At 41.3% G+C, this 60,522-nt stretch overlaps 3 protein-coding genes and 2 non-coding genes across 5 annotated transcripts; 4 read left to right on the top strand and 1 right to left on the bottom strand.

Moving 5' to 3' along the window:
* Positions 1-647: 647 nt before the first annotated feature.
* CUNH1orf43 (chromosome unknown C1orf43 homolog) lies at positions 648-9,513 on the bottom strand. The gene is made up of 7 exons (XM_007948538.2): positions 9,448-9,513; positions 8,975-9,076; positions 4,647-4,764; positions 3,288-3,341; positions 2,418-2,584; positions 2,274-2,332; positions 648-843 (listed from the first exon to the last, which is right to left on the bottom strand). The coding sequence occupies exons 1-7, from the start codon at positions 9,511-9,513 to the stop codon at positions 648-650; spliced, it is 762 nt and encodes a 253-aa protein (XP_007946729.1).
* Positions 9,514-14,602: 5,089 nt separating this feature from the next.
* On the top strand, positions 14,603-55,439 carry UBAP2L (ubiquitin associated protein 2 like). Its single transcript, XM_042782012.1, has 28 exons — positions 14,603-14,692; positions 16,117-16,194; positions 16,769-16,879; positions 20,012-20,213; positions 20,594-20,689; positions 21,274-21,319; positions 21,811-21,923; positions 23,724-23,783; positions 25,552-25,604; positions 27,232-27,317; positions 30,397-30,568; positions 35,421-35,619; positions 36,171-36,448; positions 36,605-36,777; positions 37,962-38,151; positions 38,861-38,915; positions 39,334-39,508; positions 39,781-39,853; positions 40,784-40,979; positions 41,068-41,156; positions 44,823-44,876; positions 45,793-45,874; positions 46,968-47,185; positions 47,810-47,915; positions 52,660-52,727; positions 53,872-54,069; positions 54,478-54,528; positions 55,344-55,439. The coding sequence occupies exons 1-28, from the start codon at positions 14,603-14,605 to the stop codon at positions 55,437-55,439; spliced, it is 3,408 nt and encodes a 1,135-aa protein (XP_042637946.1).
* Positions 38,417-38,553, top strand: LOC122150737. Its single transcript, XR_006163824.1, has one exon. It is a non-coding gene; the product is annotated as a small nucleolar RNA SNORA58 (small nucleolar RNA).
* LOC122150742 lies at positions 45,577-45,711 on the top strand. The gene has a single exon (XR_006163829.1). It is a non-coding gene; the product is annotated as a small nucleolar RNA SNORA58 (small nucleolar RNA).
* Positions 55,440-57,687: 2,248 nt separating the features above from the next.
* Positions 57,688-60,070, top strand: HAX1 (HCLS1 associated protein X-1). Its single transcript, XM_007948621.1, has 7 exons — positions 57,688-57,740; positions 58,280-58,539; positions 58,712-58,899; positions 59,331-59,382; positions 59,533-59,639; positions 59,755-59,845; positions 59,994-60,070. Exons 1-7 carry the CDS (start codon positions 57,688-57,690, stop codon positions 60,068-60,070), a joined length of 828 nt encoding a protein of 275 aa, XP_007946812.1.
* The last annotated feature ends 452 nt before the right edge of the window (positions 60,071-60,522 follow it).

The following is a 60,522-nucleotide window of genomic DNA, read 5'->3' as shown; positions in this document are numbered from 1 at the left end:
TGTTAAGAGGGAAACATTCCTTCCCATTATCCCATAGTATCCCCAATAAAGGAGGGGGGATGGGATTATGCCAGGTGTCAGAACAGTTTCTTTTACTCAACTTATTCACAACAGTATGTAATGAAAATGGAAGGGCAGATCCTTGCACTTCCAGAAAATCTGTTAATGTTTCAACACACCTTCGTTTAAATAGACCACAAGGGTAAGTTGTTTCACATACCACCCACTGCCATACCCTACCTTCACCACCAGCTCCTGTCTGCCTTTCCCACCAATCACCTGAGATGCTCACAGTTCTCATTTAACTGTATGTAACAAAAGGGTAGATAACGGAAGCAACAAGCCCCCTCATCTCAGCTCTAACGTTTGGGATTAAATACTCTGGAACAGGGCAATGAACTATGATCAAAACCAAGTGAGGATCTTTCCGGAAGGCTGGACAGAAACACTAATAATTGAACTCAAAAAAAGTACTGGGAAAGAACAGTTTTCAGCTGTTAATTCGGAAACGTCCCATAAGAAAGGGCCTCCATGAGTGAGCTCAGCCAATAGAGTCTGGGCCTGCAGAGCCAGATAACCTGAGGATTGCCCAGCATGCATACTGTACTCTGTCTGGCTCAGTCTACAGCGAGAGTCCTTCAGGTCCATCACAGAGTACTCTCCAATGTATTATAGTTGTCCTTAAAGCTCTTCAATTCGAGGAAGTGCTTGGCACGTTTACTCTTCTGATTGGATGGGAGGTATGTCACCTGGATGGTTGTTGGGGAGACTTCAGGAGACTGGGTAAGGTCTTTGGCTGCTGACTGGTGGTGTCGCTGAGAACTCCCACTTCGTGCTTTGACCCTGAAGAATACAAAGGGCAGGTCACTGACAGCATGAGGAATAAAGAAAGCAAACAATTCAGGACTCATCCCATTCTGTAAATGTAGCCATAGCCACAAATGGTCTCTGTCCTTTCTTGAAAACTAGTTACTAAAATCCCATCTAGTGTTTTAGAAACAGCCGAGAAATGAATTTTCCACTGAGTCTCTGCCTCTCACTCAACCTTTTCCTCATCTTACTACATGTAGAAAAACTTTTAACTGCCAATTCACCTAATTTAGGTAAGTAGCTAATAGGCCCCCAGTTCAAAGACAGTCTTTTAAAAATTCAATACCAAAAAATAAGAATAGCAGCAGTATTGGGTACTTAAAACATATTAAAACATTAGACTTGGTATTTACCAATATTAGAAAAACCTTACATGGAGTCGTATCATCCGTCTTTCAGTATTTAGTAAGTAACCTGCCTAAGGTCACAAAGCTAGTTAACTGACAGAGAGCTAAGATTCAAACCTAATTTTGTCAGATTTCAAACCCTTTACTCTTTTCACTATAACCACTGAGCCTTTTTTAGAAACTAGAAATCAGAGGCTGAATTTTGAACAGGTCACCTGTCTTAATTCTTAACCAAATGTCCTTTTAATCACTGTTCTAAGTACGTTTTTAGTAGGAACTTTTGTGTTTAAGAATAAGGTAAGTTAATTCTTAGGACAAAGGGAAGACAGTATAGACATACCCTCTTATCTCTTGAAAAAGAACCATAATTCAACACAGAAAAGATACTCTTTTATGACTAATAATATTTTATTCTAGATTACCTTCCCCTCTACACTGATCACTTTCATTTTAACATTTGGATAATTAACCTAATTATGCTTAACCAAAAAAACCAAACCTGGTGCTGTTAATTCCGACTCATGACAACCCTATGTGTAACAGAGCAGTACTTCACATGGTTTTTAAAGAAATCCCAAACCAACGTCATGATTCCTCTCCTGTAACACTTATACCCAACAGCTCATTCTATACTGTTTTGGACAGGGTTATTAATACTGTAAGTGGTAATAAAAAAGGGTGGCACTTACCTGTTACTTTTATTGGACTAAGGCACAAAAGGAAGACCCCTAAAACTCTGGAAAAGGAGGAATCCCTGTGTACTAAAATCTTTATTCCCTTTGCTACGTCATACCAATTTTGACATTTTACTTGGCTGGGGGGAAAAAAAGAGAGATGCACAAAAGTCCAGTAGCTTATACAGTATTATCCGCTTTCAATGTGAGCAAGAAGCAATTCTAATAGTCTAAGGACTTGACGACTCTTATAGTATCATAGATTTTTATTCATTTTTTATAGAGGTCATCTCACTGTGGGAACAATCTGGAACTACTGTATCTTCTAACAAAATGGAGCCAACCTGCCAATCCTCATTGACATGTTCCCCTCCCAACTCACGCAGTGGCCAGCTCAGTCAGGGCCTCCTGATAGTGTAAGTACTCACTCTGGCCAAAAACCTGAGGAAAGAAGAAGGAAGAAAGGATCTTTCAGTCTAGGGTACCCTTTTAGTTCCTTGAAAGTGTAAGTGGCCAAACAGCTTACCCCTGTCCCGTAGCGGGCTGTCTCGTAACCATCCAGCAGACTATCGATGAGGGCCTTGCGCACACCCTTGAAAGGAGTACTAGTGTTTCGAAGATCTAGCAGGTAGGAGCGAAAGTTCTTGCCCATCAGGGATCTGGGATGCCGGCCTTCAGCATGAAATGGGATCTCTGAGGAGATAACAGCATAATGATACCCTTTCTAGTTAACTTCCTAAACTTAGAAATAAGTCCAATGTAAGTTGAGGGAAGAGGGGAATTCTAATAGAATTAAGACCAGAGGTATAAAGCTGTGTATTATTGGGGGAGGCAACACAACTGTAAGCTATACCAATAATACATCATCCTGTTTACCCCCCTACTTACTTACCCATCCTGATATTAAGGCATAGATTCTATTTTGGTAGAAAGACAGTGTATATGACAAGTACTCACAGAATGAAAAAAATTCAAGAACCATCTAACCTGATAGTGAAAAACTAGATGTTGCTTTTTTAAAAAAATTTTTGAAAAATAGTACATATACACGATGTTTTTCATACATTCAATTCAATAACATTAATTATGTTTATCATGTTGCTCAGGCCACCTATTTTTTGTGGAAAACAAACTATTACCATATAGCTCATGAAACTAAATGTCTCAAGAAAAAAGAACATTAAAAAAAAAAAAAAAGCCATTCTTTAAAGAAGAAAAACTTGCTTATATCATTAGGCAAAAGAGTAACCTAGTACTCTCTAAACTCTAGGTAATTCATGTTAGCAAGGGGATGTGCAGAAAGGGTAAATTCTAACAGAAATAAAGTAGGTTCATGACTCTTTTCCTCAGATGAGTTTCCAGGATCCTGGAATGGATCATGATGGATGGTCCTTACCAGAGGCACGGATGGCATCCAGTGCTTTCATCCTGTACAGATAGTTGTAGCAATCTGCTGAGAAAGAGTCTGATGTCAGACATAACTCTCAAAAGCTCTCCTAAACTCCAGCAAGCTAATAAATTGCCTTCCCCCATCAGATATACCCAATGTGGAGTTAAGTATTGTGTCAACTTGGCTGGGCCTGGTTGAGTGGCTGGGCAGCTGGATGTAGTATTCCCCACGATGAGACTGGTAATCAACTCCATGGTGGAATCTACTGGAGCAGCTGAATTGCTGCCTTAGGGATGTGGTCTGCTTCCAGTACGTAAGATAACTTTGAGAAAAGTTTCTGAGCTTTTTGGCACGCTTGGACCCTGCATGTAACCTAGTCTTTATTCAGCAGCCTACCATATTTCCTGCTGATCTTTTTTTAAATTGTGATTTGGGTGAAAATTTAGAGGAAATTCACTTTCCATACAGAAGTTCACATATGCTTTGTCTTATGACAATGACCACAATTCACCGCAATGCAAGAGCTCCCCTCCCACTTCCTCTCGACAGTCACCTCTTCCCTGTGTCCATCCCTCCATGCACCCCTGCCCCGAGCTGTCTTCCTGTGCATAAGCAGCCCTTCTTTCTCCCATGATTATTCTCTCCAAACAGTGTATCTACCTGAGGTAAATGTTCAACTCCTATGACTCTCTTTTGCTTGGCTGAAAGCCATAAGTGTGGGTTCAATTCCAGACCTGAAGGGGCAACTAGGGGCCATGGTCTCAGTGGTTCCACCAGGCTCTATCAGAACAGCAAACCTGGTCCCTCTCTTTTTTCTTCCAAATGATTTTGAGTTTTATTCCACATTGTTCTCCCTCTATCCGGGATTTCCTACACAGATCCCCCTCCAAGTGACTGACAGTGTTAGCCAGTTTCCTGCTGATCTTAGGACTGTCTCTGGACTTGAACCAGTAGCCTGCCATGTTTGGTAATCTTGGGACTGTGCCATTTTATTTGTCACCCTTGGGTTTGTCAGCCTCAGCAGCCAGCAGCTGCCTGACTGAAGAGACACCGCCAGTTCCAGTGGGCCAGGAACAAGAGGCACAGCTGAGCCTAAGGTCAAGGGACCTTCACCCAGCCCTTAGAGCTGGCACTTTGAACTCGGACTTCTGACCTCCCAAACTGTGAGAATAAACTCCTGTATGTTCAAGCCACCCAGTCGTGGTATTTTCTGTTAAAGCAACACAAGAAAACAAAAACACCCAATAATAGAAAAGCCACAGCTGCTGCTTTTGCCAGCAACTATATTGACAACTTTAAAAGCAAAGGAATTCAGAACTTGTAGGATTCCTCTCTGAACATCCTCCAAGAGAGCTAGCCACATACTTTGATTTCCCTGGGTTTCCAGCTGTAGTAGTCTGGCATCATCATCTGCAAGGAGCTGGGGTTCATATTTGATATCTTGAACTCTGGACAGTCGAATATCAATCTCCTCTTTCAGATCCTATTCAAGTGGGGAAAAGAATATATAATGAGTTTATACTGTAATATGTTTCCCATCAATCTGGAAATGGAGCAGAGCAAATGACCAACTATGACAACAGAAGCAGAAAAATTACAGTTACCAAAATCGTGAGGATGACTAGAATCTAAAAAAGAATGGGATTAGGTTCTCTAAGGAACTCTCCAAGCTGCACATCTCTTAGCTAGCTCTTTTAACCTGCCAGAATCCCTTCAAGCATTATAGCATCAGCATTACTTCTGACTTTCAGTTGGACTAAGATTTTTTTTTAGCTATAAATTTCCTGAGTTGGGAAAAAATGGACAACTCGAAATCATATATACTCTAAACCTATAAGGAGTATGGGGGGGGGGCTGTTAAATCTATAATAGCTTGAGGATTATCCTACCTGGTAGTTGTTATGTTGTTGTTACATGGCATGAAGGTGGCTCTGACTCATAATAACCCTATGTACAACAGAACGAAACAATGCCTAGTCCTGTGCCAGCCTCACAATGCTTGCTATACCTGAGCCCATCGTCACAGCCACTATGTCAGTCTGTCTTGTGGAGGGCCTTCCCCTTTTTTGCTGACCCTCCACTTTACCAAATATGATACCTTTTTCTAGGAATGGTTCCTTCTGACATGACCAAACCAGGTCAAATGAAGTCTGGCCATTCTCCCTTCCAAGGAGCTTTCTGGCTACTTCAAGGACAGATTTGTTAGTTCTTCTGGCAGTCCATAGTACTTTCAGAATTCTTCATGAACACCACAACTCAAAAGCATCAACTGTTCTACATTCTTCCTTATTCTTTGTCCAGCTGCAAAGGTGGTGACTGAAAATACCATGGCTTGGGTTAAGTGCACCTTAGTCTTCAAAGAGACATCTTTGCTCTTCAGCACTTTAAAAAGGTCTTTTGCAGCAGATCTGCCCAGTGCAATAAGTCATCTGATGTCTTGACTGCTGCTTCCATTGGTGCTAAATGTGGAACAAAGTAGTATGAAGTCTTTGACAACTTCAATCTTTTCTCCATTTATTGTGATGCTCTGCTTATTTGTCCAGTTGTGAGGATTTTCATTTTCTTTATGTTGAGGTGTAATCCATACTACAGACTGTAGTCTTTAAACTTCATCAATAAGTGCTTCAAGTCATCCTCACTTTCAGCAAGCAAAGTTGTGTTGTCTGCATATCACAGGTTGTTAGTATGTCTTCTTCCAATCCTGATGCCATACTTTTTTTTCATACAGTCCAGCTTCTTGGATTATTTGCTCAGCATACAGATTGAGTAAGTATGGTGAAAGGATACAACCATGATACACTCCCTTCCTGATTTTAAACCATGCAGTATCCCCCTGTTCTGTTCAAGTGACAGCCTCCTGATCTATGTACAGGATCCTCATGAGCACAATAAAGTGTTCTAGAATTTCCATCTTTCTCAATGTTATCCGTAATTTGTTAGGATCCACACAATCCACCTGGTGGAGGACCACAGAAATTCTAAGGGCTACTTTAAAAAAATAAAAGCACGTTTTAAAAGTAGGTAATTCATATTCGTGGTATAAAATTCAAAAGGTACTAAAGGTTCTATCCTTCACTTATCCAGAAGCAACGACTGTTTTATCAGTTTTATATCTACCTCTGTTATCTAAGAGGATTGAGGGTGCCCCAGTATTTTTAACTCTTAACTTCCACTGTGAAATATATACAAAATACATACATTTTAAATAATAAAAACCATTAAGATGGACAGTTGTATCCACTATCAAGTTTATGAAATGGGACATTACCAATGACTGTGAAGCCCCTTATGCTCATCCTTGATTGCATGCCCCCTCATACCTAACCTAAATTAGTTAACAGTTCATTCTTTTGTTTTAAAATATAAATAAGAAGCTTACTCTGCTTGGTTGTGAACTTTACATAGATGGAAAAATACTTTTAATTCCTCTGCAGCTCAATTTTTTAAAGTAATTTCTAGGTCAAATTTACATACTAATTAAATGTATCCATATTAAGTTTACACACTGATGAGTTTCAACAAAGACACCTGCTAAACCACTATCCCAAACAAGATATAAAACATTCCCATCACACAAAATGTTCCCAAATATGCCTTTGCTTTCCCTGCTGGCCCCAAACAACAAGAATGTGCTTTCTATCTATAGTTTTACCTGTTATAATCTAGATTAAGTTTTTAAAAAATATATCACAAACACTGCTGCTATGAAAAATCTCTTAAGTGTCTCCTGGTGAACATAGCAAAAATTAATTTCTCTATGGCAGAAGTGGATGGAATTACTAGGTCATGGATTAGGTACATGTGCAATCTTACTCAATAAAGCCCCCAATTATTTTCTAAAGTGGTTTTACTAATTTAAACTTCCACTAATAATAAATGAGGAGCTCTGGTGGTGTAGTGCCTAAGGCACCTGACTGCTAACCAGAAGGTTGGCAGTTCAAACCAACCAGCCACTCCTCAAAAGGAATACTGAGCAATCTACTTCTGTAGAGATACTGCCTCGGAAACCCAAGGAGGGTTCGCTATGAGGTGGAGACAACTCGACGGCACGTAACAACAAGGCAATAGATGAGAATTTTTTCAAAAACAAAAGAAATCTTGGTCTCATCTGGTACAGAAACCCCTATAAAGCCAAGGTTTTCATTGGGTCCTCATGTACTGTAAATCAATTCTATGTCACTCCTATGGGAAGCAGTTGGCATTTGAAGAACTGAAGAAATGTAGGAGGAGCACTATAGAGGTTTCAGACCATGACATATACCTTGTGGCTTTGCAGGTGATATATCAGCAAAGAATAGTGAGATAAAGGAGTAATAGCTTAATGAAAGATTAACACTGGTCTAGGAGTTGGGAGAATCATGTACTAGCCCTAGTTTTCTAACTAACCTGCTGTTTGTTCAACCATGAATTACTGAGTTCCTACACATAGGTCCTGGCTTTACAGCAGAGAACAAAATTGGCAATGGTGCCTACATTCTTGAAGCTTAGTCTAGTGGAAGGAGGAGGCATTAAACACAGACAGACAAACATAAATGAAAAATTGTGGTGAATACTATGAAGGAAAAAATCTGGGTACTATGGGAAAATAAAGAGCTCTGGTGGCATAGTGCCTAAGGCATTTGACTGCTAACCAGAAGGCTGGCAGTTCAAACCCACCAGCCACTCTGCGGAAGGAAGGCTGAGCAATCTACTTCCATAAAGATTTACTGCCTCAGAAACCCAAAGGGGTCACTATCAGTTGAATTTGACTCAGTGGCAGTGAATTTGGTTTTTTGGATGGGAAAATGAAGGGAGAAATCTACTTTAAATACTAATTCCTCTTTTGAGGAAGTAACATTTAAGCTAAGATCTAAAGAATGAATGAACTGGACAAGTGACAATCGGAAAGATCTTTCCAATCACAGTAACACCACATGTATAGGTGGGAAATTTGACCAGTGTAGCTAGATTGCAATGCATTGATCAGAGAGACAGTCATAGAGTACTGATTGAGATGTTAGCTTTAAAATGCCTTAGACATCTACAAAAAAATGACAGGTAGGTTGCTGGGTATTAAGTATGGAATGCAGGAAAGAGATATGTAATAGAGAAAGATATTTCATTTCACCTGTAGATATTTAAAGCCAAAGAAAATAATACAATTACCTAAGAAGAGATTGTAGAAAGGTATGAGGCCATTTGGCTATTCATTTGCTATATATTCTTGACTTAAGTTGCTTTCTTATTTTGAGTTTGTTTGTATCATAAATGGCAGTATTAGATGTTTTATAGGGTCCTTATAAATCTAAAGTTCTGTAAAGGCTGACCTTCTCATTGCTCTGGGTGAGGCTAATTCTAACCACCCTAACTGCATCCTAAAATGAAACCAAACAAACCAACCAACAAATGAAATACTGGGTAATTTAAGATGAGTTGGAAAACATCTTACTATAAAGTTGGGAACGTTAATGCAAGCCTGTCATTCTGCAGATGCCAGAACTAGTTTATGGGTAACCTACATGCTATACCAACAGCAGTGAGCAAGTAAGCCAGCTCTCAAGCCTGACAGTTACTGCTCAATAACCATAGTAAGCATGATTGGAACCGGACATCAAAAGAAAGAAACTAAAGTCTTCTTCGAAGGCAGAAGAGATCTCATTCTTGCCCCTAAAAGATCTGGAAAACCAGGCCTAACTCGTGTCTTAAGAACCTACCTTGGGGGCATTGTGTCCCACAGGGACATGAGGTCCCCTTCGAGATTTCATTGCAAAGCGCATGATTTGCCTCTTCACAAAAATAAATAGCAGTACAAACACCTGTCCAAAAAAATACAAAATTAAAGAATCTTTCAAACACAGTAAAAACAAAAGTCATGCTTTCATCCCAACTCTCCAAATTTGGGCTTTCAGGGATGCTCTCGGGTAAAATCTGGGACAAAACAAGGCAGTTAAACGGGGTGGACCTGTAGAGGGGAAGCGTGGGGTTTATCGTTCCGGAGCTTTTCGGGAGGGTCCTGAGCCAGGGGCGGGGCCGTCCTAGTCGGTGATTTAAGCTCCCAGATGTTTTGGGGATAAAAGTACAACGCCCAGAAAAAGCGCAGGTGAGTGTATGGAGAGTGAGTTTAGTTCAGGAGGCTCTTTTCTGAAGTCAGACGCGACAGCAGGAACGGGGTAGGGGATCTTCTCACCAGGCTCCCGTAGGCCATCACCAGCACGACATTCACCCCGGACAGCCAATTACTGCCGGACGCCATGGCCTCCCCACCCCGCACAGAGCTGCTTTGGTTTACCCCGTTGCCCTGCCTCGTCAGCCCGGGTTCCGCCGAGGCAACGGCGCCTGGTTTTCCCGAAGCTCCCCGGCCATTTCCTTACGGGGGAAGACCAAGCGAGACCCGGCCTAAAAACATGGCGGCTGGGGGCGGGGGCAGGGGGAGAACTACGCCTTCCCGCTTCCCCTAGCACGTGACTCAGGCTGCAATGGCACCCGGGAGCAGCGAGGGCGGAAACGCGGAACTACGCCAGTAAGAGGAAGTGGAGGCCATTCGCGTGTCACGTGGTGAAGGCGGTGCCGCCGTGGAGGAGGCGGGGAGGAAGCGCAGAGCCAGAGTGAGGTGTCTCGTGGCGGGTCGGCGCGCGCACGTTTGCGTGCGCGTTCCTTTTCGCGTCACGTGCTGGGGGACGCAGGAAGGCAAGTGGGAGGGGGAAGGCGCGAGAGCGAGCGCGAGAGGGAAAAGGAGGGAGGGGGGTGGGGAGGAGGGAATCTTATATCACGTGACAGGGGCGGCGCGGCCCGGGGTGTCAGTGTGGAGGAGACTGAGGTAAAGTTGGGAGCGCAGCGGCGTTGGCGGCGGCGGCGGCGGCAGCGGCAGCGCGGCGGGGCCGGGTATTGTCCGCGGCCCCTTTAAATCCGCGATCTCCCTTTTACCCTCCCTCCTTCCTCCCCTATCTCCTCCGTATCCCCCTCCCTCGGTAGGCCCCCCCGTTCGTGTGTCCCCCCCGACTGTACACCCCCCCCTTCCTGGTCGTGCGAGCCTTAGCCTCCCCCAGCTCTTGTCGGCCGCCGGAGGTTTTGTTTATGGTTAGGTTCGCGGCCTAGTGGGCCGCGCCAGAGCCGGGGCCTCGATTTGGGAGCGTGGCCGGGGCGGGGCTTGGGGCAGCCGGAGGGGGGGGGGCATGCGGCTAGAGCTTGATGAGGGGAGAGCGAGAAAGAGCGCGAGCGAGGGAGCGAGGCCTGGGCTCTGCTTGAGGTAGGGCCTTTTCTCGCCCCTGGTCGGTGCCTGTGAAGAAGACGAAGGGGCCTCCTCTTCCAATCCTCTGCGGGCCTCCCCTGATCCGATCCGGATCCGGCTTGGTTTGGGGGCGGCGAGGGGGAGAGAGGGTGATGGGGTGGAGCTGCCCCAAACTCCCCCATGTGGCCCTCAGTTTGGTGTGCCGAGGATTAATTTGTTCCGGGTGGGAGATAGGGAGGCGATGGCCCCATGGGTTCCCGATGTGGCGCCGAGGGGGGTGAGTCTTCCATCCTCCACGCGTGGGCTTGCGTCCCCTCTCCGTTTCCACCCTCTTTGTCAGCTCCTCTTAATACCTTTTCGTCTTTCTCACCGTTCTAGCTATTGAAATATATTTTTACTGCTATATTTGGCTTCCTGGTGTCCGTTGTGTAGTTAAGGGCACCCCAAACAATTACGATGTTATTTGGGAAGCTGGACATGGAGGCCTCCATAGGGTGTATTCTACCTAAGGGACGTCACTGGAGCACTGGGGTATTTGTTCACTCTTCTCATAATGGGACAGCAATTCCAAATTTTTTCAGACCCTTCACCTTCTGGACAGTCCCTAAATTGTTTCGAAAACTGATGTCACAAATGGGAGACTGCCGCTTTTCCACCATTCTTGAAATCTAGCCACCTCTGGTGTAGGATATTGAAGAAAGAAAAACAGCACAGGAACGGGCGTGTTTTTTTTGTGTGTTGTTGTTGTTGTTAACGATTTTGCGTACGACTCTCCCTGATTTTTAGATGTAGAAATCCCTTTTTGGTCTCCTTTGCCCACCCACATTTTCACTCCTTATATCCTGCTTTAGGGAAATCTGATGCGACTTGCCGGGAGGTGTTGAGGGTCCGTGACAATCATCTTTACTAGAGAACTAACGTTTTGGCTCTGGGTGGGTTGATAAAAGTGCTTTGAGATCCTACACCATTGTCCTTAAAGATTAGACTATCCCAGTGATTGTTTCCGTTGTGAACGGGAAATATTGCTGGTGTGTATAAATTAGCGATGAAAGACCTAAAAATGTACCGTTTTGGTTTTGTTTTATAAAGCCCCTTTTTGCTAAATGTGTCTTAACTGGGAAGTACCTTTTTCTTAATAGATTTAAGTTGTTGGGAACGGGGATGCAAGGGTCTTTTCAACAAAGCACCTAGGAAATAATCTGTTAGAGGTAGCAGGCTTTATCCAACTCAGTTCAGCTTCAGTTTCTGAATTGTATCACAGGTTAGATTGTAAGCCCCCTGAGGGCAGTAACCAAGTCCTATTGTTTTTTGTATTTCTTGAAGTACTGGACACATAGTAGTTACTCAATAAATACTTGTTATTTATTTTTTTCAGTAAAATTTCTCTGGCTATTTTTTTAAGTAGCTGGTTTTCATAAAATGGTCAAGGGCACTTCTCTTGAAACCTGTGTTTACTCTTACACTATTCCTTTGGTCTCTAATACTTTTCACCATACTTTTAAATATTTTTATTCTTTATGAAAGAGTTTAAACAGGATTTCTCACTTCCACTATGATGACTCGGTATGTGTCTGCTTGCTACTAAAGGCAACCAATTCTATGCCCCCAAGAGATCCATCCCAGATTGCTTGGCTTTTGACCTGTTACTATCTAGGGGTAAAATTTTCTTAGTCACACATTTCAAAGCACTTGTAAGAGAAAAATAGAAGTTAATAGCAAAATTATCAGAAAGATTTCTTTTTTCTTTCCTAGTGAATTATGTGGCTTTCACGATGACTTTCTAATATATTTACGTCTGGCTTGGTACAGCATGGGAGCCCTGGTGGTGCAGTGGTTAAAATACTCGGCTGCTAATGGAATGTTCAGCTGTAGGAATCCACCAGCCACTCTGCGGAAGACAGATGTGGCAGTCTGCTTCTCTAAAGGTTTACAGCCTTGGAAACCCAGTGGGGCAGTTCTACCCTGTCCTGTTGGATTGCTATGAGTCAGAATCTACTCCACAGCAAAAGGTTTAGTTTTGGGTTGGGTACCATATATGCAGTTGTTCATGCTAACAGTCATGCAGTTTTGTCTGCATTATAACATGTCTTCATGAATTGAAATCACGTATGGAGTAGAAAGTAGTCAACATTTGGGTTGGGTGGGAAATGACTATTTCCATATTAGAAACTTTATTTTAGAGCCAGTTTTAAAGTATAACAGTTTTCGTCTAGTCTTAACTTGATAATTTCTCTTGCTCATTTGGATCCACGAGAATTCAGACACTTTTTTTTTTTTTTTGTAAATTAAGTGTTGAAATTTGATTATACTGCAGCCTGGGAAAATGGACTACTCTGTAGCAAATAATTCTGTACTAGCTTGAAATACTTACTGGTCTTTGTGTGCACATGTATGTTGAGGGAAGAGGTAATGAATGGTTAAAAATTAGCCCTGAAGCTGCCTTTCAAATTTTTTCTTGGTGATAGCAAATGTAGTAGTCTAAATTTTTAATGACCATGTCAAAAACAAACAAGATAAACCTATGCAACCTATTGCTACAACGTGGTGAAGAATTTATCCACTGGGAAGTCAGCTTTGTGTGACATCCAGGGTGAAATTCACTTTACTAACTGTTAATTTTGGAATATTTCTTTAGAAGCTTTCCCTCTTTCTCCTTCAAATCAATGTCTTTTGGGCAGTCTTACAAATACCTTGTGTAAAACCTCATTTATAAAAAAATTAAATATAGAACAGGAAAGTATAAACTTGTTCTCTCTGGAAGGCAATAAAAACAATGCAGAGTAACCTCTTACTTGGAATGCTTCATCATATGATGAATGTTTTCTTTGTTTACTAAAAGCAGCAGCTGAGATTGCATTTTATAAAACTAAGTATGAATGAAGCAAACTTGAATTTAATAGAATCCTTGTTTATTAGAAGTGTTATAACAAAAACTATGATCTGGTTTTGAGAGGGTCCTGTGTGTTCTGTCTCTTTTAAAGACTCAAGTCATTTTGTCAACAGTAATGTCTCAAGCGTAAAGGCCCTTTCTTCCACATAAAACTTTGTGATAGAAGCTTTTGGTTGGGGACAGATTTGGGATTCTCTGTACATTAAGGTGAGTCATGGGTATTGGTTTCTTGAAGCAGTAGAACAGAAGACCAACAAAGGCAGCTGCAAAAGCATTGTTTGGAGTTATTATCCAGGGAACTGAGATCCTGGGCAAAGTAACTGGGGCTAATATATACCCTGGTGAAGGCTGTGGTTAAAATGCAAAGAAAAACAAAAACCTATAACATGCCGAGGAATAGAAACTTGAGGGAAGAAAGAGGCTAGATTTGAGATTGTCCTTTCCCAAGCAAGTGGAGGTTTCCCAATCAAGTGGAGGTTACATGCAACTTATGTGAAAGGCTTGTAAGGCAGGTAAGACTGTTTTCTTGGGTAGACTGAGTACCGTATTTAAATTTTTTTTTTTCTTTCTTCAGAGCATAGATTGATCCCCTTCGTGGAAGGCTTTGTTTCTAAGCTTTTCTATCTTTCTTTCTGTCAAAGCCACTTAAGATACTTTTACCTGTGTGGAAGCTTCTGATTTATTAACAAGGTAGCAAAACTTCGCAAAGCTTGCTTAGAGGGGAATTAGTAAGCAAACCTTGCCTGTAACTTGGAAAGAAAAAAAAAAGCTATTAGTAAACTACAGTGAGCACTCATTTATACGTGCTTTATAGCATAGTGGCTAAGGCACTTGACTGCTCACCAGAAGGCTGGCGGTTCAAACCCACCAGCCACTCCTCGGAAGGAAGGTTGGGCAATCCTACTTCCGTAGTGATACTGCCTCGGAAACCCAAGGAGGGGTCGCTATGAGTCGGGGCCGACTCGACGGCAAATAACAACAACATACATTTCTTACACAAATACGGAGTAACAGCCATAGTTCCTTAAGGAATTTATCAAACTGAATATGTGTCTTAGGAATAGATGAATCTTTTTGGTTGCTCCTTTGAAGAAATGGAAGTGCTTGATGGTGAAGGTGCTGATGAAAGAGAGCATTTTGCCCACATTTAACATCTAAACTCTTTTTTTTTTTTAATCTTTCAGTATTCTACCTTGTAAATACTGTTATTTGTATATACTGTAAATGATGACATCGGTGGGCACTAACCGAGCCCGGGGAAACTGGGAACAACCTCAAAACCAAAACCAGACACAGCACAAGCAGCGGCCACAGGTAAAGAACCCAAGAGATATAGATCCGTGAATAGCCTTGCTGGTTGATCCTGCTTTCCATTCAGTACAGCATCATTCTGTGTTTTGGGTTATTAAATTGGGTTCTTTATTCTTGTTTTCTAGATCTTGAGTCTTTTTTACTTAGGGCTTGATAACTTAATGATGTGTTCTGATGCAACAAGCTTTTTTGTTGTTTAATTCTGCATTTATGAGGCTTAGAAAGAATGGGTCCAGTGCTTTGTATTTCTTAAGGTAGTATTTCACTTCTGTTATGTGGACCACTTTAGTGATTCATTTCTTATTTCCTAGGCCTTCCACCTTGATACCTGTCTAGTCAGCTTTTATCTTGCCTTTTTTTCCTTCCAGATTTTATCCTTTGCTCTTGTCACCTAACTTGCCTTTTTATCTTCCTCATTGGTCTCACTGGTTGAGAGCTTATCTGATTTTACCTTTTCCACAAGGAGCTGGCATCTTCACTATGTTCCTTCAAAATTAACAAATGAGACACCCTTGAATGTTGCTCAGTTTTAAGTTTTAAAGGAGTAAATTAACCTCCTGGGTACTGAGGTTTAGATGTTTTGCTTTGTTTTTGTTTATAGTTTGATTTGAATAAGTATTTCCTTAACCAGTTTGGCATTTGTTGATCTGTACTATGAAGGAAATGTTTATATTTGGTTATGGTAAGATAAATTGAGTGAATAAGGCTAGAATTTTCCCCTTACTCATTTTTCTTTCACCACTGTTTCCCAAGTGAATTTCTAGCAGAACTTTAGTGTTTAATCTTGATCGGGACAGTAAAATTCTTGATACCTTATCAATATACACTAGATATACTCCGTCTGCCCTCAAACTAAACCTTATTGTATTCTCAGTCCTAATAATAAGAGTAATGACAGAAACAGGAATAAGATTTGTCCATGATTTTATAAATAAATGCATTAATATGAATTAAGGAGCAAATGTTTCAAAGTAGTGCTATGCTCCCGAAATGAAAGACCCTTAAATTAAGAACATTGGTTTTGAAAGATCCTTGCTTTTTTAGAGTTTGTAGAATAAAACAGTGGCAGTTTCACTTTTTTTTTTTTTCCCCTCATTTCACTGGAGTCCCTGAGTGGCAAAAACTATTAAGCACTTGACTGCTAACCAAAAGATGGTTGGTTTAAAACCTCCCAATGGAGCCTTGGAAGACAGGCCTTACGATTTGTTTCTGAAATTCACAGCCTTGAAAATCCTATGGAGCAGGATATCTGCGCACATGGGGTCTCCATCAGTTGACATTGACTTGATAGCAGCTAACAGCAACAACAAATGGTGTTTCAGTTACTTGGTACTTGGTCATTTTTAACAAGGAAATGGAAACTGGGAAATGGGAGGGGTTTGACTACGTAACGGTATTTCTCTAAACTATCACCTCTTGATTCCTAGGCCACTGCAGAACAAATTCGACTTGCACAGATGATTTCGGACCATAATGATGCGGATTTTGAAGAGAAAGTGAAACAAGTGAGTATACCACTAATTTGCTAGAAGTTGTGGGAAGATACATCAGAATTAAAACACAGTTAAATAACATAGATGTCCACCAGGATACTTTCTGCTGTAAGCATTGAAAGAATCATGACCTGAAAAATGTTTAGCCAATAAATATATGCTTCCATTGTCTGATTTTACCGTACTTCTTTGGACATATATCTTGTTCAAAGAGATTTAGTCTTAATTTTAATCTCTTGTTTGTTGAACGACTTTCTTGATGCCATTTCACAGCAGTTTTGATTAATTGTGGCATCTAGGGAATGCGGAAATTCTTGGTATTTTGAAGCCTATGTGTTTTAGGGTTTGATTTTCTATTTCATACTTAATTGTTTGATGGCTTTGTGAATACTTTGGACCCTAAGCCCCAAACCAGAGATGGTTTAGGGAGTATATTATCAAAATGCTATCTACATATTTTGGTTTTGAAGTCTAGTTTTTCAAACTCAGCTCTGTCTTCTCCCTTTTCTCTTTGCCTGGTTTCCTTTTGTGGGGTGGGGTATGTGTACAAGATTGCTTATTATGGTTGCTGATCTTTCTCTTTTAGTTGATTGATATCACAGGCAAGAACCAGGATGAATGTGTGATTGCTTTGCATGACTGCAACGGGGATGTCAACAGAGCCATCAATGTACTGCTGGAAGGAAACCCAGACACGGTACAGTGCTAGTAAAGGGTTCTAGAAAGTGGGTTCCCATTTGGGAGGTTAGTCATATTTTAAAAATAGCAAGTAGGATAACTCAGTGAATCAGAGTACTTTATTTTTCAAGTAGAGTAGAGAACTTCGATGAAAGTTACTTGCTGCAGGCTGCAAATAGTAAAAAATTATGATATATTCTCTTTATGGGAATAACAGTAGTAGGGAAAACAGATGAAATCAGTCTCCTCTAATTGGCCTGCAATGAATTGTTCATTCCAAGCTAGTGACTGTTTTCAAGACAGGATTACTCTGTATTAGAGGTGTTGTTTGATAGTTTTGGTTATTAAGGAACAATCCTGCTCATCTTTTTTATTGCTAATGAACAAAGTCACAGACTGCTATGTTATGAAGTCAAGCCATTCCCATCAGTGTCACCTTAACATCTCACAGTATTGCTTCATTATGTGAACTTATGTTTGTTGAAGTAACAGAGATAAATAAGCTTTACAGCCTGTTGCCCATCCCTTGAGATGATAAAGGAATATCTTAGAGGCTCTCTTCCTTGGAATTCAGAAAAGTTGCTTTCATCTCTTCCTCTCCTTTCCACTTAATGAGAATTGTAGGCTATTTTATATTTCTGTGTTTGTCTTGTCTTTGTACCAAATTATAAACCCCTTAAGAACAGGAACACAGCCTACCTAATCTTTGGATGTTCCTGCAGTACTTGGAGAGCTTTTCTTTTCTTTTTGTGTTGAACAAGCAGTGTATCATAAAGTCATTTCATCTAGTCAGTCTTACACTAGGGCTCTTTGGTGGGAATAGATTATCATAGTATATCATTAGGGGTACTGACTTACTGAGGTAAGTATTTAACTTGTGGTTAAATGCCAGAGGGTTGTCAGTTTCTGGGAAAATGGGCTATTCAATAGTGAAAGGTAATTTGTTTTTAATTGTAGATTGAGAATTTATGGATTTTTTTTTAAAGTGTAGTCCTAGATTAAATTATGTCATTGAACTTGAAAGTTCACTGCTTGGACAATCAAGAGTGGTACTTTTGGTTCATTTTGAATGTACTCTAGGTTAATTGTCTCAAGGTATTTTGGAGGCTATGAGAAGGAACTACTCACACTTTTAAAAAAGTCTTAATGTTTTTATGTGCATGTTATATTTTGTTTTACCTTGCATCATCATCTACCTAATGCTGTAAGTCTGACCTTCCATAGTGTCAAAAAGGAAAACAAGCTGTAGAGTGTAGGCCTGTATCACAAATTAACCAGCTACTAGTGAAACCCAATGGGAAGCAAAGTCATGCCAGGGATGGTGGATATATTTGGATGGGTGAGATTAAATCAGGAAACTGACAGTGCTTTGGGGAAGACCATAGTAATTCTTTTTCTTTATAGAACTTATCTGGGACCAACAGCTAATAGGGGAGGGAGAAAGGTAACAGGTTGCTGGGTTTTGAGACAGACTAGTATAAACTCTGGTTAGTTACTGAGGACTCTAAAAGTTGTTTTATTGTTTCCAGGATTCCTGATGCCTATTTAGCTAGAAAGTTAACATAATTTATCAATTGACACTACGCTGAGCATAATGTGTAATATGGAATCAGCTTGGCTTGGAAGTCTAGGCAGCAAGAAACTGCTGAGATCTAGGTGGATACTTGAAATCTTTTTTAAAATTATTAATTTAGTAAACTGTTCATAGTAGACTATTTAAAATATATAGCTATGCTAGTCTAAATACTTTGAAATTTACTTTTAATAAATTAAAACATGATTTTTCAAAGGAAAATAAAGAGCAGTGAAATGTCTATAATTTCATCACCCAGAAAAACCAGTGCTAAGACTTTGGTGTATAACCTTCCAGAGTTGGGTGGGTTTTTTTTTTTGTATTTATATATGAGTATCTACATTGTGATACTCAAACTCAAGTGTGTTTATTTTTCTGAAGTGTTTATTTTCAAAAAGCAAAAATTTGTGAAAATACTGGAAGAATAATGAATTATTGCAAGCTTTTGTATATCTGTTGTTTACTCTTTGAGGACTGAGCTATTTGAAAGTAAGTTTTAGATAGTATAATAGTTTATTCCCTAAATTCTTTAGCATGCTTCCATTAAAGGAGGATGTTCTTTTATAGAACCACAATACTGTTATCACAGCTGAGAACATTAATAAAACTTATGGTATCTAATACCCAGTTTAGTTCCAGTTAGCTGTTCATGAGTACCAGGGCCATTGTTGTTTTGAGTTGGGTAGTAACTGGGATAGTAAATGTTTGGAAGTTTTGGTATTTGTGTTGGAACTTACACAGATTTTCTGCAGTACTTGAAACATGTAAATCAAGGGATGTTTATGTTATTTAAAATGTTTCATTTCAGAATGCTAATTTTCTTGAGAAATGAGTGTTTTGCACAGGTGTTTTGCTTATTTTCCTTGCTACAAAATTTTTCTCCTGCCACATCTGATGCATCACAGATCATTATTCTTTGGGAGAATTGAGTTGGGTTATATTAGTTTGGGAAGTATGAGGAGAGCAGAGTGGGTAAAACCTGAATGGAAGGCTTCATATAACTGGGTGTGCTTTCCTGACTGTTGTTTGATCCTTTTTAAAATAGTGGAAATTACTTTGTGTGTAGGTAGGTGAGTATAGTTGTTGTTTTCCTCCTAAATTCTGCATTGTTTGATTAGAAAATGTCCCCCAGAAGTTGTTCTTGAGTTCAGAGTTAACTTTTAAAAACTTTGTTTTCTTTTTTTGTTTTATTTGACATGAGTAGATTAACTATAAAAAGTCAGGGATCAAGAAACTAAAGCAAATTAGTTGAAGGAAAGGGACCAGTAACTAGGTTCTTTTGACTAATCCTCTGAGTGACTGAACTAAATAGAGATCATAATGATCTTTTTAGAAGCGATCCTTGCAGTCTATTAGTTGACAGGCACCTTCCCTACAAAGAGGATTTCAGTTTTGGCATTAATAGGTGTAGAATTTGTTTTAAGATTCTGTTTGTATTCTGCATATAAACACAGGCATAAACTAGTGTGTCTTAGACAGAGATGTTGAGAGGAGAATGGTTAACCCAATCAGTCTTGGCTTTCATCATTGGTGTCCTTAAGCAGCCCATTTAGACATGAACACTCTGCCCTTCTTTAGCATTCCTGGGAGATGGTTGGGAAGAAGAAAGGAGTCTCAGGACAGAAGGATGGTGCCCAGACGGAATCCAATGAAGAAGGCAAAGAAAATCGAGACCGTGACAGAGACTACAGCCGGCGACGTGGTGGACCACCAAGACGGGGGAGAGGTGCCAGCCGTGGACGAGAGTGTATGCATGGGGCTTTATCAAAACCAGCTGTGGGTCAGTAATGTTGAGTCTACTCCAGGGATGTCAAGACCCTGCTACGCAGGACCCAGGAACCATTGTATCACCCCTTTGCTTTTTTGCCGTCATCTCTTTTGAGACCTTGGCATTTCTTGCATGTAGGCTTTTCCAATGTTAGCCACTAGTTTGGCATGAAATTACCCTGTAGTCTGTTGCAAAGGTAATTGATTTATAGCTCAACGTTGTGGTTAATCACTATTCCCAAAGTAATCCTCATGTTTTATCCTTCCACCTCATTTTCCTTTATTTTTGTCCCCCCCCCCAATATACATAACAATTACATGTTTATATATGTGTATGTATATATATATTCTAGTGACGCTGCTCTGTCCACCTATGGGTTTTTTGTATTTCAGTTCGGGGTCAGGAAAATGGATTGGATGGCACCAAGAGTGGAGGGCCTTCTGGAAGAGGCACAGAAAGAGGCAGAAGGGGCCGTGGCCGAGGCAGAGGTGATCAGTTTGTGTGGGTGGAATGGATATTAAGGGCAAGGTGCTTTCAGTTCTTTTAGGGATCCTACTCACTGAAAAGGAGCCCTTGTAGTGTAGTGCCTAAGAGACTTGACTGCTAACCAGAAGGCTGGTGGTTCAAACCCACCAGCCACTCCTTGGAAGGAAGATGGGGCAATCTACTTCCAAAGTGATACTGCCTCAGAAACCCAAGGAGGGGTTGCTATGAGTCAGGTCCGACTCAAAGGCATATGACAGCAACTTATTGAAAATAAATTTAAATGGAATCTGGTTACCTTAACTGATGTCATGCAAATATTTAAAGATTGCTGAATAAGAAGTGGGAAAGAAGATAGATACCATTTTCTTTATTCTTTATTACTGATATTACTGTATTTGCTTGATTACCTAAAAGTTTGGGCAACACAGGAACGATCTGTTGACAGTAATGATTGTTCTATGTTATCTCCTGTGGTACATGGAACTGAGAGAAAGAACATCTGATAGTATCAACCACTTACCATTCCAGAGCTGCCCCTGGCAAGGTGGTTTTATATCAGCTTCTAAAATTACTTCTCTTTCTTTAGGTGGCTCTGGTAGGCGAGGAGGAAGGTTTTCTGCTCAAGGAATGGGGTAAGTTTCATTGATCACATGTCGAAGTCTTATTTTTCTTTTCCTAAGAGTGACCACAACAACCCTATTTTTCTCATATGTGCCCACATAAATAACACACAAAACAGCATGCATAGGAAATTAACACGTGAGGGGATTGTGCAGTATGTCATGTTGTTTGCATAAAAATGCAGTATCTTGAAGTGGCTAATGTCTTAGTATCCTGAGGATAATAGACAGCCTTAACCAAGATGTGATCGGGAGGATTTCTAGAGTATTGAATTAGAATAGAGTGGGGACTTAAGGCTTATTTCTTAGGGATGAGTATTTAACATCTGCATCATTATCTCCAGTTTGATAGCTTCACTTAAGTGCATATACCTGCTGTCTTCCAAATGATTAATCTGCACTAGGTAGGAGACAGCTGAGATTCTGATTGTTACCCTCTCTCAGCATTTGGTGATGTGCTTGGAGGTCAGAGACTCTTTTAAGCTTTATTCTGTTTTTTTCAGAACCTTTAACCCAGCTGATTATGCAGAGCCAGCCAATACTGATGATAACTATGGCAATAGTAGCGGCAACACGTGGAACAACACTGGCCACTTTGAACCAGATGATGGGACGAGTGAGTGAGCATTTATTATTCATTTCTTGACTCTTTGGGAATCTAAAGGGATACATTTTTGAAGTTAATAGTTACGTTAAAAAGTAGAGAAAAAGTTTATTGGTCCAGAGTTAGGAATGAAAATACTGTCTCTTCTGTGTGCCTATATGGGCATGTTGTACATGCTAGTTCAGTTGATTTTCGTTGTTATTTTATGAAATAGGTATTATCACCAAGGAAACTAAGAGAAAGAGAGGTTATGAAATTTGTTAGTGGATGAACTCAGAATGTTTTACTATAAAAGCCTGTGCTCTATTTATTATACCATGTGTCTGCCATTAGCTCCAAGAATATTTTGTAGTGTTCTTGTTAGTGTTGAAAAGATACTTGGGAAATGAAACCACTACTTGTGGAGATGAACAGAGCCCAGAATCAAAGTCCACTTTCAGTTTGTTTTCAGATGCCAAGATAGGAGTATCCTTTTCTCCTTTCATTTTGGGAAATCTCAATATCTTGGCAAGATACACTTTTGAGTCTTTGTTGGACAGCCTTCAGGGTGTGGTGGAGCATTATGGGTTTTGAACCAGATTGTTTTTTGTTAGCTGATTTGGTGTCTGCCATCTGGGTAGGCTGTAAATGTTTAAGGATAATGTTAGGCTTGTGTGATACATCAAGATGTGTTTTGGGGTAAAAGATACATGTGTTGCTTTAAATAAAAGCAGCCTTTAAGCTCCAGAGTGCTTTTGTTCTTGTGAGATCAACACCCTCCTTCTGGCTAATCTAGCACATGGAGAGCCTGGGCTTTTTTCCTTCTTACAAATAAAGGGGGATGAGTTAATATTAGGGCTTGAAATAAGCTTTTGGGCTCTTCACCCATTTAAGTTTACCTTGCCCTCTTTCAAAGATGAATGAGCTTTAGCTCTGGTTCTTTAGTAGGATCTTTGCCACAAACAGCTCATCTACTGCCTACAAGATATTATACCACAAGTCCTAAATGTTACCTACTTTTTGTTCACCCAGCTGCTATCTCATAAACTCATTTTGAATATTTCTCATGGGTAGAGGCTGAAGTTGAATTATTGGCAAGGTAAATATCTTGTTGAATTCCCCTGACTGTTTGACTGTGAAATGTCCTGTTTCTCTTTTTTAATTTACCATACTTTTGAAGGCATTAGAACTGCTCTTCACTCATCTCTTGATGGCTCTGTAGAGGCAGCAGTAGCAGTCTGATGCAAGTTACTGTTCTTGACCTGTACTTAGTTCTTGGGCATTGTCTGAGCATTTGGGATCTGTCATTTGTTTGAGCATTTGGTGGAAAAGATCATGGATATTAAGGGATTTGTTTTCACTTGGCAGATAGAAAATAAGGTATGGGGGTCCAGGCCTAGATCATAAGACTTGATTGTCTTTAACAAGGATTTGGTTGGGAAAATAGGAAAGGATAAAGTATACTTATTTCTGCTGAGTAGAGAAGGGAGCAGATTTGGGAGCCTGGAATCAGAAATCTATGCTTTGCAGCTCAATAGAATTACATGTGATGCTGCTGTCATCTTAGTGTGAATATGTGTTGGTATAGCTTCATGCATTCTCATCATGGTTAATTTCATGATACGAACATGCCTTCATGTATGATCTATTTTTGTGTTAAACTTCAAATTTCCTTTTAATTTAAAAAGAAATCCAAACCTACCCTTAAGATATCCATAGGTACAGTGGGAATTATGTATTGAGGACAAGCACACATTCTTATTCATAAGCAAACTTTCACTGGTTGGTTGGTTTTTTATTTATTTATTTATTTTGTTTGTTTGTTTGTTTCAGGACTCAGTTTCATTGGGGTTGTAGAGTCAAATTATCCCCCAAAATTTGAGACTGCTCCTGGTATGATACATCCAGGCATCTCACCCCAGATATTTATATAGATTTTTATGAACTGAAATATCTATGGGTATGTCATTTTTCTGTCTTTCTCCTCCTTTTTCTGTTTCTCATTTTCTATGCCCATTTTTCTTGAAATTTGTTCATTTAATGACTGATTTGACATTCACATCGACTGCTTTCTGCTGATGGTATAGAAAACCTAATCTATTGTTGTTCAGAACATTTTTACTGTTACTGCTTCTTAGTGCTTCTTCCACATTGCCCTGTCCTTGCTTCTTCCTCAGCCATGACCATACATCCTACATAGGAGAGTACCAAAACAGGTACCTCTGTTCTTCCTTTCCATCCCAGTTGCAGTTACAGAAAAAAATTACTGCAATGAGAATAGCCTAGAATAGATGGCTTCCCAGATGACTTCCAGCTCTGGGATTATGCATGAGTCTTAATCCAGATTTTGGATTTGATTTGGCCAGGATGGGTTGGATGGGTGTCAGAGGGATGAAGAGTAGTGGTATTACCAGAGAGAGAAGACTGTGGTTTGTAACTTGTCTAGATTGAGACTGGACTCTGGTTTGGTTTGGAGAACATTGTTATTAAGTAGTTTGGAATTTCCCTGATCCCATGTTCTTATGTTTTGTTTTTTTCCTGGTGCAGTTTTAATACAATCCTAGGAAAGTCATTGCGATGAATATATTTTCCTCATGGAATTAAGATTTTTTTTATTGAATGTTTAGAAGAATTTCACATGGGTTTTTTAGGTGTTAGAATATTTTCTTCAATGTCAGTGAAATAATTTTGAATGCCAGACTTTCATTCTGTTATTCTTTAAGGGTTATTCATTGTATTTGTTCTACAGAAGAAAAGGATGTTCTTGTCCCTTCTACAGACAGGTTCTTATTTCTTACTGTGATCCCTTTGGTTGAAAGGGAGAATCCTGGAAATTACTTAAGAAAGGGCAGTTTCTCTAAATATTCATATTTATACACACAGGTAAAAAAAGGGGGGAATGTGCAAAGTGGTTTGATTGTTTATGAACCTCTCCTGTTCACGTTCTCTTGGGTTTGATATTATCAACGGGAGAGAGTGAACTCCATTGTCTCTGCCATGACCTTGGCAGGACAGATTTCATGATCTGTGTGATTAGAATTAAGATGATAGCTATTATTCATATTTGATTTTTCAGTCTAGTCCAGTGGTTTTCAAAGAAACAATATACATGGGGGCTTACCTTACAGCTATCATCGAGTTAAACTAGTAGGATCTACAAACTTTTGGAGTACACATTTCTTATTCAGTTCTAGTAGTGGGTAGTTTTCAGTGGGTTTCAAGCCCTTTCACTAACCATCATGTGGCATCCATTGGTTTTCTTCTGTTGCTGCTGCCATCTTTCTTCAGACTGCTTGTGGTTTTAGTAGGTATAGTTTGAATGTTCTGGTTTAAATTGGCTGCTACCATTTCACTGAATTGACCACTGATTCTGAGGACTGAGGGATTTAAAGAGATTGCCTGGAGCCTTTTTTTTTTTTGGTCCTTGTTACAGCTATGTAACAAGAATTGAAGATGGTTATAATCTTCTTAAAACCTGGTGCTCTGAGGTATTCCTTTCTGAGGGGTCTTTTCTTCCCTTTGAAGCCTGAGAATGAATCCTTTCTGATTACAAAATTTTGGTCACAACTTTTGGCTGCCAAAAATACATTAATAATTAATACTTCATATGCTTTGTGTACTGGCATATAAAATTACTTAACTATTTTTCCTTTATTCCTAGGTGCATGGAGGACTGCAACAGAAGAGTGGGGAACTGAAGATTGGAATGAAGATGTAGGTATTCTCAGATCATTCATCACTAGTGCCTTCTATCCCTAAGTAGTGTTTAGGGATAGAAAATGGGTATGTTTCTACCTCTCAAATTCACCCTTAAGATTCTGACCCAAAACTTTTACATCCAAAATAGTGTTCTGAGCCAGAACATTTCACATATGTTATATGAAGGAGACTGGGCATGAACAGGACTCTGTGGAACCACACTATGGAAAGGGCAAGTGCACTTGTGTAAGTCCAATACCTGATTGTCGGATTTATCCCAGGAAGAGATGGTGGTTGGGTAGGGCAACGGATATGGAGTTAGAAAGGTAATACATTGAATAACAACTGTTGGTGGCACAATAAGAGAATGACTCTACTTGGAGCCATTCCATTATTTCATTGGCATTTAAGTATTCAGTGTATGTTTTGTAATTGGCTTGGTGGTGTATATAAAGTGAGAATTATAGTATCATGTTCTCAAACTTACAGTCTGGTTGGCTCTTAAACCCTTTTATGTACTTGAAGACTAATTTGTAATTGAGATGAATAGATGTATAGAATTATCTGTCTGCCAGCTCTACTCAGCTTTGAAACGTTTTAGATAGATGGCACTTAAAGAACCCTGTGAACTCACTTGAGTAGTACCTGCGTAAAAGAACTTTTCCTGATTCCTGATCATAGTCAAGCTTTTGCTGTGAATGATGATTTTCAATGATCCTGGATGAACTTCTACTTTAACTTTTTTTTTTTTTTTTTATCTATTTCCCTGTATTTGTCTGTATTTAGGCAAGACAGCTTTTATGATAGGAAGTGGTATGTCAGATTGCTTTGGTTGTCAGGCTGGGGTTTTTAAAATTTCAGATGCATCAGCTTCAGAGAGTGGTTCTGTTCTGTTGTAACTGAGCTAGACTGCTTTGTGAGTATGGGCAATTTTTGTTATTTCCTGAGATTTAGCTTGTCTGCTTAAGCAACTTTCAGAGAATAATATATTTGGGGGAGGGGGATTCCATATTTTGAGAAGAAAATATGGTAATAAAAATTAAAATAAAAACCAAATCAACTTTTGTATATAAGGAAGAGTTATGCCCTACAATTGCTTACCTGATTTTGGTGTCTAATAGTGGTGGAAAAATCAGTATTAAGGCAAAAATTACACATAGTTAAAATCATTCCTGAAAAGACTTAACTCACCAGCACTTGGGCCCTTACTGCTCAAAAATCTAGAATTAACTTTTATTTCTCTTTTTATTTTACCCATAGTCTGTCTGCTTTTTTGGGGGGGCGAGTGGAAGATAAAGTATTGTTTGGATAGAGGTGGGGGTTGGGAGCTCTAATGAGAAAATAGATTTTTTCTTCTGTCCAGCATCTATATTGACCTACCTATAAGTTCCCTGTACCTATGATGTGATGACACCATTATATTTTGTTGGGTTTTTTAGTTCTACCCTCTTACTGGATAAGATCATCAAGCATTTTACTGTAGAAGAGACTTAGAAAAGCAATCCATTCAGTATTTTTCAGGATAGACAGTTTCTCTTCTTAGAGATTTCCCTTTTTCTTGATGTTGAATTCCCCTTACTCAACCAGGTTTCTGACTGTAGCCTGTCTGACACTGGGAATGACTGATTTCTCTGTTTTCCAGCTTTCTGAGACCAAGATATTCACTGCCTCTAATGTGTCTTCGGTGCCTCTGCCTGCGGAGAATGTGACAATCACCGCTGGTCAGAGGTAAGTGCAGGAAAATTCAGTATTTTATCCTGAGACATTGGCCAAGATAGCTGTAATTAAAACAGGCATTAGATCTTTACAGACTCTTATGATATTGGTAGTAGTGATAACCAAACCACAACTTTTCAGTTGATTGATAGATTTTATAACAGTTGCTACTATTCACTCTACTTCATGGCTATTTTATGTTAAAATTTCATAGCTGCTTTTTTTCAAAATAGACCTATAATTATTTAGATAAGCCTGTTAGCATAACCAACATTGATTCAAATATAGCACAGTATAATTTGTTTTGTAGTAGGTCGGGTAAAGAAGAACCAGAAGTGGAAATGATTTCATTTATTTCTGAATTCTGCAGAACTAGTTCGTAGCTGTTTCTCTTGTTTTATAATAATGGTCTTTGTCTACTGAACCCACTGAGTATAGTGATTCCTGTGTGTGTGCCCCCCCACCATTCATCAGGATCTAGCTGATAGGCTTTTTAGAATTTGAACCTTGGTATTAAGGTCAGTGATAGGAGATCTACTCTTTAAGGAATATTTTTATTCATTGAAAACCCCTTGGATCACTTCTAGATAGCTCTTGACTCAGAAGGTCCTAAGGACAATTGTGATAGGATTAAGATGTTAGGGGTGCCATTATCAAAGGTAACTTGAAATTTTGTAGAAGTTGAAAACACAAAACAACTGTTCTAAAACCTTTTGAAGATAACATTGTTCTGGTGTACAGTTTTATATATTGTTGCCATTGAGTCAACTCCAATTCAAAGCTACCCCAGGTACATACCACAGAATGAAACATTGCCCTGTCTTCTGCCATTCTTAAAATCCCCACTATGCTTGAGCCCATCATTGCAGCCACTGTGTTAATCCATCTTGTTGAGGATCTTCAGCTTTTTTGCTGACCCTCTTCTTTACCCTGCACGATAACCTTCTCTAGGGAATGGTCCCTCTGGCAACATGACCAAAGTAAGTTCAGACTAAGTCTGGCCATTCTTGTTTCTGAGGAGCATTCCAGCTGCACTTCTTTCTACCAGGACAGATTTCTTCATTCTTCTGGCAGTCCGTGATACTATTTTTTGTCAAAGGCACAATTCAAAGTCATCAATTTTTTTTTTGGTCTGTCCTTATTCATTGTCCAGCTTTCACATGCATATGAGGCAGTTAAAATACCAAGGCTTGGGTTAGGCACACCTTAGTCTTCAAAGTGACATTTTTGCTCTAACATTTTAAAGAAGTTCTTTGCAGCAGATTTGCTCAACGTAATATATCAGTTGGTTTCTTAACTGCTGCTTCCATGGGCATTGATTGTGGATCCCAGTAAAATGAAATCCCTGACAACTTCAGTCTTTTCTGTTTGTCGTGATGTCCAGTTGTAAGGATTTGTGTTTTCTTTATGTTGAACTGTAGTCTATACTGAAGCCTTTGATGTTCATCAGTGTTTCAAGTCTTCTTCACTTTTCAACTAGCAAGGTTGTATCATCTGCATATCACAGGTTGTTAATGAATCTTTCTCCAATCCTGATGCTATGTTCTTCACATAGTCCACCTTCTCAGATTATTTGCTCAGCATACAGATTGAATAAGTATGGTGAAAGGACGCAAGCCTGACTCACATCCTTCTGGATTCTAAACCATGTAGTATCCCCTTATTCTATTCAAATGACAGCCAGTTTATATCTATGTACAGGTACCTACCTCATGAGCACAATTAAGTGTTCTGGAATTCCCATTCTTTGAAATTTTACTCATAATTTTTATGATTCACACAGTCTAATGCCTCTGCATAGTCAATAAAACACAGGCAAATATCTCTTTGGTATCCTTTCTTTCAGCCAAGATACATCTAATATTAGCAATGAGATATCCCTAGGTCCATGTCCTCTCCTGAATCCAGCTTGAATTTCCGGTAGTTCCCTGTCAGTATACTGCTGCAATCGTTTTTGAATTATCTTCAGCAAAATTTTATTTGTTCATGTGATATTAATGATATTGTTCGACAGTGGGGGAACTCTGGTGGCATAGTGGCTAAGGCATTTGACTGCTAACCAGAGGCTGGTGGTTCAAACCCACCAGCCACTCCTCAGAAAGAAGACTGGGCAATCTACTTCCATAGAGATACTGCCTCAGAAACCCAAGTGGGGGGTTGCTATGAGTCAGATTCAACTCAATAGCAGTCAGTTTGGTTGTGAGCTTTGTTTGATAATTTCTACATTCTGTTGGATAAGCTTTCTTTGGAATGGGCACAAATACTGATCTCTTCCAGTCATTTGTCTTCCACATTTCTTGGCATAAACAACTAAGTGCCTCCAGCGTTGCATCCGTTTGTTAAATCACGTCAAAGCGTAGTCCATCAGTTCCTAGTCTTGTTTTTTGCCAATTCCTTCAGTGCAGTTTAGACTTTTTTCTTCATTATCGTTGGTTGTTCAGACGCTACCGCCTGAAATTGTTGAGAGTCAACCAATTCTTTCTGATATGATGACTCTGTAATAGTCCTTCTTTTGATGCTTCCTGCATTGTTGAATATTTTGCCCATAGAATCCTTCAGTATTGCAATTTGAGACTTGAATTTTTCTTTAATTCTTTTAGCCTGACAAATGTTGAGTATGTTCTTCCCTTTTGATTTTCTAACTCCAGGTCTTTGTATGTTCCATTATAATACTTCACTTTGTCTTTTTGAGCTGCTTTCATCATTTTTTCCATTCACTTTTAATCTTAGTTATTGGTAATGGCAGCTATTCATTATTAAAATCTTGGGTGAAGATTTTAAAATTTGGCTCCATATTCAAACCAACATTTGATATTTCATTAAATTAATATTTTCACTAATAGAAAGATTTTGGATAATTATTTAATTATAATAAATAGCATCAGTGGAACTCAACTAAATAGTGTAGTAGCTTTTATACATCATTTATTTTGGTAAATTAACCATGTTAGGACTTTGTGTTTTTTCAGTCTGCTGAGAAGCAGCACCAGTAAGTGGCTTCATTTGAATTTAACCATAGTCTGAATCAGGTGTTGGGGAAGACCAGAATGTTGAGTCATTATTCATCAAGATATCTTCCTTTCCCCACTAGAATTGACCTTGCTGTTCTATTGGGAAAGACACCATCTTCGATAGAGAATGATTCATCTAATTTGGATCCATCTCAGGCTCCTTCTCTTGCCCAGCCTCTGGTGTTCAGTAACTCGAAGCAGAGTGCCATATCACAGCCTGCTTCAGGGAACACATTTTCTCATCACAGTATGGTGAGTAGAAACTTGGGTTAGCCTAATCAAACCTTCCTTTTCGTAGCAACACACACACATACACACACATTTGAATTCTTTCCAAGGACACCCAGGTTTGGGTCAGTAGTGAAATACTCTCTTATGCTTCTAGCAGCCCTTGGTGTAAAAATGTTAACTTGGATAGTGGGTGGTTAGTTCTAGGGGAGGACTTGGCTTTGGCAGACAGAATCTTATAAAAATGATTTGACGTAATATTTTGAGTGCCTGTTTTGCTGAATACTGGTATTGGTGACATCAGTTATCAACAAATTTTCATCTTTTTCCAGTTCTAATTAAAGTTTATGGGAGATTGTAGCAATTGATTTGTTTTTTGTCTTTTTGCATGCACTTCGCTATTTTACACAGATCAGTTAATTGGGAAAGAATTGTCCCGAAACTATAGTTCCACAAAAGTGGCAATGAAGCAGTATAATTGGCTTTTAAGAAACCAATTATCTCAGACTTTCAAACTGTATTACAGTTTGTGTTTTTTTACTTGTGGTTTGGGTTAAAGTTTATAGAGAGTATTACTTTTCTGTTCCACAACTTACACACATTTTTTTCCATCACATTAGTTGCAGTTTCCTCCCTGGGTTCCTAGTATCCATTAACCCTTCCTTTCCTGTCTTCTGAGCTTCGTTTTTGGGCATATACTGCTCTTTTGGTTCAGATAGTTAATTGTTCTGAGGAGTATGTTCCTCACAACTGTTATTATCGTTCACTTTCAGACTTGTCTGTTGTTTGGCTGAAAGAATTCCTCATTTCTTGATGGAGCAGAAATTGCCATATATATTTATTTAAACCAAGTATCTCTTCGGCTGGGTTTCCAGAAACCTGTGGTCTTCCTCAATCTATCACTTAACCTAGCTGTGTCTGCATTTCTTTGTCTGTATGTGGAGATAAGAGTCCTTGCTCTCCCTATTTTACGGGCCTTTAGAAGATGAGATAGTGGACACAGACTATACAAATGTGGCAGTAGTACTGGTATGTATTTAGAACCTTAGAGCACATACAGAATGTGCCTTACTAGTTCAGAACATTAAAAAATTTAAGGTTCTTAATCACAGCAAAGGAATCATGTAAACTAAACAAAGAGACGCAGTGACCAATTTACTGTCTTATAGTCGGTAAAACCTAAGACATACTGCTATTTCTTTTTTTCCTCCTTGTGTTTTCTTTCTTCTCTTTGTTTTTTGGTAGAGGAATATTATGATTGTAAGAAGTTAAGAGACCATGCATGTGCATGTAATTTTATTTTAGGGTTATACATACTACACAAAAACATTGTTTTACATCCTACTTTGGTGAGTAGAGACAGGGGTCTTAAAAGCTTTTAAGCAGCCACCTAAGGTACAGTTGGTCTCTCCTTGTCCGGAGCAAACAAAAATGAAGAAAATCAAAGATGCATGGAAGCAGTCCAAAGGACTAGTGGACCATGTAGGCCTCGGCCTACATGACCCTGAGACCAGAAGAACTAGAGGGTGTCCAGCTACCAGTGTCAGCTGCTTGGAAAGGGATCAAAATAGGAGATCATGGATAGAGTGGAAGAAAAGTGTGGAAACAAAATCATAAAAAAGACCAAGCTTACTGGTCTGATAAGAGACTGGTGAAACAACTGGGACTATGGCCCCTAGTCACCTTTCAGGTCTGCCATTGAACTCATTCCCGTGGCTTCTCAGCAAACGGTAGATAGGCTTATGGGGTGAACAATTAAACTGGGAAGGTACACTCTTAGAACAGTCAACCATGGGAAATCAGAAGGTAGCATTTGCAAAGGAGATAGCTTAGAGGGCAAGAATGCATAGGAAAGAAACACAGAAAAGGTAGCTATATGGAGGAAGTGAGAAGAGATCTGTTACATTATGGGGATTGCAATCGATGTCATGAAACAAAATGTATATGAACTATTGAATGGAAAATGAATTTGCTCTGTAGACTTTCACCCAAATCACAATAAAAAGCAAAATTTTGTTTTAGGGTTATAATAAGTATTTTAAGTAGAAAAATTGCTGAGCTAGCCTATTATCCAGAACTCTGTTATTTCTTAACTATTAATTTAATTGTAATTTGGTGATAAGGAGCTCTGGTAGTGTAGTGCCTAAGGCATTTGACTGCTAACCAGAAGGCTGGCAGTTCAAACCCACTAGCCACTCCGCGGAAGGAAGGTTGGGCAACTACTTCCATAGTGATATTGCCTCGGAAACCCAAGGAGGGGTTGCTATGAGTCAGATACGACTCAATGGCAGTGAGTTTGGTTTTTTGATATTTTTTGCTACATATAATTGATGACAGGCGATAAAAAGTGAGGAGAAGGGAAAGGGAGAGGAGTGTTGGGATTATAAAGAAAACAAAATGGCACAAAGGTTGTAAGGAGGTATATAGGAAATAACTACTACTAAGATATATGGGAAATATGGTTAAATATAGTTAAATGTTGTGTGTGTTTTATAATTGCTTTCTTACTTTTTGGAGTTGATTTAAAATCTAATCCAATTTCTGATAGCAAAAATATGTTCTCAGCATATTTTCACTTTACCTTACCGTTCTTAATATTTAGTATGTGATATTTTAACTATATACTATTCGGTTCATTCATATTACCTGTGTTAATCAGTATATTGTTTAATTATTTTACCAGTGAGAATAAATATTAGAGGATTAATTTCCCACATTGGTGGTGTACTGGTAGAATTCTTGCTTTCCTTGTGGGTTTAATTTTGAGCAGTGGACCTCATGCACAGCCAACACCTGTCTTAGTAGAGGCTTGCATACTGCTGTGATGCTGAACAGGTTTTACTGGAGCTTCCAGACTAAGATAGACTAGAAAGAAAGGCCTGGTGATGTACTCCAGCCACTGAAAACTCTATATATATAGATCACAAACATCTGAACTGCAGTCATTCGTGAGAGTGGTGCAGGACTGGGCAGGGCAGCATTTTGTTCTGTTGTGCATAGGGTCTCCCAGTAGTCAGGCACCAACTTGACAGCAACTAATGCAAAATTTAATAGAGCTAAATTATATAAAAGTTTCCTTATTTATTTTCATGTCTAATACATGGACAGTAAATAATCTTCATCATGCCTTCATTAAAATGCTTTGTACTTGCAGAGTATTTGATAATTAGCTATGTGAGATCATCTGTCTGCCATAATTCCTCAACCAGATTTCTGAGTTTTGTTTAGTTTTATATTGTTTAATTTGGGATAGAAACAAGTGGAAAAATAAGGTAAATATTGGATAGACTGGCTTTGTATTAGAAAGCACTGCTTGATGATGGTTGATAAGGTTAAACAAGTACCCAAGGAAGACTACATTACATCTTCCTTAGAAGGCTTTTAGAATAGTCTAAGACACATGGCTCATCTTCTAGACTAGGTTGATTGCTTCACTTGGTAATGGGGAAAAAACCCTACCTTAGTTATCTAGTACTGCTATAAAAGAAATTCCACAGTTGGGTGGCTTTAACAAATAAATTTATTTTCTCATAGTTTAGGAGGCTAGAAGCCCAAATTCAGGGGACCAGCTGTATGGGAAGGCTTTTTCTCTCTGTTAGTTCTGGGGGAAGGTCCTTTCTTAGATGTTTGTGGTCCTGGTGTTCCTTGGAGTTCTCCATGTCTTGGCATCAGTCTTCTCCTGGGTATAGGAGGTTCTCAGCACAGGGACCCTGGGTCCAGAGACCATGCTCAGCTCCCAGCTCTTCTTGTTGGTGGTACTCGGGTCCCTCCCTATCTGCTCACATCTCCTTTTGTCTCTCGTAAGATAAAAGATAGTGCAGGCTACATCCCAGGGAAACTCCCTTTACATGGATCAGGGATGTGCCCTCATTAAGGATGTTCACACTCTACTACTATGTTATTAGCATAACAAACAACCTAATCCTCGTTAATATAATCTAATCCCACCTCATTAACACAGGTCAAGATTTAAAACACGTCACAAAATGGAGGATAATTACATCAGATCACAAGATGGAGGAAAACCACACAATACTGGGAATCATGGCCTAGTTGAGTTGACACATATTTTTTTGGAACACAATTCAATTTATGATACCCCTAAGGAGCTCTGGTGGTGTAGTGCCTAAGGCATTTGACTGCTAACCAGAAGGCTGGCAGTTCAAACCCACCAGCCACTCCTCGGAAGGAAGGTTGGGCAATCTACTTCCGTAGTGGTACCGCCTCAGAAACCCAAAGAGAGGGGTCACTATGAGTCAGATCGGACTCAATGCCAGTGAGTAAAAAACATTAAGAGTAAATTTTGCATGCTTATTGTATAGTGATTGCCTTTTGGAATTTGAAACCATAGAAAACAATCAAATCATACTGACTTGACATTTGGTTGTGTATTGTAAAAGTTGGGAGTTGGCCTTTAACCTTTATATAATCAAATACTGATTTTAAAATTTTAAAGGAAAAACAAAGCTCCAGTCATCAAAGCTTTCTCTCTGAAAAGGAAGGAAGAAGGGCTTGTGATTTCATAGGCTTCAATGGCTCTCATTTTCTTGAGTGTTTAGTATGTGTCAGGAATGTATTAAGTGCACCTACACATTATTTGTTAATTTTTCCTGCAGCATGATGGGTACTACTTTTATTCCTGTTTTCAGCTAAGGAAACTGAGGGACAAAGAGATTAAAAGAAATTTTTCCAAGGTTATACAGGTAGGATTTGAAACTAGACAGTCTGATTGCAGAACTTATACTCATGGACTATGCTATATACTCAGTCATTTTTCACTTGTGTGACCTATACTCACTTTCACCCTGGGTAAGTGTCTGAGTAGCTGAATAAAATGCTGGCTGTACATTTCTCTAATTCTGGTGTTGATTTATAGGTGAGCATGCTAGGGAAAGGATTTGGTGATGTCAATGAAGCTAAAGGTAGCAGCACCACGGGATCTCAATTCTTAGAGCAATTCAAGACTGCTCAGGCCCTGGCTCAGCTGGCAGCTCAGCATTCTCAATCTGGAAGCACCACCTCCTCCTCTTGGGACATGGGCTCGACCACACAATCCTCATCACTGGTGCAGTATGGTGAGAAGGACTTGAATTCCTTAAGCATTAGAGCATTACTGTCAAGAGGCTGGCAAGGGAAGAGGGGTGAAGATTGTGTTCTAAAGTGAGGACAGGGGCAGCCAACTGGCTAGTTTCCCACACCGATTCTTCATAACTAAATAGACTGTGTCCAGAAAGTGAGGAATGGTAAAAATTTGAGGCTAGATGTCTGTCTTATTGAATTTAGCCATACCCATAATTGTTCTCTTTCTGTTGACCTTGGAATTTCTGGATTCTTTTTAGATTTTTCTTTGGGGTTTAAAAATAACACTGCCTTTGTAAAAGTTCATGAGCTTGGCTGTCGTAAGACTTTACATTATCAACATGGGCGGTTCCTAGATTGCTAGCTTTGATTTGATTAAATAAGAACAAATATGATCCAGTGAAAATAAGCCCTCCCTACAAGAGGACTTACTTAGGTGAAGTCCTGATTCCTGGAGGCTTAGCTCATGGCTGTAGAGTAGGACAGTACATTTCCTTGAGGTTCATCATCAACTCCAGCTTCACACATACTGTGTGTTCTCATGCAGATTTGAAGAACCCAAATGACTCAACAGTGCACAGCCCATTTACAAAACGCCAGGCCTTCACGCCATCGTCAACCATGATGGAGGTGTTCCTTCAGGAGAAGCCACCTGCAGTGGCTACATCCACAGCTGCACCTCCACCCCCTTCTTCTCCTCTGCCAAGCAAATCCACCTCGGTTCCACAGATGTCTCCTGGATCTTCAGACAACCAGTCCTCCAGCCCACAGCCGGCTCAGCAAAAACTAAAACAGCAGAAGAAAAAAGCCTCCTTGACTTCTAAGGTACTCGAACTTTTAGATGATTTTAAATAGTATCTTAAGCAAGAAGGTGTGGGATTTGGGAATTGAGAATTTGTGAAGTTTGAGTTTGGAAATTTGAGAAATTTTTCATTAGTCTAAACTATTACATTCTCTGTTTCTTCTTTCTATTTCCTGTAGATTCCTGCTCTGGCTGTGGAGATGCCTGGCTCAGCAGATATCTCAGGGCTAAACCTGCAGTTTGGGGCATTGCAGTTTGGGTCAGAACCTGTCCTTTCTGATTATGAGTCCACCCCTACCACGAGCGCCTCTTCGAGCCAGGCTCCGAGCAGCCTGTATACCAGCACGGCCAGGTAAAGGAGACATCAACCGTAAGACATCTTTTATTAGGCTTTTAATCACTTTTTTTAAGTCTCCTTCTGATTCCTAGAACTCTGGAGAAGCTAAGCTTCTGATTGGGTGAGGGACAAGGAACCACCTGTAGTATTTTGAGCATTTTTAACTATATTAGGTTATCTGTAACTTAAATAGATGGAAATATATACCCTTTGCCTGCTTCTAGAATGGCCAGACAAAATTCTGAAAGATGTGTACAGCACCTCTGACAGAGAGTACTTTGACATTTGCCACAGCTAAGAATTCTGTTGGTATTTCATTCACCCAAGACCTATACCTGTAATTGATGTAACTTTGAACTCCTGGCAAGAAGGAGGTAGCATGGATAGCAAGAAACTTTGCTAATAAACTCTTTCCTACTTTCTCTTGGTAGCTATCTCTGGTAGCTAGCTATCTGCTTGCCATCTTTAGCAGCAGAAAACTCTAGACTAGGTTTTCAAGGGACTAGGGTGTTTTTTTCAATCCTGGGCCCAAGTCTAGAACTACAGAATCATAATTACCACCAAAATGTGTGGTATTTTTAAGTTTCTCTCAGGGGAGTTCTACTAGTAACGTTAAATCTGATAGGGTTCTCAAGAGAACCAGGAACTCAAACTTCCTTAAAATGTGAATGACTATTATGCTCAGGGTTCATGTTATCATATATAGAAGAGCTAGAGTAGTGTATCCTTTCCACTGACCGGTAGCCTCTTAAAATAGAGAATGTAAGCATACAAGAGGTTTTTCTTTTTCCTTTAAGGGTTCAAGGTGCTTTTAAACTCCATTCTTAGACCCTTGGTACTGTACCCAAAAAACCAAACCATCAAGTCAGTTTGACTCATAGCAACCCCTCCTTGGGTTTCCAAGGTAGTATTCTACAGAAGTAGATTGCCCAGTCTTCCAGGGAGTGGCTGGTGGGTTTGAACTGCCAGGCTTCTGGTTAGCAGTCATATGCCTTAGGCACGACACTAGCAGAGCTATAGGATGTGGAATCTTACTATTGTCAAGAGAAAATTATAGCAGTTTGTTTTATATGCTATTGGAGAAATTCTTAATTACTGAAATCAGCTTATTCCAGTAGTAGAGCTCCACTGTTTCCTTAGTATCAGTGGATCTATTCTATTTCATTTCTCTTAGATTTTCCTTCTCTTCTTCCCAATAGTGAATCTTCATCCACGGTTTCATCTAACCAGAGTCAGGAATCTGGTTATCAGAGCGGCCCAATTCAGTCGACAACCTATACCTCCCAAAATAGTGCTCAGGGCCCGCTATACGAACAGAGATCCACACAGACTCGGCGGTACCCCAGCTCCATCTCTTCATCACCCCAAAAGGACCTGACTCAGGCAAAGGTAGTGTTGTGAGCTTTTGAGCATTGGTTAGGAGAATAGTGAGCAAAATCCTTTAAATATTAGTGTTTTACTTTTGGCAAATGCTGCTAAGAAGTTGCAGGGTGCTGATTGAGAAGCTGAAAGAAAAGCACATTTCTGTGGTTGATGAAGTAAAAGTTCTCTGCAAGCGTGGAGATCGGAGCCGAAAACCGTTCTGTTTGTGCTGAAGATCATTTGTTAATCTCAGTACTTCTCTTCTTGGAAGATCTGATTGCTAGACTTCTGGGTGCATATCAGTAGACCTCACCTGGCTATGTCTTAGTTTGGTGAGGGGGACAGTATATGCCAGAGTAGATGAGGAGTGATTGCCAGATACAGCCAGCAGAATGGGTGGTTTGGCTGAACTGTCTCACTCCCACAGCTTTACCAAGGAGCATTAGATTTGGACTTTGGGCCTTTCCTGCCATGTATTTTGGGTTTGGAATGTCTACAGGAGTTTGAGGATTGCCTTCTATTGCCTTGGGTCACACAGGATTGGTCTGTCTGATTTTATTTGATGTTTTTGTTTTAAATTTTTGTTATTTTATTCCTTTGGATAGTCTGCATTGTGTCAATTCTTTGGTTAACTTGCAGAATTTCTCTGCAAGTTTTATTGACCAAAATTAAGCTCAGTTAGTGCTAACCTGCTCCATTTACTTAAGCTTTCTGTTTCTTGCTCCTCTTGTACCAGAATGGCTTCAGTTCTGTGCAGGCCACGCAGTTACAGACCACGCAATCCGTTGAAGGTAAGTATTTTCCAGGCTTCTTCCCAGTTGGAGTGTTTTACCCTCCTTCCTCAGAATTAAGCACTTCTTAGATTGTAGTGAAAAGAGCTCTGGCTCAATGATCAGAACATCTGGTTATTTATATAGTCTTGGCTTGACTCTCCCTTGCTGCTTAATCTCAAAGCATCCTGAGTTTCATGTTTTCTCCCTTTTAACAATAATTATTCCATTGGCTCTTTTCATTGGACAAATGAGAGCAATGCTATAAAATGCTTGGAATTTTCTTTTAAAATAAAAAGATTCTACCTAAATTCAAATGGTCCATTATTAAATAATTCACACTCTTTGGTGAAACCTTAAACTGTAGCCTTTTCTTCACTTTTCTTGTAAATACCCCATTTCTTAAAATGGAGTGAATTCCTTTCTATTCTATTTCTAGGTGCTACAGGCTCTGCAGTGAAATCTGACTCACCTTCCACTTCTAGCATCCCTCCTCTCAATGAAACGGTATCTGCAGCTTCCTTACTGACAACAGCCAATCAGCATTCGTCCTCCTTGAGTGGCTTGAGCCACAGTGAGGAGATTTCAAATACTACCACCACACAACACAGCAGGTAATTTGGGGTGAGGGTGGAGGTGGGGGTTGGTGATTAGCAGTAACAGAGCTCCCTAGTTTTGTCTTGTTCCCTCTACTTGGCAGAGACCACATTACCCCTGCTTTTGTGGGAAGTGAAGGCAGAGGAGGCTTATTTTCCCTTTGCAGTATCCACTGCCTGGCCATTGTGCTTACCAAATGATCTCAGGCCTCTTTGGTCCCATATTCGAAGCTCTGGATCAGGTAGATAACCTACTGCTATGGCTGATGACAAACTCTTTTTCCATATAGCACGTTATCTACTCAGCAGAATACCCTTTCGTCATCAACGTCTTCTGGGCGCACTTCAACATCCACTCTTTTGGTAAGTGTAATTCTGTAAAAGAAGAAATGTGGTTTTCTTGCATTTAATAACTGTCTACCCCTACATTTCTACTGAGAAGGAATTCTTGAAGATTTCTTTATGAAGCAGCAAAATGATAATTGATTTGAGGTTGCAGGAAAGAAGTAAAGGTGTATAGGGAAGACACTTTTCTTACTGGTACAGCCTTTTTCGTTCTATCACCTGGGGTGTGCTGAACTTGAGTCAGTGAGGATAAGCATTGTAAGTCTGTACACCTTCAAAAAGTAGAGAGACCAGTGAGAGCTTTTAGTCAAAGAGTTAATTTCATTGTTATGATTTGTAACTATTTGTGGCATTAAGGTGAAGTAGTAAAAATAAGGCATGTAACTTGCAAGGTTGAACAAAGGTATCAGTTTGCTAGGAGTCTGGGGGAAGATATGAGAGCTAAGTCTGTCTTAGCAACCTCTTTTTCCTCAGATACACTACTTCAGGCTTAAAGTCATTAGAATTTGTACTTTTTTTTTTTTTTTTCCCCTAGTTCATGAACTGATCTCTTGGTCTATGCTAGTGTAGAAAGGTGTGGGAGAGGAAGCTATGATAATGTTTTAGATTTCGGTTACCACTGTTTCCTTATGGGCCACTTTACTCTCAGTGAGCCGAAGTGTTGCTTTCTGGAGAGTTTGTCTCCACTGCCTCTGCTGCCATCTGAACAGGGTGATGATGTGAAGTGGGTCTGTGTTACCAGCCTTGCCAGATTAGTCTTGAATGTGTAACTGAAGAATATTTAGTAATTCCTTCTAACTACTTTGGCAGAGGGCACCCTGGTACATTTTATTCAGGAAGTTAGCATAATGATAAATTGATCAGCAAAAAACGTTGTTTATCTTTACTGACCTCTGATGCTAATTGCTGTTTCTCTCTTCCCTCCCCCGTGCATTCCCCTTTTCGAAGCACACAAGTGTGGAGAGTGAGGCGAATCTCCATTCTTCCTCCAGCACTTTCTCCACCACGTCCAGCACAGTCTCTGCACCTCCCCCAGTGGTCAGTGTCTCCTCTAGTCTCAATAGTGGCAGTAGTCTGGGCCTCAGCCTAGGCAGCAACTCCACAGTCACAGCCTCAACTCGAAGCTCAGTTGCTACAACTTCAGGTAGTCCTTCACAGAAGGTGGATGGCATTCCTCTGGGCTGGAAGAGAGATAATTGTGTTACAGTATAGAAATGTAATTTCTGTTTTAGGAAAAGCGCCTCCGAACCTCCCTCCTGGGGTCCCGCCATTGTTGCCTAATCCGTATATTATGGCTCCAGGGCTGTTACATGCCTACCCGGTAAGTGGGACAGAAGGTGGTTCTTTAGAAGATGACAGTGGGAGCAAAGAGGGTGTGGGGGTGGCGTCTTCTGACCAACTCTAACTTCACAAGGCAGGGAGAGAATGACAGTGACCATCAGCAGCAGCAGCCCAAGGCTGATTGCTGTGAGATGAAAGTCAGACATGTTGCCACCTTTCAGCTTTTTAAAAAAAAAAACCAACAATTTTGACACCAACCATCCTTCCAACAGCACTCACTTCTTCTCTGTTGGGTTCAGTAATTTGTTGCAATGGCCGCATGAAACTCATAGACAATACTCATGATAGGGAAGTTACAGGTCACAGATTAAGTTCAGAAATGCTCAGGTTATCAGTTTTCAATCAGAACAGCCTCCCCTCAGCCTTTCCTGCAGGAATATGTCACTCTTTGGCCCTTGGCCTGTCCTATGCCCTGCTCAGGCAAGTGTTACATAAGTCTTTGAGCATTGTTAATAGGTACACCCCATTCCCCCAACAAGCCTCCTGCCCAAAGGCTCCCGGCTTTCTCACTTTGTGGGCCGGCAAGCCCACCATTCACTCCCCTGGTGTTCTCTTGGTTCTGCTGCTGCCGTTTCAGCACAGGGATCTCAGGTCCAAGGATGTGCTTCACTCCTGTTTTTTCTCTTGATGGCAGTGAGATCCCCCTTTTCTGCTTCTGAGCTGGTTCATTTTAGGCCTAGGGAGATGACAAAACTGACTAGTCCTCACATTAGGGTTCCATATATCTTACTTACACAGTCCCACCCCACCAAAGGTCCCATGTACCTTATTTACATTATTAGCAAGCTGTCCAATCCCCTTGGTGGTTCACAAGCACCTTCCATTTTCATTGTTCCACCCAGTCATCTGGTGGGAGTAACAATGACCATGACTAGAAGAGCAAAACCAAGTAATTACTGCACCACAGTGGGGCCGCTCTTTGTAGCTCTGTTGCAGGTATAAAAGTATAAAACACAGAATAAATGAGTGGTTGCCACATGTTATGAATAGTTTTTTGTTTTTCAACTTTTTAGTGTGATTTGGATGAAAGTTAACAGAGCAAATTGGTTTTCATTCAGCAAGTTGTATACTTTTTGTTTCGTGACATTTACGCAGTCCCCACAGTGTAATAGCGTTCTTTCTATTTCTCCTCTGTGTTTACTCTCTCTGTTGTCCTTCATTCCTATCCCTTCCTGCCTTCTGAGCTTTTTTTCTGGACTAATGCTGCCCTTATGATCTTGAATGATTGATTGCTCTAATGAGTGTATACTTTCTGGTGTTACTGTCATTTGGCTGAACGTTGAGCCACCGGGTGAGTTCAGGTCTAGGCCTGAAGGGTGTCTAATGGTCATAGTCTAAGGTTCCACCAGTTTTTGTCAGACCAGTAAGCCTGGTTTTTATTATTTTGAATTTTGTTCCACATTTTTCTCCTGCTGTATTCAGGATCACCTATTGTGATCCCTTTCAGAGCATTTGGCAGTGGTAGGTAGGCAGGCACCATCTAGTTCTTATGGTCTCAGGGTCATGGATGCTGGGTTCATGTGGTCCATTAGTCTTTGAGACTAATAGTTTCCTTGCACCTTTGATTTTCTTTACTCTTCTTTGCTCTGGACAGGGAGAGCCCATAGTTGCATCTTAGATGGCCACTTGCAAGCTTTTTAAGACCTTAGTTGCTACTCACCAAAGTAGGATGTAGAATAATCCTTTTATGGACTATGTTAGACCAGTTGACCTTGATTCTCCTGAAACTGAAAAGATTTTTAATGTTTATAGTCTTAGAAACAGCTTTTAGAGAAGAAAGACTCAACTGAGACTATACTTTGTATTGTGTATCTGCTCTGTGAGAAACACAGATTCTGGGCTTCAGAAATCAAGGGCTAGAATTTTTACCTGATATCTTTTCAGTTCTTTAGAGGATTATTTTCTCTGGTTGGATTAATTCCCTAACTCGGAGAGTCTTTGCTAGCTTTGACCTTGCAAAAATGGCATGGAGGAGGCATCCTTTGACACCCACTAACTTCACAAAGAGAGAGATTCATCATCCACATCAGCAGCCCAAAGCTCGTTCCTATGACACAGAGGACAGATATGCCACCACCCTCCAACCTTTTTACCAGTTCCAACACCAACTGTCCCTTTCACAACACTGTCTACTTTTCTGCTGGGGTCCATAATTTGTTGCATTGGCCACACAGAACCCTCAGACAATACTCAACAATCATGGTGTTTATCAGGGAAGTGATGGGTTACAGTTCTGGATCAGAAACAACTCAGGATATAGTTCTTCAATCAGGACAGCTTCACAGGCATGGTTCTCTCTGCCCTTGGCCTCTGCCCTGCTCAGGCGAGTGTTAAAAATCTCTTTTAACTCTGCCAGTAGTTGCCAAGAGAGAGGTACCCCTCTCCACCAGCAAGCCTCCTGCCTGAAGGCACTCAGCCTTTCTTTCCTTGTAGGCCGGAAAGCCTGCTGTTGTGTCATGCCAGTTTCTTGGGTCTGTTAATTCTGTTGCCACCATCTCTCTGCCATCTCAACACAGGGATCTCAAGTCCAAGGATGCACTCCATTCCTGTTTTTCTCTGGATGATAGTCAGAACCCCCCTCTCCACTTCTGGGATGGCTCTTGTCTTGCATGTAGCAAAACTGACCAGTCCCCCCTGCATTAGGGTTCCATGTATTTTATTTGCACACTCCCATAACACCTAACAACAACAACTCCCACAATGATGCCATGTACTTTATTTACATTATTAACAAGCCATCCAATCCATTCGGTGGGCCACATGTACCTCCCATTTGTGTATTCCCACCCTGTCATCTGCTGGGAGTCACCAAGCCCATGGCTGAAAGAGCCATGTTAAGCAAGTCACTGTACCACAGACCTGGTCCAAGTAGAATTCTCTGGCTTGTTCTGGGACTGACTGGCAGTAGTAGTACTTTTTTGTAGTTTCTTTTAGCTTCATTTGTTTAGTGCCTATTATGATGAAGGGTATTTTTGGCAAAATAATTTTTTTTTTTTTTTTTAAAGATAATCTGCTGCCCTCAGAGAGAGTCTAAATAAATGGGTGTCATATAGATAAAACATCCAGATAATAGTTTTACACTTTTTTAACAATAGCAAATTGCCTCAATACTCATATATTGTAATAAGCAAGAGCAAAATGTGAATCCTTTCTGGAACAGATCAGTTTTAAACTAGAGTTTGACAGAATTGGTGGAGTAGAAGGGGAAAAAAGGATAGTCAGTATAATCTCTGTCTACTTCACTGCTCCCAAAGGCCAGCCTGGTTGAATCAGTTGTTGTTAACGTGCCGTCAAGTCGGACCCAACTCATAGCAACCCCTCCTTCGGTTTCTGAGGCGATATCACTACGGAAGTAGATTGATTGCCCAACCTACCTTCTGAGGAGTGGCTGGTGGGTTTGAACCGCCAGCCGTCTGGTTAGCAGTCAAGTGCCTTAGGCACTATGCTACCAGAGCTCCGGTTGAATCAGTTGTAGTAGCTTAACAAAAGTTTCAAGACCTTTCCTGAATCACTTAATTTTTTTTCATGCTTCTTTCTAAGAATGAAAGGTGAATGAGTTGTTAATTTATCTTGCCTCTTAGCTCCTTGGCTTGGCTATTGTCACGACCAGCCCCCAGAAATATCATTAAATGTCTGTGTCTTTCAGCCACAAGTATATGGTTATGATGACTTGCAGATGCTTCAGACAAGATTTCCTTTGGTGAGTATGTGGGATAAAGCTTCAGAAAAGACAGAGACCTTGAAAATTAGTGTCAGGAGGTTATCTCACATGTTCAGTTAATAAGTCACAGACTTAGCTCTTTTCCGGTCCTTCCCTCCATACACATATTTTGACTTAATCCTTTCAAGACTGAATTATCTTCTGCTTTGAATTTTTTGTTGAAACCGTGTGTTTTTGGCAATGAAAAATATTTTGAATGATACGGAAAAAAAAACTTTTTGAGGGAATACGGATTTTGACAAAACTAGTCAGACACATGTCCCAAGGGGTGTTTGTGCTGAGGTTGGTGGGATAAGGCCCATTTCTTCAGATTCACAGTTACCAGGCTCCCACCAGGTGGCAGCACACACTAAAAATGGGATAGCTGCTTTCTTCTAAATCCCACAGGCAGAAAATTAGGGGAGCACTGTATGTGTCACAAATCACCAAGAGGTTAAAATATATCAGAATATAGGGGGTTGAGAGAGGGTAAGTTTTTAGTAAATAAATTTCAACCTAATCCATAGCCCAGTAGAGTACTATAGAACTCTCAGGATGCATTCCGTATGCCTCATAAACTTTGAATTCCAGTAAGAACGATCTCTACTTGGTAGAATAAGTTTGACTTAGACTACTGGGGATGTTTTCTAGAGGATTGAGAATATTATTGGTCCTAACAGTCCTTGGCTTCCTCTCCAGAGGGCATACTTGTAGACCTTGCCTGACTGTGCTCCTGCCAGGCAGGGGGGACAGTGTATACAAGAGTAATTTGGAGTTTATGCTAGCTCTAGCGAGCTTAATCAATGGCTGGATAAATTGCAGTACTGTTACATTCTCCTGCTTCTCCCCCTATGGAATTAATCATGGTGGGGAATGAGAGGCATTGAGTCTCTGCTCTTTTATTTCTCTCTTCTAGGATTACTACAGCATCCCATTCCCCACACCCACCACTCCACTGACTGGGAGGGATGGTAGCCTGGCCAGCAACCCTTATTCTGGTAGGACTGGAATGGGGCTGAACAAAGGGAAGTTGTCTTGGGATTTTTGGCAGAAAGCTAATTAGCAAGAAGGGGCCTGGTTCTTACCTTAATTGAGATCTTTGGGAGAAATATAGAGTGGATGTGGTGAATCAAAGTTGGTAGATTAAGAATCCTGCTAAAGATGAGCATGTGGCACTTTTTTCCTATGATTTCCAGATGATATCTGGACTTGATTTTCCCAGCCTTTCTCCAGCTGTTCCCATGAAGCACAGTGGTTGATCTGGCCTTCCTCTGCTCATCTTTGCCCTTGTACCCACCCCTATATCCTACTCATAGTAGCAGTCTTGTGCCCTTGCTAGGCCTTAGGCTTTTTTTTTCTGTCTGACTTACCTGTCACTGTCCTCATTGTCATGTCATTTTCCCTCATCTGTTATTGTTCTTCATTTCCTTTTCTAGTCACGTTATTTCCCCCATAATAGCAGTTTTTAATATTTACATAATGCTCTAGGAGTCCCTGGGTGATGTAAACCGTTAACATGCTCAGCTGCTAAACAAAAGATTGTAGTTTAAGTCTACCCAGAGGTGCCTTTGAAGAAAGTTGTGGTGATGTACTTCCGAAAAGTCAGCCATTGAAAACCCTATGGAGGAGTATTAACTCTATAGCAATCTTTTTACATATATATAAAAATAATGCTGTACAGTTTATAAAATGCTTTCACATCAGTTGTCTCACTTGGGAAAGGGAGAGATTTATAGTTGGTCTCTCTTTCTTTTCTCATTCTTAGAAATTCAGGAGACAGTTGTGCCATGGCTCAGAAGGCCTGGTGTTGTATTGCCTTGTAATTTCCCAAGTCTGTCATCACAGGGAACTCCATGGGTAGGAGTGCAGTTGACAGTGCCATAGCATTTCATAGTTATTTGTCATTAGTCCTTGTACTGAGCAGTGCTAAGCGTAGCAGCAAAGAAGTGTAATTCTAGGGGTTAAACTTAAACAAACAGTGAACAAAATCTCCTGGAATCATACGAAACTAGAAGAAGTAATTCAGCTTTGGTCTTGTTAGGGGGGTGGTGTGAAAGAGGTAGAGATACATTGAGCCTCTCCTGTCCACAGGTGACCTCACAAAGTTTGGCCGTGGGGATGCCTCCTCCCCAGCCCCGGCCACAACTTTGGCCCAACCCCAACAGAACCAGACGCAGACTCACCATACTACGCAGCAGACATTCCTGAATCCGGCGCTGCCTCCTGGCTACAGTTACACCAGCCTGCCATACTACACAGGGGTCCCGGGCCTCCCCAGCACCTTCCAGTATGGGCCTGCTGTGTTTCCTGTGAGTACCTGGCCTTGCCCCCTCTTAATGGTGGTGACTCATAGTGCCGGACACCATTCTAGCTGCTTTCAAAGCTAAATCATTCTTCAGTAATAGATGAACAAACCAAACTCATTGCCGTTGAGTCGCATCTGACTCATAGTGACCCCTCCTTGGGTTTTTGAGGCGGTATCACTATGGAAGTAGATTGCCCAGTCTTCCTTATGGTTAGCAGTCAAATGCTTTAGTCACTACACGACCAGAGCTCTTTAGTAATGGATGAGAAGGAACTATTTCCACCTTTCTTTTTTCTGGCCTGGGAGAGGGACTAGGGCTGGTATTGGTGAAATTAGGTTGGGGATTACCTGTTTTTAGAATTAGCAAGATGGGGAATGTGATGCCGTATTATTTTTCTTTGCTTAATACTCTTCATTCATTCCCTGCTATCACTGCCCCTTCTTCCAAACAATTTTTTACCTCAATGGTAGATTCTAGAAATCTCAGTAGGTAGCCTGTTTCACTAAGCAAACTTGTCAGTTTACATCAAGATAGGTAGCCATCTGAGTGCCTAATCCCTGGAGTAGGATGGTGGGGCAGATGGTGTCCTGCTGCCATTTCGCTGCAGTTCTGGCCTTTGCTCTTTAGGTGGCTCCTACCTCTTCCAAGCAGCATGGTGTGAATGTCAGTGTGAATGCATCGGCCACTCCTTTCCAACAGCCGAGTGGATATGGGTCTCATGGATACAACACTGGTAAGTTCACCTTTGCCCTGGCTGTCAGTGGTATCTCAGGGGTAATAATCAAAGGAGTTTCAGGGAGAAAGATTTCATTCTTAAGAAAATGGGGTCGATGTGGTATGCTGTTTGTTCCAAGTATGATAATATTTGACTTGAGCGTTTATCTGAGCAGCACCAACAGAGGATCTTGATTCTAGAATATGTGTGTGCTGCTCATGATGGGGAATGCCATCTTGTGTTGGCTATTAGAATAGGTTGGCTGCCCTAAACTTTGGGTGGGAAACAAGGCAAGGGACCCCAAGAGATGTCCATGGAGGCAGGTATGGCAATGATAGTACAAAAGGATTATATTCCCTGAATAGAAAAATTAAGTAGATTCCTAATTAGCAGGCTATGGTAGGTTTGGCTTAAATCTCTGTACCTTTCTTAGGTGGCACCCTTTTTATTCCCTAGCTAAAAGATCTAAGATGTGGAGAGAAGGGAGTAGGATGACTTCCCTGTAGAGTGAAAATGGGGCTGGTAGAGTTATACCTTTAGTGGTTCCTCATTTGGCTGGCTGTCCTCTTTGCAAAGCTCATTTGTATATCTGGTGGCAGGAGAGAAGTGTAGGAATCCTCTCAGTAGGCCCTGAACTAGGATAGACTTTGCCTATCCTTGTTCCCACACCTGAAAACTAACATCCACCTTTAGAGGACAGAGAATGAGAAGGGGTCTTTGGATAAAACAAATCCACTTACTTTTCTCAGTGACTTATAGATAAATACAGGGAAAAATTTTTTCTATTTGCTAGGGGCTAGGTTTAGGGTTGTCCTTCAAAGCTCTGAGCTCATACAGTTTCATGGTGATTTGGGTGGCACAACATCTTTGTTTTTCACTCTTGTGTGGGCTCCAGGTAGATAAATTGATCAAGGTTTTTGGAAGCTGTCTGAGCTGAGCACAAAAGGCAATACATACCTTGGGAACTAATAGCCAACCAGATGGACCTTTGATCTGTGCTGTATGACTTAGAGTGGGCCAAGATTTAAACTAAAGAAATCTGAAAAGGCTCATTCAGGTTTGATAGCCTGGGAACACTCCTCTTGCTGAGCAACGTCTACCCCAATCCTTGGTGGGAAGGATTTAAACTTTTTGACTTGAAGTGACCCCATTCCAAAAATAGTAGGGTTTAAGAATTAGCTGGGCCAGGCTCAAGAATTTTAAGAGATAGTTGGTTGATAATATAAGCAAATGGTATATCTGATTGTAGAAAAACCTGGTTTTTACCTCCTTTAGGACATCAGGAACCACTAAAACAGCTCTTTGAAAACCCCTAGTTCCCAATCCCCACACAGGGCTCTTGTCATCCCACTCCTTACAACCTCTAAATTCATTTATTTTTATGTATTTGATTCCTTTTAGGAAGAAAATATCCACCCCCTTACAAGCATTTCTGGACGGCTGAGAGCTAATTTGGCCCATGGCTGGGGGCTATGTTTTGTGTGTGTGTATAAATTTGCACTGAAGTCTTGTTTCAGAAAACAGACCACTGAGGAGAGCCTGCTGAGCTGAGGCCATGGCCTGCGTGGCTTGGGGAAATAAGTTGGTGGATACCTTCTGGGCTTTTGAACTAGCCCCTGACCCCTTTCCCTCTCCCCCATGTGTCTGACCCTGTCTTACCCATTTCGAGTTCAAGCGGTGCAGCACCTCCGAAGCATCAATGCACACACCTGCTGTTGCTTTTGATTTCTGGAAGGCATGTAGTTTCAACTTGTAACAAAAATATTTGTAGTGTTCAATAAACTGTGGTATTTCTTTAGCTAACTCTGGCGTTCTTTCCGTGCATGTCTTTCTGGACAACAGGAGCCAATGTTGTGTAGTGGATGAAGGGTGGAGGGTGGCCTTTTCCATCAAACCCCGGAATAGCCAAAGAACTAGATAACTTTTCAGTATGTGGTGATTTTATTAATACTGGGGGGAGGAAAAACAGCCTCACTTTCCAGCCTGTTGACTGGTTGGTAAAGAAAGCTTTTTTATAGACCCTTAATTCCCCTTGCTTATTATTTCTCATCATTTCCATTTAGATCTTCCCTTTGACTCTGACATAAGCAGGGGAAAAGACAAAAGTTTCGAGTGTCATGTCATGGTGAAAGGCAAAAGAGATGGTGTTAAGAACTGTTGTTAAGGAGTTACTTTCCAAGGCTTAATTCCCACATCTGGTTTCCAAAGGCCAAGTGACTGAAATCTGATAAAGTCATTAGTGATCAGTTAGGTGATGACTAAGGCTCTGTGGAAACTGTGTTAGCCATTAGTCCCTTAATGGCTTTTTAGGGACTGTGGATTAGTTGTTTTGCACTCATGGTTCTAGGTAAGGTTGTGTGGGAGAGGTTTGGTCAGACATCTTGACTATGGACATTGTAACGCCCCACTCAGTCCAACTAGTATACCATTAGTCCTTTGTTTCCAGAAGTATCTTGGACAGAGACTATTACCTTTGGTTAATTAGAAACCCAGATTTTTAGCATTCCTTGTATTTGTTACCAGCCCCTGGTGTCATTTTGTCCTGTGAAGTGTGAACAACTTTCCCAGGGGCTGCCATGCTGGGAGAGATTGGGTTCTTGCTTCCTCTCCCTATAGTCCACATTGTGTTAGTGTGATCATCACTTTGGAAGTGGGAGGTAGGCAGGGGATGTTGATGTCAGAAGCAAAGCAAGAGGAGCTCTGTAGTCAGGATCTTTATTTTTTAGATTCTCTAATGCTTACACTGAGGCTATGCTGGCTACTACTGCAGAGTATTATCTTTTTTTTCTGCATTTCTATTTCCTTCACCCCCTGCATCTAAGTTAAAGCCACTGTACAAAAGCTGATTTTAGCTAGCCAAACCTGTGGAATGAATGAGACCAAGTAGGGGCACTTTGAAGCTACTTAATTTCCTCCCTACCGCACAGCTTTAAAATCCAGTTAGCTATTTCATTGCTCTCACCCTGTATGGGCAACTAAACCTCAGTTTGCAGAGAGTCACCCAGGGATGACAGCAAGTTGTTTGAGGCTATGCAGTAAATTGTTAATCTCTTTTGGTTTGCCTTTAAAATATTCTATTTATATTGTATTTCACTTTCATTTCCAATCCTTCCACAAAAGCCACCTCATTAGGTTAGGTTTTTCTGAAACTGGGCTCTTGTTTTTAAAGGTAGGCCTATTACTTAGTGATTTTTCAGATGGACATGTGGGGTTTGAAAAGGGAAGGGAGAAAATACCATTATTGGCTCCTTAAGAAGTTCCTGTATTATCCCTTTTTTTTTTTTTTTACTTCAGTGCCTTTAAAAATGTAGAGTGCTACTATTTTGGAGAGCAGAGGAGGGAGTATTTTCTTGTGCTTGGTTTCTGTGGTTTTCAGTGTTCTTTTTCCTAGTTTCTATTTGCTCCTCCCTGAAACTATCTGGAGTTAACATGTGGGAAAGGTTACCAGGTTAAGATGTCACTTCTATTAGGAAAATTCTGAAGTGGCTATCTGAAGTGGGCTTAATTTTTGGAGGCTGCTAGACATTAGGAAGGTTTGGGTTCCAGCCTTGAATAAATATCTGGAGTTTGAAGGGGGATTTGCTGTTGAATTGTGGGTGGAGAACTCCCATTTATAATTTGGTCACTTCAATGCTTCTGAAAAACTTGCCCATCAGAGAGCTCCTAACAGCAGAAGACAATGAATGTATACGTTTGAGAAGGAGGGAAGATACGAGGACAAAGACTGAAATGAGATGTCAAGTCTTTTTGAAGTTTCATTCTTCCCTTCATGAAAATGAATATAACTTTAAAATTGAAGTCATGTTTTTGAATTACTAAATTACTTTTCCTCAAATCTTTGCATAAAATTCCTCTAATAGGATGCTGGATTATTCATCCCGTGACTTTTCCTATCTTCTTGGCCCCTAGACTGATTGCCCCATACCCCAGGAGATGGAGTATGGTATGTGTATTTCTGTTTGAGTACAAATTAAAAGTTGTGTGGTAGCAAAGATTTTTTTTTTTAAAACAGGACACATGAGTTGGGGTGTGGGTTAGACCTTTTATCTCATGGAGAAGCTGAAGTTGTAAATTGAAAATGACATTTGTATTTTGTGTTCCACCTAGGCTGTAGGAGATAGAGGCTTCCTGTTCCCTCTTAAATACCTTCACTCCCCAGTTGTGCTTAGGCTTAAATTGTGTAAATGGAAAGTCACCTTTGGGCCAGCACTTTAAATCTTAAGTATATAACCTACAAGCTCTCAGACTCCAGAAAAGCTAGAGTTAAGTGAGCTGAGGCTCTGAGAGTAAAAATGCTCTTGGGGGTTAAATTGGACTGTTCCTGTAGTATTTACCTTACATTGGAGGAGCATGGATTCTAAGCCCAAAAGTGTCTTCATGAAGAACCAGACTACCCATGTCTTCATGAACAGGACTAAGTAGAATTTGGGTGGGTTTGTTTGAAATGGATGTTAAAAGTTCATTCCTGTTAGGCTTTAGAAGTATTTGAAAATTCTATATGCTAGTGAGTTTTGGCTATAAATCTGCTTTCCTCAAAAATACCACTCATCTCACTTTCGCATACATATTAAATACCTGGCACAGGGACAAGACAACCCGTAGGTAGCTTTTGTGTCATGAGCTCTTATCCCTCAGGACTGACTTGAAGCCGGAAAAGCAGACCAAAATTCCCTTGCTAGAAAGGCTGCAGACATCAGCACCTCCCATGAATAGGGGCAAGGCAGCTAGCTGAGCTAATCCTGTCTGTTTCCTCCTCCCTCAGGTGTATCAGTCACCTCCAGTAACACGGGCGTGCCAGATATCTCGGGTTCTGTGTACTCCAAAACCCAGGTAGGTGCCTGGCTCTGGACAGAAGTGTTATTTAAAAAAAAAACATAGAAGAGGTAGAGTTTTCATGATAGAAACTCAGTGAACAAGAACCATCCTAGGAGAGGTGTTGGGAAACCCATCCTATTAGAAAATGACGAGTTTAACCTTCTGGGAAAAAAAAAAAGGCGAGAGAAATGTTATGGTAAAGTGTTGTTGTTAACGTGCTGTAGAGTTGAACCTGACTCATAGCGACCCCTCCTTGGGTTTCTGAGGCAGTATCACTACAGAAGTAGATTGCCCAACCTTCCTTGCAAGGAGTGGCTGGTGGGTTAGAACTGCCAGCATTCTGGTTAGCAATCAGGTGCAGGTGCCTTAGGCACTATGCCACAAGAGCTCCCATAGTAAAGTATAGCAAATTGTTGTAATAACAAAGAATAGGAAAGCAGACAAACGAGTAACTAAACTCAATGCCATCAAGTTGGATCCAACTCATAACAACCTCTCCTTCGGTTTCTGAGGTAGTATCACTATGGAAATAGATTGCCCTACTACCTTCCTTCTGAGGAGTGGCTGATGGGTTTGAATCGCCAGCCTTCTGGTTATCAGTCAAATGCCTTATGCACTATGCCACCAGAGCTCCCAATCCAGTAACTAGAGTGAGGCATTCGAATGATTCCACAGGCTTTTATTTGATAGAAAGTATTAGAGGTTTGAGGGGAGTGCTTAAATGGCCAAGACCTTCCACCTCCATGTGTACTCATTTCTTCTGAAATATCTAAGAAGTTCTGATTGCTACCCAACTGGGGTGGAAGTGCTACCCAACTCGGGTGGAAGTGCTAAGAATGGTCAGCAAATTTCACAATGTTCATATATGACATTAGATTTTACAAAGTGCTTTCACATTTATTGCATTAGATCCTTAAAACCATGAGGTCAGTGGCATCTCTGTTTCATGTATCAGGAGACTGAGGCTGAGAGATTGAGTAATAGGCCTAAGATCATTAAAAGGCAGAGGTGGGCCTCAGATCTGAATATCTGACTTCAGGTGCAGCATTCCTTCTATGACACCATTGCTGCTTTCTGAAGGTGAGGGAGCTTGGGCTCAGATATTGTAAGGATTAATTTGCTGATCGCTTTTACTCTCTTCTCCCATCCTCCTGGATAGCAGTCCTTTGAGAAACAAGGTTTCCATTCCGGCACTCCTGCTGCCTCCTTCAACTTGCCTTCAGCCCTAGGAAGTGGGGGGCCCATCAATCCGGCCACAGCTGCTGCCTACCCACCTGCCCCCTTTATGCACATTCTGACCCCCCATCAGCAACCGCATTCCCAGATCCTTCACCATCATCTGCAGCAGGATGGCCAGGTAATAACACTTGCCCTTCTCCTTACCCTTCCTCTTCTTACCCCTTAAAACTGCCTTCCTTTCCTTCTTTTACCCTTCTTCACCACCACCTTCACCCAACCCCTCCCCAGTGCCAGCCATGGGCACACAGCACATACAAACACAAGCGCACATAACACAAGTGGCCAGCAAAGGAGATCTCAGAGAAGGGCTCATATGTACCTTTTTGCCCTATTCCTTTGGTGCCTTTCTCCTCTACCTCCTCGTGTGACAACAGTTGTCTTCATCCCATCAGACCTGGGTTACACCTCCCCTCTTACCTTTCCCAGTCTTCCCTTTCCCCTGACATTATAGCTTTCCCTTCTGATGGTGGAGTTCTATTGTCAAAGTTTGTCCCTTTATTTTCCATATATCCTGGTTCTGCCTCAGCTACCATATTTGCAGATGATTCTCTGTTGCCAGCGCCAGCAGGAGGAGCAGGTAATGAAACTAATGATGATATGCTTGAACCCACTCCTTTTCAGCCCCTATTTCACCTCCACACCTTCAGGGAACTTGAAGAGGAAAGAGATTGCACGGTCACAAATCGGGATACACACACTCACACACTGCTGAGCTCTCTGGCCTCCCCTTCCTCCTTTTCCCTTCCTTAATGTCTTCTCTTTCTACCCTCCCCCAACTCTGGAAAATATTTGATTACTGGAATGGGAAGGATTCTTGGGCAGCATCTGGAGCCCTGAGGCTTCAGGCAGTCTCCTGCCTTGCCTGTAACGGGCTTACAGATGTGATGTGTGTTTGGGTTGGGATGGTGCAAGTGACCTCTCTTTCATCATAGGTGACGGGGGAGCTGGAATAAGGGCTTCCTTGCTTTCAAAGACAGCATTCCAAATTGAGGCACTCGAGGATCAATGAAAATGAAATGACTTTATGATCTCTCATCCCCAGGAGGTCATAATTCTCTGCAGTTAGCCGCCTTTTCCCAGAGCAGCGGAGAGTGGTGGGGTGGGTGGGAAAAGGTAGAATTGAAAATGAGTAGAATTGTCTTGTTGCCAAGGTGTCTTCCCCTCATTTCATCTTTCTGCTATTTAAAGGATGAAAATGCCTTGCTTGTCAGGGGGTTCTAGCAGTTACATAGACAAGAACTTTCCATGGTTGACAACTGAATTCAGAGTCTCTAAGCAAGGGCAATGGGAGAGTTCAAGACAACTTCCATATCTCCACCTGAACATCTCACAAATCTGTCCCACTAACTAGACACCTTTCTCCTCCCCATGATCCTCCCCATTCCCCTGCAGACGGGCAGCGGGCAACGTAGCCAGACCAGCTCCATCCCGCAGAAGCCCCAGACCAACAAGTCTGCCTACAACAGCTACAGCTGGGGGGCCAACTGAGGCCCTGGCCCTCCTCTTCTCCCGGTCCCATCTTCTGAGAGGGCTTCTCAGCCTGGCAACTATGGAAACAGCATCAAAGAGAAAAAAGAATGTGGGGGGATTCTGCTGCCCTCCACCCCCAGCGGCCCATCCCATGCCTCAGCTTCCTGTCTGTCCCATTCCCAGACCATCCCCACCCTGTTGTATGTATTATAGGATTTGTATCCCCCCCTTTTTTTTTCTTCCTCTTCCTCCTCCCTTGCATTCAAGATTATGAAACTTTGCTGTGGGCCCTGCCCTTCCTTCTTGTCCTCCTGTTCACCCTGGTGGTGGTTGGGTGAGGTGGGAAGGGGGACCCCCAAATATATATCAGCCCAACAGCCCTAAGTCTCCTCCTTTACTATTAGGAAAACAAAACAAAACAACAACAACAAAAAAATGGCGTCATGAATATGAACAGCATTGTCAGATGAATTAGTTGAAGTGTTTTTTTGTTTTTGTTTTTGTACTGTGTCCTCAAATTTAATGGATTAATGTGTCTTGTATATATAAAAAGAAAACCTCTACCTTCAGCCTCTGCCCATTCTTGCTCCATCTAGGATATCCTCAGTCTCGTCGATGACCAGCTTGGTGAATAAGTATAACTGTACCAACTGGGCCACCTCTAGCAGGCCCCGAAGGCAGTGGAATAAAATGAAATCTTTGCCCTTTAAGAACTCCTGACCTTAATGTTCTAGTATCTTGCTGTTGAGGGGACTCCCTTCCCTTCATTCCTAAGAATCTCATAACCTGGTGCCTGGAAAGAACCACCACAAGTCTTCATAAACTCCAGAAACTGCTACATCTACAACATCTTTCAGGCAATGAGGGGAAAAGGGACAGAGATTGAGTGGAAAGGGTCTTAGAGGGAACTGAGACTGTTTCAAAGAGAGAAATGGCTTTGTGGGTCAAGGTTCAGGGAAATAAAAGAAATGAGAGCCCCATCCCCCTAGGTGGTGGTTATTGTTAACATGCTATGGAGTTGATTCCAACTCAGCTACCCTTATGTACAACAGAACAAAACACTGCCCTGTCCTATGCCATCCTCACAGTTGCTGTGTTTGAGCCCACTGTTGGCAGCTACTGTGTAAATCCATCTTGTTGAGGGTCTTCTCTTTTTCACTGACCCTCTACCAAGCACAGCCACTCTGGTGGCATAGTGCATTTGACTACTAACCAGAAGGTTGGTGTTCAAACCCACCAGTCACTCCTCTAAGGAAGGTTGGGCAATCGTAGTGATATCACCTCAGAAACTCAAGGAGGGGTCGCTGTGAGTGGGATCTGACTCCACAGCAGTGAGTTTGGTTTTGATTTTTACCAAGCATACCAAGACTCCTTCAGTGACTAGTCCCCTCCTGGTAACATGTCCAAAGCAGGTCTTGCCATCCTTGCTTGTAAGGAGCATTCTGGCTATGCCTCCTGAGGAGTAGAGAATAATTCTGAGTGTTTTCATGTCACACCCATGCATTGGAAAGGAGTCCAGAGCAAGGCCAACAACATTTGGGAAGGGAGAGTGAAGTGACTTTGAAAGTAGTCTATGATGAAAAAAAAAAGCTTACAGCCCCGAATCCTTTCTTCTCACCCGGGATGCTTCACCAGTTTCCTGCTGACTGCAAAGTCTGATTAGGAAAACAGTGTCCTTTATTATGACATGCTCTTAAGTGGCTGAAGACAGGAGTGTGTCCCCATGTCTTTACTACGATAAAACATTTTGTCTGCTCCTGTAATATTAAACAATGCAAATCAGTCTAGAAACCACACTGAGGAGAGGGGCGAGGTAACTTGGCATCCCTGGGTATGTAGAGCCGGGGGTGCAGGAGGGCCTCAGAGCTGTTCACTTGTGCTGTTGGGCTGCCCTCTGGCGGCTTTTTCCCGTATAAAATACAAGACTCCAATCTTCGAACCACCTTTTTGGACTCGGGCGGTCAGCAGGAAGGAGAGTGTGACATCGGAGGGAGGTGAACATTGGAAAATAATTCGCTACCACAAACCACAAGAAGCTGATTTGACAGGCTAGGTAAGGGTAAAGCCTTCGGAATTTGAGTAGGTCCGTGGCCCCGCCTCCTTCCACGTCCGGCTTACGGTCATTTTACGATAGTATCGGGAGCACATGTTTGCTTTCCGGCAGTATGGTGTGACGCTTCGCTCGCTTTCCGACAGCGAGGCGCTGGCTGCCTGCTGGTGCGAATGGCCTTGGGTGGCTTTCAAAGGTTCGAGTCTCAATACGGGAATGAGCCTCTTTGACCTCTTCCGGGGCTTTTTCGGCTTTTCTGGACGTCAAGGGTAAGCGTGGGTTCCTGTCGGACTAGGGGGAAATCTGGGGGCAGTTTGGCCCCTAACACCCTATTTTTGGTAAAACATCCCCTTCCTTATTCCAACTGCGGAGAGGACCAAAGTCACAACTTTGAGCGCTCACTTTAAGACAAAAACCAAGGTAGTCATTAAGGGGAGGAAAAAACGGCCACCCAAGCCTTTCTCCAACCTGGGATGATGCAACAGGCACCCGGGCGGGGAAGACAATGGGGATCTGGGGAAGAGGATGAGCGAGTGAGCATAACTTGGGGGAGGGGAGGGGCTGGTAGACATTGAAGAAATGGCAGAGGGAGGGAAATTAGGGTAAACTGTGAGGTGAGGATTGACCGATAAAAACTAAGTAAATGTGCTAGCAACTGTTAGCTGTGATTGGATAGCCAATTCTCTAACCCCCTGCCAGCATCCCAGACCCCTACTCTTGTCACACTTTGCCACCGTGACTAGACTTTATGGCTAAGAACTACTAACTGGTGCTGAAATCTTGGTGGCCAATCTGCCTCCACCCCCAGCCACAGAGATCCCTTTTTTGGAGGGATGACTCGAGATGAAGATGAGGATGAGGAGGAGGAAGAAGAAGGAGAAGGAGCCACATGGGGCTATGGAAGCCCCAGGTTTGGGGATCCCCAGCCCCCAGAGGAATTTGGCTTCAGCTTCAGCCCAGGAAGAGGGATGTATTTCCACTATAACTTCGGCTTTGATGACCTAATACGGGATTTCAATAGCATCTTCAGCGAGATGGGGGCCTGGACCTTGCCTTCTCACCCTCCTGGTGTGTGGCTGCCCTTGAGGGAGAACCTATGGGTTCTAATGGGTTGGTGGGTGAAATGAGCCTGCAGGGAGTAGTTGGGGAATGGGAAGTATGAGAAGACTGGTGATACCAGGGTGGTTTAAAGAGCCCAAGTCTTTTCCCACCCTCTGCATCGACCTGCCACTTTCTGCAGAACTTCCAGGTCCTGAGTCAGAGGTACCTGGTGAAAGACAGCGGAAGGGAGAGACACTTCGAGATTCAATGCTTAAGTATCCAGATAGTCACCAGCCCAGGATCTTTGGGGGGATTGTGGAGGGTGATACAGAAACTGAATCCCCAAAACCATCACCAGACTGGGGCTCCCAGAGACCTTTTCATAGGGTGAGTATCCTATCTGGGTCTGAAGTGAGAACCTGTGGGAGACAACTAATAGTGTGCAAAGACTGGAATCTTTGTTGGAATCTGATAGACTTGGGTTGGAGTCCTAGACCCTTCACTTAGCTTATTTATCTCTTTTCTATTATAAGATTCTTGTAGGATTTTGTTTGGGGGGAAAATGGGAGTTCTCTGTCTGTCTCTCTTAAAAAATGAAAATGGTCTAGGAGAACTGTTTGGTAGGGATAGGGAAGTGTCATGTCAGGAAAGCTTATTGGTAGAGGAATACCTAAAACATGAAAGAAGAGGTGAGTAAATAGAGCTATACTGAATAGGAATTTTTCTTTCGGGGGAAAAGTGGTCTTGGAACTTGGCAGTAGTTTGGGATCTGTAACCCTTCAAGTTTCAGGTTTCACCTACTTTGACTTCTTCTGCAGTTTGATGATATGTGGCCTGTGGCTCCCCATCCTAGAGCCCGAGAGGATAAAGGTGAGTCTGGAAGGAGGGGATATTCACTAGCTCTCTGTTCTCCTGATGTTCCCTCTGTTTTCCTTCCCGGAAGCTTCTCTTTGTCACATTTCTCCTTTTTTTTCCGTTGTACTGTTCCTCTCCTGTTTTTTCGTTTTTTTCCCCTTCCAGATCTGGATTCCCAGGTTTCCCAGGAGGGCCTTGGCCCAGTTCTACAGCCCCAGCCTAGGTCCTATTTCAAGAGTGTCTCTGTGACCAAGATCACTAAGCCAGATGGGGTGAGCTGGGAGAAAGGGATAAAGGAAACTGTGGACAAGGGTTGCCCTAGAAACAGATCTGTGTAAAGAAACAACTGAACTCATTTTAGTGAGTGGTGAAAACTTCTCCTTGTAGACAGTAGAGGAGCACCGGACTGTGGTAGATAGTGAAGGTCGGACAGAGACCACAGTAACCCGTCAAGAAGCAGATGGCAGTTCTAGAGATGGTGAGTGAAGAGTATGAATCAAAGGGGTACATTTCTCGATAACTTTAGGATGGCAAGCCCTTTTTTTCCTAACTTCTAATATTATTCCTCCTTTGTCCCCGTCTTGTCTCTCATTTACCCTATTTATGTGTATGACTTTCTTCCCTAGCTCAAGAATCACCAGCGCTGGACGATACCTCTTCCATTCTGGATTTATTCCTTGGACGTTGGTTCCGGTTCCGGTAGACTTGTTAATCCTTAGAGGCCTTCATGTCTTTTCCATCTCCCACCCATTACTCATCACCAGTGGGCTTAGATTCTCCTCCCACACCAGGGACTTGGACGTATGGAGCAGAGAATTGGGGATATGTCAGTATGTCACTCACATAAGCTGACCAATAAACCTTTATTTATGCTAATTCCTCAGTCTTGGTTTTGTCAAGGCTGTTTCATTTTCTAGCACCATCCAAAGGCTTCCTAAATTATCTTGGGCCACAACCTTCACCTTATTTCTTAATTTTTTGTGCCACTTCCAAAACTTGATTTGGTAAGTAAGAGTCAAGCATCAGTAAAAGTGATTTCCCTTACTGAGGAGATAACTAACGATAATTCACAGAAATTTTCCAAAAGGGGATGATGCATCAGATTCAGAAAAAAGGTGTATTGGTGGGGTGGGGAGGAGTGGAAGTGAGGGATAA

The sequence above is a fragment of the Orycteropus afer genome, unplaced genomic scaffold (assembly GCF_000298275.1).
Source record: "Orycteropus afer afer isolate SDZICR_OR568_19922 unplaced genomic scaffold, OryAfe1.0 scaffold00217, whole genome shotgun sequence".
NCBI classification, from domain to species: Eukaryota; Metazoa; Chordata; class Mammalia; order Tubulidentata; family Orycteropodidae; genus Orycteropus; species Orycteropus afer.
This window is presented reverse-complemented; position numbering and strand designations above follow the sequence as displayed.

Excerpts from the sequence above, each read along its gene's own strand:
- UBAP2L (XM_042782012.1), top strand. The coding sequence starts at position 14,603 with ATGATGACATCGGTGGGCACTAACCGAGCCCGGGGAAACTGGGAACAA. Across the intron at positions 21,924-23,723 it reads TGAACCAGATGATGGGACGA|GACTCAGTTTCATTGGGGTT; the intron begins GTGAGTGAGCAT and ends TGTTTGTTTCAG. Across the intron at positions 47,916-52,659 it reads GTCTCATGGATACAACACTG|GTGTATCAGTCACCTCCAGT; the intron begins GTAAGTTCACCT and ends CTCCTCCCTCAG.
- CUNH1orf43 (XM_007948538.2), bottom strand. The coding sequence starts at position 9,513 with ATGGCGTCCGGCAGTAATTGGCTGTCCGGGGTGAATGTCGTGCTGGTG. Across the intron at positions 3,342-4,646 it reads GGAAACCCAGGGAAATCAAA|ATTGCTACAACTATCTGTAC; the intron begins GTATGTGGCTAG and ends CTTTCTCAGCAG. Across the intron at positions 2,585-3,287 it reads GGATGCCATCCGTGCCTCTG|AGATCCCATTTCATGCTGAA; the intron begins GTAAGGACCATC and ends TTATCTCCTCAG.
- HAX1 (XM_007948621.1), top strand. The coding sequence starts at position 57,688 with ATGAGCCTCTTTGACCTCTTCCGGGGCTTTTTCGGCTTTTCTGGACGT. Across the intron at positions 58,540-58,711 it reads CTTGCCTTCTCACCCTCCTG|AACTTCCAGGTCCTGAGTCA; the intron begins GTGTGTGGCTGC and ends CACTTTCTGCAG. Across the intron at positions 59,640-59,754 it reads AGATCACTAAGCCAGATGGG|ACAGTAGAGGAGCACCGGAC; the intron begins GTGAGCTGGGAG and ends TTCTCCTTGTAG.